This window comes from Haliotis asinina, chromosome 4, assembly GCF_037392515.1.
Source record: "Haliotis asinina isolate JCU_RB_2024 chromosome 4, JCU_Hal_asi_v2, whole genome shotgun sequence".
Taxonomy (NCBI): domain Eukaryota; kingdom Metazoa; phylum Mollusca; class Gastropoda; order Lepetellida; family Haliotidae; genus Haliotis; species Haliotis asinina.
In genome coordinates, this window is record NC_090283.1 from 43,057,326 (window position 1) to 43,129,414 (window position 72,089).

General features: G+C 40.2%; 2 protein-coding genes across 2 annotated transcripts; both read left to right on the forward strand.

Annotated features, from left to right (window-relative positions):
• Positions 1 to 21,570: 21,570 nt before the first annotated feature.
• Positions 21,571 to 23,026, forward strand: LOC137282077 (uncharacterized). Its single transcript, XM_067813819.1, has 2 exons — positions 21,571 to 21,607; positions 21,942 to 23,026. Exons 1-2 carry the CDS (start codon positions 21,571 to 21,573, stop codon positions 23,024 to 23,026), a joined length of 1,122 nt encoding a protein of 373 aa, XP_067669920.1.
• Positions 23,027 to 23,043: 17 nt separating this feature from the next.
• LOC137281585 (uncharacterized) lies at positions 23,044 to 51,528 on the forward strand. Its single transcript, XM_067812916.1, has 11 exons — positions 23,044 to 23,203; positions 23,289 to 23,372; positions 23,786 to 24,345; positions 33,624 to 33,828; positions 34,270 to 34,309; positions 36,940 to 37,988; positions 38,222 to 38,280; positions 38,427 to 38,504; positions 38,842 to 38,917; positions 39,263 to 39,331; positions 50,873 to 51,528. Exons 1-11 carry the CDS (start codon positions 23,044 to 23,046, stop codon positions 51,526 to 51,528), a joined length of 3,036 nt encoding a protein of 1,011 aa, XP_067669017.1.
• The last annotated feature ends 20,561 nt before the right edge of the window (positions 51,529 to 72,089 follow it).

A 72,089-nucleotide genomic window follows, 5' to 3' on the forward strand; every position in this document is an offset into this window, starting at 1 on the left:
GGCAACCATCTACAACACCAGGGCTTCAAGAGTGGTATACTCCAGCAAATACAACGTGAATAGCCATATTTGCCTACCAAAAAGCACAGTCAGGCTGGTTCAGCCCTAAACAGGTAATTGGAGGCATACAGAATTCAGAGGTTGACATTACCAGATTGGCCCGTGAGCCACCGCCTTCTGGCATAGGACTCTAGGCAATATAAAATCAGGAATAATTTGAAAATATTTTGTATAACAGATATCAAAGACACCAATATACAACGGACTAACTGTGCAAAACATAGTTCTACGCACAGGGCATAGCGTGACCAGCCGATTGGTTGAATCGGGCCCATTCAACCTCCCGTCTAGGTGAAGTAAGGGTCGAAGGGGTGTGTTGACCAAAGGGAACGCGGTCACAGGCCCCCAGTGCCCTCAACCCCCAGACTCCCGTCCTCCACCGACACAGGGCCGCAACCCACGGCAAACGGGTTGGTGGACCAAATATCCCCCCGGGTCCACAACGGGGGTGTCGGCGAGCTCTTGGCGTTACCCAGCACCCACCACGAGGAGGTGGCTCGCCACGGGTGCCTGAAACAGGAGTGACCAGAAGGCATTGTTGTACTACACTCACTGCAAAGGGTTGCAGGTAGTCATATATACAGACTTAGGTACTAACAGCGTTTTCAAGCAAGTGATACATAGAGTTGTAGCATGGAGAATATATACATAGCTGCAAGTGTGTATATACAATTGACAAGATTGATATACAATGGATCCAGTGGGACATCCGAATCCTGCAAACATACATGCATATGGTTGTCATGTGCAGGTTTTGGTAAGTCTTGATAAGCAAAATGCCCTGTAAGTAAACAATTTTGGCAAGTCCCTTGAAATTGTTTTCATTGTTTACCCTATGGTTAGAATTAATGTGAGTGAGTGAGTTAATATTTAACGTCACATCGGCAATATCTCAACCATATCGTGACGAGAACATTTAATACTGAAATGAAATATATATCTATTATAAAACCTGTCAACGAAGGACAGTAAAACAACTAGAATATCACAGATGAGAATATAAAACCAGTAACTATACCTAAAACAATTTATCTATAGAGGACAATACAAGATAAAACTGGGCTATAGATTGCAAACAACTGAAGGTAGATCACCATACTAGGACCATAGGGACTTACAGTACCTTTGCTACCTGCATGGACCCTAGTTGGATTTACATTATCCCCTCAGCCGTCAGCAATTCGTGAAATCTAACCATGCAAATAAAAGACACTTATGCTACGATTAAAAACGTGGAAAGGTGGAATTTACTTTGAATGTTTACGTAACTTACGTACCCTCTCAGGGGACAACAGTTTTACAGTACTTCAACCCCCTTTCAGGATACAGCCACTAACAAGCACAGTTACGAATTTAGCCTTCCAATGATAAAATATTTATCTATTTACAATTCAGTCAATAAATCTAATTCTCTTTAAAATGCAATGATTAAATGAGAACTTGTGTTATTAAGAAGATCCTTCAGAGTTCGTGAATTAAAATACTGATCCCTTGTGATGGAATACTGAACACAGTCAAGCAGGATATGCCTGGCTGTGATTCTTCCATCACAAGGGATACAAAACGGAGGATCCTCACCTTTAAGCAAATATTTATGTGTATATCTTGTGTGGCCAATACGACATCGTCGCATGATGACCTCCTCAAATCTGGACTGACAACCCAAGTAGGTGTAACCAATATATGGTTTTATTTCATGTAATTTATTGATACCTATTTGAGTGTCCCACTTCTTTTGCATCAGATCACGGATATACGTTCTAATGCTCGCTTTGTAATCTGAATATGAAAGAAGAAGTGGTGTCAGATTTGTTGAGTGCTGCTTTTGCAGCACGATCGGCCATCACATTCCCAGAAATACCCACGTGACTGGGGAACCAACAAAAGACGATGTCGTATTGGCGAGCAGCAAGAGTATTATACAGTTCAATAATTAGGAGATAAACATCATGTGTTGGCCAATTTCCGGGTGTTATTGAGTATTTGAAGCACGGGAATGCATTTGGAACCGACGGCGTTAGCTTCTGCTGTGAAAATAGAGCTACTGTCTGGTAATCTAGAACATATTGTTCTGGATCCAATGACAGTAGCACAAGCAACTGCACCACCGCCCTTGGACACATCTGTAAATAAGGATTTATAATTGTTATATGTATGTTTCAATTGATTATATTCTTGTTTATACTGTAATTCATTCGTTTCTGATTTTTTAAATGTCGTTAATGTTAGGTCAACCTGTGGCCTAACCAACTGCCAAGGAGGAGAAGAAAGAAGACGGAAAGGAGCCATATTGTCCAGCTCAATACCAGCAGCAGCAATAAACGGCTTTATTCTGAGCCCAAGAGGTGGAACAAGAGAAGACGTTTTGCTATATAAATCCTCATACAGAGGATTGAAGACACAGTTATATGCAGGGTTAGATTCGTTAGAGTACAGTTTTGTGGTATATTGTAAAGATAATTTGACACGGCGTTGCTCAAGAGATGCTTCATCGGCCTCAACGTAGAGATTGTCAACAGGTGAAGTTCGGAAAGACTCAAGACAAAGTCTTAAACCTTGGTGGTGGACAGAATCAAGAAGTTTAAGGTTGCTTTTGCCGGCTCCACCATAGACGATGGAGTCATAATGAAGTTTAGAACGTACGAGTGATCGATATATACATATGGAAATTAATTAAGCAACACCAAATTCAAAGACACATAAAAACTTAACAAAGTTTAACGAAGTAATTTTGATGATTGATTATTCAATTTTGATGTATTGACATACAGCATGAGCTTTTCATGGGTTGATATGACGCGCGTGAAGCTTGCACAGCGCACGTGCATTGCTTTAACCTCAACTTTCGAAAAATGCACTTTTTCCCTGGGGTGTTTACAAGCGCAGGTTGTCGATTGCATTCGGTTTTTCATTCATTTCAATGTCATGGCACGTAGGAAATTATCAGAGGCCACTCGTTGGCAAATAATCGGCATGAGGAATGCTGGTATGTCTCTAAGACAAATCGGGACTCAAATCGGACGACATCATTCCATAATTTCAAAACTTTTGAAAAAATACCGGGCCACTAATGAAGTTAAAGACCTGCCTAGACCAGGAAGACCCAGGAAGACCACAGTCCGGGAGGACAGAGCTTTACTGAGACTTGTACGGCGCAGGTCCTTCGACTCGAGCTCTCGGTTGAGACAGGAGTGGCTTCCAGGGAGACCCATCTCGAACAAGACTGTTCGGAATCGTCTGAAAGCTGCAGGATACCGGGCAAGGAGGCCAATCAAGCGACCCAGACTGTCTCCAGCCCATAAGGCAGCCCGACTGGCCTGGTGTAATGACCGTTTGCACTGGAACATTGCCTCTTGGAGGAAGGTCCATTTCTCAGATGAGAGCCGGTTCTTGCTGCACATGGTGGACGGTCGTACTCGGGTCTGGAGGCAGAGGAACACAGCAATGGCTCCACGGAACATCCAGGAGACTGTGGCCTTTGGGGGAGGTTCCGTTATGGTATGGGGGTGCATTTCCATGAACTGCAAGTTGGATATCATTACCATCCGTGGCAACCTTAACGGTGTTCGTTACCAACAGGAGGTTCTTGACAGGGCTGTGGTACCTCATTTTGAGAACCATCCTCTGGCAACGAGACCCATATTTATGGACGACAATGCTAGACCTCACAGGGCGCATGCTGTAAATGATTTTTTGCGGCAAAATGCAATTGACAGAATTCCATGGCCTGCCATGAGCCCTGACCTCAACCCCATTGAACATTTGTGGGACTTTATTGGCCGTCGTGTGAGGCAGAGAGACCCACCAGTCCATAATCTCAACGAATTGACGGCTGCCCTGCATGAGGAGTGGAACAGGATCCCCCAGAATCAGATCCGGAGACTCATCCAAGGAATGAGGAGGCGTCTGGAATCGGTGGTGCGTGCGCAGGGAGGACACACTAGATATTGATGAAAGTCGGTGTGCAGACTCTCAGATGACTGTTCTTTCTTTCCATGTGACATTTGTGTTAATACACCTGACAACAACGTCTGTGGATGAATAGTAAATTGTGTCCATTTTTTCATGAATTTAAGACAGTTTTAAGAATTTGGATTTCGTTGCAATAAAGCAAAGTCTTGATACTTTTTCCCTTTAAGTTGTTTGTCAGAGATCGTCTGTTGAATAAAAAAGTGTCAAACTATATCAACCCGGCATATTTTGATTGTCAGAACACTTCAAAGTTGCTCCAATAGAAAAAATTGGGGTGTTGCTTGATTAATTTCCAGGTGTATAGATGGAGAAGGGTAGCTTGATCCCCTCCCCATTTAGAATTTGAAACCACTTTCAATAAGTCAAGTGCTTTCAGGCATTTAGTTTTAAGTGATTTAATATGCGGTAAAAACGTTAAGTGTGAATCAAAGATTAGACCCAAGAACTTGGCTTCCTTCACAACTTTAATCGGCGTGCCATCTAGAGACAGTTCAGGGTCTTTATGTGGTTTGTGCTTATGACAAAAATGTATGCAGTTTTTTATTTAGAAAATTTAAAGCCGTTTTCAAGACACCATTTATTTATCTTGTTTAAACACAACTGCAATTGCCGTTCAATAGCATGCATATTTTTACCACGACAAGAAATATTAAAATCATCCACAAATAAGGATCCATCAATTGAATCGTTTACAACTTTAGATAAACTGTTAAAAAGAGTGACAGACAAAATACTGCCTCGTGGAACACCCTGATCCTGATTGTAATGACAAGGTAGAACCCACACGGACCTGGAATTATCTGTTATTTTTTTAAAGTTGGCTGTAAATTAAGGCAATCGACTTCGCAACCCTAAGTCATGTAAATCTCTTAAAATGCCATATATCCAAGTAGTGTCACATGCTTTTTCAAGATCAAAAAAGATAGACACAGCGTGTTGTTTGTTAATTAGTGCTTTTTTAACAAATGATTCCAATCGTACGAGGTGATCAACAGTACTTCTGTTTTTACGGAAACCACATTGTATATCTGTTATGAGATGATTTGCTTCCAAGTACCAACGAAGTCGATTGTTTATCATGCATTCCATGGCCTTGCAAACACAGCTAGTTAATGAAATCGGACGATAATTAGATCGATCCATATGATCACGTCCAGGTTCAGGTATTGGTACTAGTATGGCGCCACGCCAGGTGGGAGCAAAGTTACCCGATGTCCAAATATCATCAAAAATATGTAGGAGAGTTTCTAGGCAGGATTCTGGTAAGTGCTTCAGGAGTTGAAAATGTATGTTATCAGCTCCTGTAGCAGTGTCATGAGTTTGATCAAGCGCAGTATGGAGTTGATGAATAGAAAACGTTTCATTATAATCTTCCCCATTATCAGAATTGAAATTAATAGTTTTCTTTTCTTCTTGTTTTTGATATTGCTGGCATTTTGGTACATAATTTGAAGAGGAAGAGTGTTTAGCAAGGGTTTCACCAAGTTTATTACCAATAACTGATTTATCAGTAAGCAATTGATCTCCATGTTTAAGATGATGGACAGTAGATTTAGTACCTTTACCTTTGATTTTCTGGACCATGTTCCATACCTTGGACATGGTTGTCCGAGAATTTATTTTGGATACATAATTTTGCCAAGATTGGCGCTTGTTCTGTTTAAAAGTACGCCGTGCTTTAGCATTTAAAATTTTTAATTTATTTGAATTATGCACCACAGGATGGCAACGGAAAAAATGGTCTGCTTTTTTCCTTGCCTTCCTAGCTTGTTTACAGTCATAGTTGAACCATGGTTTTCTTATGTGTGGAACTACAGAGGAATTTGGTATACACTCATCAGCTATGGAATTCAGTTCATGAGAAAAACATTGAATGGCATCAGGAACGTCAATAAAACGTTCAGGTTTAAGCCTTTCAGCACACAGTGTTTCATATAAAGCCCAGTTAGCCTTTTTAATATTCCATCTTGATGATGGAGGAACATCAGATGGAGCTTTTAATACAGTAGGAAAATGGTCACTTCCACAGAGGTCATCGTGGACTGACCATTCAAATTCATTTAGTAGTTCTGAATTTGTCAATGACAAGTCGAGAGCAGAATAGGTCCCTGTACCAGGGTGTAAATATGTGTTGGAACCATCATTATAAATACATAAATCATTGTCAGAACAAAAGTCCTCCAACAATTTACCTTTAGTGTTTGTAGTTACACTACCCCAGAGTGGGTTGTGCCCATTTAAATCTCCCATTATAATAAAGGGCTTCGGGAGTTGGTCATATAGAGCCTGAAGATCAGTTTTGGCAAACGTCGAAGAGGGCGAAATATAGAGAGAGCATAGCGTAAACGCTACATGTAAAGTAATTCTCACTGCAACAGCCTGCATATTCGATAATAAGTGGAACAGGGCTTTGAATAACGTTTTGTCTGACTAGAATGTATGATCCGCCAGTGGCCCTATCACCCAGAGGTGAAAAAGTATGATATGCATTAAAATGACGAAGGTCAAATGTAGCTGTTTGTTTTAAATATGTCTCTTGGAGACATATATATAGTCCACGCACAGGGCTTGGCATGACCAGCCGATTGGTTGAAGCGGGACCATTCAACCACCCGTCTTGGCGAAGTCAGGGCCAAAGTGGTGTATTGAGCAACAGGAACACAGGTACAGGCCCCTATTGGCCTCAACCACCAGGATCCCTTTCTCCACCGGCACAGGGCCGCAACCCACGGCAAACGGGTTGGTGGACCAAATATCCCCCCGGGTCCACTACGGGGGTGTTGGCGAGCTCTTGGCGTTACCCAGTACCCACCACGAGGAGGTGGCCCGCCACGGGTTTAAATGCTACGTTTAAATTTACTTTGAATGTTTGGGACTTACGTGCTCCCACAGGAGGACACTGATTTTACGATGCCTCAGCTCCCTGTGAAGAAGCGACCACTCACAATCTCAGCTGCCCAATAAAACTGAAAGGTTTTATAATAATTTATTTATCTATTTCCAAGTCATATATAAACATTTATGTAACAATTCTTCCAAAAGTGCAATGAATAAATGATGATTGGCGCCAAAAGGATTACTTACTGTTTTGACATTGAAAAACTTATCTGCTTGTACAGACATGGTTTTATGAGAAATTCACACAGTTTCCATAGTCTAGACTACCAGTTGTCAGACATCCATTTTTATGGAAGTCGCGGTGGCCCAGTGGACTGGGCTTCACGTTTTTGTGTCCTGGCAATATGGTGTCTGATTCTGATGCTGCGTATAGGAGTACTGAATATGACCCAACCAAATAAAATGCTAGACTTTGTACTTCACAACCAAAGTGTAATCCGAAACATAACATAAGTGATAGTTGACCACATTCTAAATGTCATTGTGTAATCATACATTTAGAACCATCTGCCATAACCCAAGTCGTATTACTTGTGAAAGGTTTTTAAAGGCCCATGAGTGTAATTCAAGTATATTATATCAACTAATTACAAACACCACCTGACCATTTACTAAATTGCAAACGCAATAATGTAACGTATCGTTAGCTTCGCAAAGCCTGAATGTGGGTACATTTGCAAATTATATGCAAAGCCCTATTATTTGCTCATTTATCAAATTTCTTTCAATAAATTACAGACGTTCATTAGCATAAATTTGGACAGCATTAAACGTTGGACAGAATGTACTGGGCAAGTTGCTGTGGAGTCTGATATGTGCTATCTGTAAATGCATCGTCGATTCATAAAAATAAACTAGTTTGGGATAAGATTTACAAGCAATAATGTCCGTTCAGGTATACGACATAGCAACTGCACATTCCCTGTGAGTGAGTGAGTGAGTGAGTGAGTGCGTGCGCGCCTACGTGCGTCAGTATCAATCTACGCTGCGCAGTAAAACCTCATGTCTACTGATACTCCTCAACCAGAAGACAGCTGCCTTCATTATGTCTGTTTACATCTGAGTAGGTCTCAACTGTCAATTAAAACAGTTTATCTAAAACCGCTGTACAGTCTTCATGGATCACGCAGTTAAGTGTGAGGCTATGAGCCCTGTAATCTCTCTTGCGTATGAATACTTCAAAAGCATGCATATTCATAACATACATATCACCCGGAACTGACCTTCGTGTTACATCGCAGAAGTGTACCTGTACAGGTAGGTAGCTTGTGTCTCGTCTCTGATTTTGTCACACTACACACAGATGACTGCTTGATATTCAGAATCAAAACTGACAGATTATCAGAAGTTGATGGTGGTGTATGCGTTTTAAGTTATCCATTGTACATTGTATTGTAGAGTTAGTTGACTGCCAGACCCTTCCCAATTTCTGCTCTGAACGAGTCCGGGTTTCTGCTCACACATCGCTATCTAATTGTCACACATTTGTGGCCACAGGAAGTACATACGCAGCCTCTCATGACAGGACAAATACTGATTGAACTCATATAGTTTCCAAGTCAGACTGACGCTAAACTGCCCGTGCCTCATGTGAGATTGTCTGTTCAAGCATATTCTATTGATGTTAGATTCACAAGCGTTAGACATATATACCGTGTGTATATTCAAACTGATTTCCATCGAGTTTTAGTACAATTCTGATACACAGAAAGACATGTTTCAAGTGTACAACAATATATCAGCTGCAAAAATATAACCATAAAACAAGACAGTTTTGAGAAACTAGATGAATTTATCATCTTCTGGTAGATCAATCAGTTCACTCCAGACTGTCATAAGGACACGCATTATGATACAGCAGGATTTACTGAAGGCTTTTACTGAAGAAAACGTTCATAGTGAAAAAAAAATAATACATGTATAATGAAATGGAGCCCACAGACCTCTTCATTTTCCTCAAGCTAAGGAAATTTAGACTTGTCACATTATTAGACTTGCGTGGCTTTCTTGGATATATTTACTTCAGGGTCTGTATAACAGACAAACATAGAAATAATTGCTGCAGTTACTAAAGGCATGAATAACGTTAGTTATTGCATATATATATAATATTGGATTTAGATATTACATCAGTACGCATAACGTAATAAAAATACATACCTACAATGGAATAGATACAGGATAGGTAATAATACACCATTACGCATTAGTCGTAATAATAACATATACTTGATTCATCTTCGCGCAATTCGAGATAGTAGTATATACAACATATGACTAAAAATAGTATAGCTAAGAGGAGAATATAAAGAAATAGAAAAGAAACTTAAAAGAATAAGAATAAAATATTATATTTACACTAAATACACCTGCCACAACTACCACAAAAAATGATGTTTCTGCTGAAAGTAACAACTATTTTGAATACTCAAGCCAGAACTACTGAAAGGCGTGTTCGTGGGATGTATTGTCAAATGCCTAGTCTCCTACAGTTCTGGGTGCATCAGGAAAACTTAATGTATTCATATCGTCCTACTCACATCCTTTATGTCCATTTTCATCATTATATAGAATAACTCTTTGGAAATATTCTCTTTAAAACAAGAAACGCGTAATTCATTTTTAAAAGAACTTATTGCATTATCCCAAGCGCAGTTATATCATATCTTTCTATGGCCACCACTGGCAGCAATTATTGCTCAACACCTTCTCGGCACCAACTGGATCAGTCGAAGAAGTCATTCTTGGGACATTATTTTTTTCCTCACTCATCCTTCAATGTAAAGGCTAGTTATGGAAGTGTCTCAGGCATGTTTTGACCTTGAGGTACACTTGGATCGATTTCACCTCAGAGGAGTGCAGTCGGGTTTCTGGTTATTTGGAAGACCATGTCATGACATTGACGTTAGATTTGGCAAGAATGGGCAAGCGGACCTTGACGCTTGCTGCATGTGGGAATAGCGTTTACATGCTGGAACTCCCTCCGTCTGTAAATAATTGGAAGCATGTGACGTGCAAGGCCTTAGTGGTGTACCGATTCGCTGTTAAATTCCCCCGAAACAACTGCTAGATCAGCTTTTTGTGTGCTGGATATCGCAACCGACACCAGGACTCTACCTTCGCCAAATCTGTCGACCCGTCGAATGCAATTAGCGGCAAAGTGTACATTTCTTCTACGGTAAGCACGATGTCTTCCATGTCGCCTGTGAATAGAAAAAATGATTCATCACTGAAACAGACTCGTCATTAATTTCTGAGGTTCCATATCCGGACTCTATGACACAGCCGCAAGCAATTGTGCTAAGGGAAGTCTCTAAAACCAGGGGCGACAAATGGTCTTCTTGGCCGGATCCACATTTCATGCTATCGACAGTTTGGTCGGACATTCTTCTCAAACCAGAGAAACGCTGTGCAGTCTCCACTGCTGTGCCAAGACGATGACCCGACTGAGCAGCCTGGATGTAGCTGCCCTGAGCTTGGGTGGGAACCCTTGGACGGCCGTGGTCTGTGGGCGGAACTGGTCTCATGAAAGTTGAAATATCTAAAACAGCATTGTGCGTCTCCTCAGCTTCAAGGCGGCCTTCGGCAATGGCGACAGTCAATCGTGATATCATGCCTTCCTCTATTCCAGGCAAAAACGAATGACAAAATTACACACAATGTTTGATTTTTTCAGGGATCGAGTCTACATCCTGTCTACACCCTTTTCATGCTTCACATGTGCATTATCCTTCGCACGTTTATTGGTGACGTTTTCTCGAATATTTCTGTGAAATTTGCCTCCTTTTGAAGCTGAAACTTGAGGGGTTCTTTAGATCACACAAAGTGCAGGTTTTGTTCACAGTAGTATATTTCTATTGTTTCTCCCGCAGCTACAATGTCATGTGTCCAATTTTCTTAAAAGCGTCAGTGCGTTTCTTTTTTATAAATGTAACAATGCTTCTCTTTTTAAGAGAGGGGGTGATTCCCGTGTATACATTGTAAAGCTCGTGATCGTTGGGGTCGAATATTTTCATCCTTGTACACAGGATGTGAAACCATTGGATGATTATCCAAATGTGACACAACTCAGCCTTGTACTATGAACGGTCTCTAAGGCAGGCATACGGTAATATGAACAGCAGACTTAAACAATGGGAGTGACTTAAAGTCGGACCGGGCCGGTTCGAACAGGGCAGAGACAAAGTTCAGGGAAAATAGGGTCTGATGTACACCTTTTCGTAGCAGTGTCTTCACTCGCCTACCGACTCGGGTGATGCTACTTCTAAATGCCGTACATCAGACCGCATTACCCTCGAGAGAAGCACGGAACTTATAGTAACCATCACAGGCAAAGGTAGACATTTCAAGCTCATACAGATATCAGCACGAACAAGCAGGGACGAACAGGGAGGTTTGTGGTCATGTGAGATTTATAACTGAATATGGAATTGCTTATTGCGACAGCAAATGTAAAAGTAAAACGTGTGTATTCAATACACATAATCAGCATGGATTCAGCATGTGTAACCACACAATATTTCACAAAGTGAAAATTCATACGAGAACTCTGAAGAGTTCTTCTTTGTCAGTATTTGACAAAATCCGTCGTAATGATTGAAATACGATTTCAATACAATAAAAATATCGCTACTAATACATTTGAAAAGGCTGTTCATATATTGACCCGTGAAGGTCATGGGTTAGAATAGGCCCTCAGCAACCCATGCTTGCCATAAAACGTGATTATACTTGTCGTAAGAGGCGACTAACAGGATCGGGTGGTCAGACTCGCTGTCTTGGTTGACGCATGCCATCGGTTCCCAATGGCGCAGATCGATGCTCATGTTGTAGGTCACTGTATTGTCTGGTCCAGACTCGATTATTTACAGACCACCGCCATATAGCTGGAATATTGTTGAGTGCGGCGTAAAACTAAACTCACTAACTGTTCATATATGAATACATACAGAACACTAATACAATTTCATTAATTCACCCAAACTGAAAGTTAGAAACAAGAAAAAAACACATGAAAACTGCGACAATACGCAAAGACGTATATTAATTTCAAATGAGTCACACACTGTCCCATAGACGACTAGCGTATAAAAATTTGGACTTGGACCCAGTGTGGCTGTGCATATCCTTTTGGTCAAATTTATTTATATCTTATGTGTCTAATGAGGATTTGAGATATTTTGAAGGCAGGGGTAAAAGTCATAACATTTTCCATGCTGGGACGGTAATCTGAGGGCGTCCATCCCTGTTGTGAAAACATGAATCTGCTGAAGTGTAGGGTTATACAATGAAGTGGCAATTCATTGCTGTATTAGACATATGGTAAAGGGTTTGTAAAACATTGTATTTTTATTTTATAAATATGTTACTACTAACCGCAGTTAAGGAACTTATGCACAGCTCAGTTGAACATATTATGGGGATACCTGACCCTTCATGGTAAATCTGAATGAAATAAGAACTGTGATTTATTTTTGAAAGCAAACGTGCTAAAACTGTACTCATATTGTGTTGCTTGTGACTATGGTCGTGCGTGATTATTTTCATAATTCTAGCATACAACCCTCACTGTCGAGCACAATGTCAGTATCAGTAACTTTTGCTATCTGCATTACTGTTACGAGAGTCTGTTTTGTCTAATTTGTATTATTATTACTGATTAAGTGATAGTTATTATGGGTCACATTTCACATCGTCGGTTATCAAGTTTTTAGCGGCACGCCTTTAAGGTAGAGTTGACTCCCTTTGGTGTGTTTTGACTCTTGCCGATCACGAAGCTTCAATACTTCGCTGGGAAGTTCAGAAATCAGAAACTGTGTACAGGCTAGTTGATGTACTGACAATACACAAGCACACACACAGACAGACAGACACGCACGCACGCACGCACGCACGCACACACACATACGCACGCACGCACACACACACACACACGCATGGATTTACTGGAGTTGTCACTTGTGTCATCATTCGGCCTACGTACATCTGTCTGCCTCTTCGCCAACGATTGACCTACATCCACCATCGCCGTATTACACTCAGTATAACTGTTTTTCACTCTCAAACAAAGACTTTGGTGAGTTGATAATATATTTGTGACCCATTACTATAGATTTGAATCAGTTGCATTGTACTGCAAGCATACATATGTACATACATATGTGGCCTTTTTCTGACGAGTTTTCAGCGAACTCAGATGTTTTGTTTCAGGGTAGAGGGGGCAATTTGTCGGCTCTTCTCCCTTTTATCAATTTGACTTAAGATCTGATTTCAGGTGAGGTGAAAGTTGGTGTTCCTGACTCTCTCACAGTTCCAGGTATCGATTTCTTGATCGGTAATGATTTTAAGAGGCCCAAAGTTGGTTCTGATCCATTGTCAGTTTCGCCGGGGAGTTCAGTTCGTACAGACAAGTTAAAGTTGGAGGATGAATTTCCGGATACTTTTCCTTCTTGTGCAGTAACTCGGTCAATGTCAAGAGGCATTTCTTCCAAGATTTCTTTGGTGAATGATTCCATTTATGATTTCTTTCTTTGAGTGAGGTAGAGATTGGTGACTTATCTTCAAAGAGTAGTAGCTCTTCAGGTCTTTTTGATAAGTGGTGTGAATAAGAGCAGACAACCGAGCCATGAATTCTTCTAATATTTTCTGTATTGTTTTGTCTTGTCTGATGGTACAATACAGAAATGCAAAGAATATTCTGAAACACAAATAAAGCTGTTTTGAGCTACATTATCCAACAATGTGACTTTCAACACTAACTGAAGCGTACGTACGAGGGGATGTCAATAAGTTTTTAGCATTTGTCATACCCTGGTGTCACAGCCTATGGTACGACGTGGAACCTTGGGGTGTAGCTGATGTGATATATAAGTTTTGGTATCCTACTCTCAGAAGTTATTGAACAGCTCACATTGACAGAAAGAGAGACCCCCCAGTGAAAATGAATATAATTGAGTATAGAGCAGTAATTAAGTTTTTAGTTCTTGAAGGAAACTCGGCGAAGAACATTGAAGAAAGGCTTTCAGCAGTTTATGGGAAGTCTTCCCCTTCATCTGCTACCATCAAACGATGGGTCAATGAATTTAAGCATGGTAGAGAGAGTGTTGAAGATGACCCCTGTCCACGTCGCCCAACAACAAGCACTAGTCAGGAAAACATTGACAGAGTGCGGGTACGAAATCTTGCCCCATCCCCCCTACTCTCCAGACCTGGTACCAAGTGATTACCATCTGTTCCCAAATCTCAAGAAACACTTGAGTGGTCGTAGATTTGAGGATGATAATGAGCTTATTGCCGCTACTTAGGCTTGGTTTGAGGACCAAAATGGCGCCTTCTACATAGATGGCATCAGCGCCTGGCAGAAAAGATGGAACAAGTGTCTTGACTCACAAGGGGACTATGTTGAAAAATAAATGTGGTTCATACCAATATTTTATGTTTTTCTATGCAAGGCTCAAAACTTATTGACATCCCCTTGTAAATACAAATCAATCACTGCCATTACCATAATCCCTGTATTAACTCTTTACACAATGATCTAGATTTATACTCTTCAACTCTAGAAATATTTATACTCTACGGCAGCGTATTAGAGCCAAGGTGAAAAATGTTTTTAGTGTCAGTATCTCCTACGTAGGACTTCTTATCACCTACGTAGGACTTCTTATCTCCTACGTAGGACTTACTATCCCCTACGTAGGAGATCACCTACGTAGGACTTACTATCACCTACGTAGGACTTACTATCTCCTACGTAGTAGATCACCTACGTAGGACTTACTATCACCTACGTAGGACTTACTATCTCCTACGTAGGAGATAGTTTAGTCCTACGTAGGTGATAAGAAGTCCTATGTAGGAGATAGTAAGTCCTACGTTGGAGATATTAAGTCCTGCGTAAATGATAATAAGTCCTACGTAGGAGATAGTAAGTCCTACGTTGGCGATAGCATGTCCTACGTAGGAGATAGTGACACCAAAAATTTTTCACCATGGCCCTAATACGCTTCCGTAATACTCTTACTCTGGACATAAGCAGAATTAATCCGCTAAAAGGTGACCTCAAACAAAGTATAACAACTTTTAAGGTCAGTACCATCATGTAGGCAACTCGAACTTGCCCGCCAATTCTTATTTATAAGACGATTCTACTTCGCTAACAGGGGTGGTAGGTAATTTTGATAAACTGACAAGAAAATATCCACAAGATAATATCACACTTCTGAACAAAGTACCGTAATAGTTCTATCCACTAGAGAAATATAGTGAAAAGGTTTGCGCACTTGAGGATACAGCTATGAGTAACATGAGACAATATTTACGAAACATTACCCAATGACATTACAACTTGGATTCCTCCAAAGTTGACAAGACACCTACATTTATACAAACTTCAGAAAATTAACTGAATTCTCATAAGCGTGATCATTACAATATTAATCAGAAACATGTCAACATTGTAAATACCTGAAGGTTTCATTTCACGGTAAATAATGTTGGACGAATGGGTCGACGAATTTTTCAACAGCCATGCAGTCGAAACTTGGGAGCATTCAATAACCGGAAGTTAAGTCTAAATAATAGTGAAAAAGGGAGTGGCTCACTATTTGATTATGCCATACGAGCAGATATGATGACACTGATGCATGAACATATTCAGTCGAACCCTCCACCCAGCCTAAAAGTGTTCCATTTATACAAACACACTCTCAATGATGAGACAACATTGTTGGACAGAACGTTTTCATTGTCTATATTGTGTCTTCACTTGGACACTCCTGACCACACTGTGCTTTCCAGGAAACACATCAGTAGCTCTGTATAAGTTCCACTTTCCTCGCTTCACACTGTGATCAATGAGTGATAAAATGTCTCCTATCTGGAGTTGTCTTCCCTTGGACATCGGCTTTGTCCTCCTCATAAGAATGGGGAAATATGCTCTTTCTAGTCTCTCCCAAAACTGCTGGACAAGCTGTTGCACATACACTAACCTCTTACTCAGGCTCGTCGATTCACTGAACGTTCCCTGCGGCAAATCACATGATGCTCTGCCAAAGATAAAATGACTTGATTGACAGCAAATCATTTGGAGTGTTAGACGACACACACAATGGTCTGGAATTCAGCAATGCTTTGATTTCAGCGAAGACTATAGACATCTTGTCCCAAGACAGGGTTTGCTCTCCAATCAAAACCTTTAATGCTCTCTTCAACTGCTTGATAAGACTCTCATATATCCCTCCCTGATGGGGGCTCTGGGGTGTAGAGAATTTCCACTTCATGTTATGAAAACTGACAAAGTTCTCAATATCCGCACGTCCTTCGACAACCAGTTTCTTCAGTTCCTTTTCCGCACCGACAAATGACGTTCCATTGTCTGACAACATAATCTTTGGCCATCCATGATGTGATGCAAATCTTCTCAGTGCATGAAGGAATGCTTGCGTTGAAAGGTTTTCAAGTGCCCCCCATGCCTTAATCTTCATATTTCTGACATACCTCTGGTTAAAGGGCCCAAACAGGTCCACTCCAGTAGTGATGAATGGTGGGGAGAAGGCCTTCAGCTGCTCTGGAGGCAAGTTTGCCATAAGTGTTGTGTGAGGAGGCTTTCTCATCCTCCTGCAAAGGACACATTTGTTCACTGTTCTTCACCATATTCATTCCCCGGATGACCCAGAATCTGTGTCTACTCTCACACAAAGTCCTCTTTGCCCCACTGTCCCTTTGGAACACTGTCTCATGCACCTCCATCAGGATATGCCTTGTGATGTGATTCGATGGCGGCAGCAACACTGGCTGAAGCTCATCATATGACAGAGGGGTATAATGCAATCTTCCTCCAACACACAGAATACTGTTATCATGAAAGGGGGCTAAAAGAGTACAAGTCTCCATCACATCCACTATCTCTGACTGTGCAGAACGTACCCAATAGTACTCTACCCTTTGTACTTCCACAGGCTGAAGAACCTCTTTATCTGTCTCTGTTACAAGTAGTCCCTTTACCTTGTTCTCCAGAGTCTCTACAAATCTGAGACAATATCCTGCCACCCTCAGATGTGTTCGCCATGAGGAATATCTTTCACTATTTACAATAGATTCTCCCTCTATTTTCTCCTGTGTCTGCATTCCAAGATATCTTGACCATGCCTTCCTGTCTTCTATTTCATCTCTTTCATCTGTTCTATTCACACCAATAAGTCTGATAGTTTGTCAGATGATCACATTCTTTCTAGAGAGCATCTTATTAGCACGCAGGGTGAGGATGTTGAAAATGCAGAAGCTGGCTAGTAAGGCTGTTTCTTTTGAAGAGGTTAGCAAAGTTCCAGTTTGCTATTACTGCAAGAAAGGTGTTCTGATGAGGAAATATAGGTTGTCGGATGTTCCTGTGAGGGATGAATGGAAAATGTATCATCAAATTGTGGTTGCTATGAAATGGCACATGAAAGTTCCATGGCAGGTCATCTGAGTGTAAACAAAACTTGTGGGAAAATTTTGTCACATTTTGAGACATTTTTAAGACAAGATGAGGCTGAATTTTGTAAGTCCTGTCATGCATGCCAAAATGTTGGAAAACCAAATCAGAAAATTCCTTCTGCTTCCTTAACACCTATACCGGCTTTTGAGGAACCTTTCAATAGAGATATTATTGACTGTCTTTGTTCATTACCCAAAAACATGTGAAGGTCCCGGGGTAGAATAGGCCCTCAGCAAGCACATGCTTGCCATAAAAGGCGACTATGCTTGTCGTAAGAGGCGACTAACGGGATTGGGTGGTCAGACTCGCAGACTTGGTTGACGCATGTCATTGATTCCCAATTGCGCAGATCGATTGTTGGTCACTGGATTGTCTGGTCGAGACTCGATTATTTACAGACCACCGCCATATAGCTGGAATACTGTGGAGTGTGGTGTAAAACTAAACTCACTCACTCACTATTTGCTCACAATCATGTGTGCCTCTATAAGATTTCCTGAAGCAATTCTACTTGTGATTGTCAAGGCTTTGATCAAGTTTTTCACCTTAGTTGGTTTGCCAGATTAGCTCAAACTTTATGTACAAGGTGTTTATGTACCAGGTGGGTATTAAGCAAGTTAAGTCTAGTGACTATCTTCCAGAATCACAGGGAGCTTCAGGGAGGTGTCAACAAACACTGCAGAATATGATCAAGAGTCATTGTTTTGAGACAGGGAAACATTGGCAAGTGTGCATTTGCTGTCAGGGAATCAGGAAAGTTTAGTGATTAGCCCCTTTGTCTTGTATTTGGTCACATTGTGCCAGGAACACTTAAACATTTGAAAGAACAATGGCTTAATGACAGTCCTGAGATCAATCTGTTACACTACATGTCTACATTTCGGGATAGACTTTCAAAAGCAAATGAGCTGGGAAGACAAAACTTGTAAGTTTCACAAGCATAAACGAAAGAAAACTACAAGGGAAAGTTAAAAGAGAGAAATTTCACTCATCGTAAGAAAGTTGTGTTTGATGACCTTAGTGATAATGTTTCACCAAAGTTTTGAAATTCTGATGTGTTAGCTCAACTTGATTGGGACCTATCACATTTATCCTCTGAGAAGAAAGTTCAAATGTCAGATTTGATTCATAACTTCTCTCACTTGTTTCCTGATGTGCCTGGGTGAACTGATGTTGTTAGCCATGATATAGATGTAGGCGATGCTGTGCCTGTGAAGCAACACCCATATCGAATGAATCCTGCGGAACGTGTAACTCCGTAGAAGGAAGTGAAATACATGCTGGAAAATGACATTATTGAACCCAGTGACAGTCGTTGGAGTTCACCATGTGTTCTTGTGCTGAAGAGTGGTTTAGGTGTTTGGCGCTGCTGTGCTGACACGAAAGCTTTCAATCTGTTCTCACGAACTGATTCATATCCAATTCCGAGAGTGGACGATTGCATTGACTGCATTGGTCAAGCTAGATATACAAGTAAGTTTGACTTACTGAAGGGCTTCTGGCAGATTCCACTCACAGACCGTGCAAAGAAAAATATCTGCTTTCTCTACTACAACAGACGTACTGTATCGATACAAAGTGACACCTTTTGCTCTGAAGGACGCACCAGCGGTGTTCCAGAGACTTGACAACATTGTGACATTTGGTCTTGAGGCTTACATGGATGATGTCATCAATTACGACATGGAGTGGGAAGACCATGTGAAAAGGACTTGACAGTGAATCCAGCCAAGTGTGAATTTGGGAAGGCACAAATTGAATTTTATGGCATGTTGTAGGGCATGGTCAGGTACTGCAACTGTACATTTTCAAGTACCTCAGTCTGAGAGAGAACTCATGAGATTCTTGAGAAAGGCAGACTATTATAGAAAGTTATGTCAAAATGTCTCAGATGCTGTATCACCACCTACCAACCTTTTCTGGACAGAGGTAAAATTCTAGCGGGATAGCAGTTATCAGACTGCATTTCAAAAAGTCAAAGCCATATTCATGACTTCTCCTGTACTGCAGGCACCAAATTTAGAGAAAGCATTTAAGTTACAAATTGATGCAAGTGATATCGGTGCAGGTGCAGTCATGATTCAAGAGGATGATTCAGGAATTGAACATCCAGTTTGTTATCTTTCCAAGAAGTTTGGCAAGCATCAAAAAAGATTATTCTACCATTGAGAAAGAGACATAAGGGCCTTGCTAGCTTTACAGCACAATGATTTCAGAATGTTTGCATCACTATTTACCTTACCTTCAGCTCAGCATACACTTTACTATAAGATATTAAAGGATAAAGTTCAAGAATCTCAAAAATAATGCCCTACAAAAAGGCATTTACCAACACAGGAATAACTCAGCTGACTATGTTTGAAAAGTTTGTTGCAAGATGAAAATTTTGTTAGGGAGAGGCGTAGAGTTATTCACTGTGTAGCAGGAGCTGGGTACTGGCATCTCACAAAAGTCAAAACTCTTACGTTTTCCCATATTTGAACACCTGGAAAACAACTGGCTGTGACTCATTATTGTCTATGTTTACGTTTGTTCCCTGTGCAGCCACATTTTGGTTATCACGATATCACCCGCTCATATAATAGGCAAAGTCCCACAGTCCCATGCTGCTCTGTAATCCGCATACATATATACACATGACGTGAAATATATTTGTTGACATCAAATGTATTTTTTGTTGGTGCTTTTTTTCTGTCTGTGTGTTTGTGTGTGTGTGTGAGTGTGTGTGTGTGTGTGTGTTGTTCGATGATCTTCTTTAGAAAATGATGTTACACTTTCTCAAAGTCATCTCATTCTGAATGGCTACGAAGCCTAATGGTCCATCGTGAACACAATTCAGATTATTCAGAAATGTTCTTCTTTTCATGGATGGATTTCCGAAAATACAGCTCTTGACAAACAACCAACCATGTGTTATGGTTTCCAGATACATATTTTGCTGAATATCAGTCAAACCAAAATGCTGTTAAGAGCTCGTTAGTATCCACGCTAAATGTTCGGCCCGACGCACACTTATTGAAAAGGGTTGGCAAGGGGCGGGAAGTACTAACAAATCCCCCTCTTGTCTGTGACTTACTTTGATGTGTAACAATCGCGTCGATATGCAACTTGTCAATACTACAGACGAGAATTTTAAACAGCAGAGAGCCCGTTCAGAAAGCGAATGTTTGAGCCAGCTGTTGTTACTTAAAGTATGGGTGGTAGGATCGTTGCAGCACCCTCATCTTCCTGTCAAATGCATATTCGGACACGAAACCACAAACTGAGACATGTTCTATCTTGCCAACAACTGTTACAAATCATATGCAAGTTCGCGTTATCAAGTATCCTGTTAGGTGGCATCAGCACGAATGGTAGTGGCAACCTACTTGCTGAGGCATTCAGTGATACCTGATGGAGGCTGCATGGCTTCAGTGAAGTTCTATTTGGTATTGCTTCATTCATTGCATGTTGAGTTGTCTCGAAACTTCATTTGTTGAGTGTTGAAAATGTACATGCACATAAATTTGTAGGTCGGTAAAGCTTGAAAAACATCAATTGTCATATGTGTTTCCTTTGAATACATATACTTATATTGTGCGTGTGAATCCAAATGGGACTCACCACCAGAAAGATACCAGAATCTGCATGTTTCTGATGATGTGTATTCCGAAATATCCTGGGCACAAATGGGTAAGGATATATGTTGGTAATGTTGACACAATGATAAAATATCAATCATAAAAATAGCAATATGACTAACTTATTTTGTCTAATATATGATATGTGTCTCCCACATACACCTGGCTGTTAAGTTTGGTTGTTGGAATCAAACATGGCGCTTTTGTCTTTCGACACCCATGTTTTTCGCAGTTTTGCCAATGTTTCATTTCACTCAACCTCAACGAATATTGAATCAGCTGCGTCACTGCAAGTTCTAACAGGTCGTTTATGCACACAAAGAGATACATTAACAAGTATGAATGACCTCACCACAATTGCGTTTATGACTATCAATATTTAGGGTGTTTCCATATTTTTTGTTTGTGGGATATATAACTGAATACATCTATAAGTAAAGTTTCTTTCATGTATTTCAGACATTGTTTGGTAGACTTGGTGTGATCGGCAGGTGGTTATAAAGAAGACACATCAAGGTTTATCATCGCTATGATGCTAATGACATGTCATCACTCGGTACAGAAGCAGCTGATTACACGGGTATTGATATTCACGCCTATTTCACATTTCTAATACATTTGGAATAAGAGTATTTCTGATTAACTTTACACATGAGTGCATGAGGTATGATCGTCGGATCAAACTATAAAGAAAATAGATTCACACGCTCGTTTACACATTTTAAACTTTTCAAAACTGATAAGGTAAGGGTCAGTAATGCTCTATGTGCCACATATTCTGGTGAAGAATAACAAAAGGGGAGTCAGTAGATGTGTTTTCGTTAATGCCTGCTGAGTAAAGGTGTTTTCATAAAATGTTTTATTTGCATCTTTAGACTGTTCCAACTATTTCAACACCACACTTACCTTTACAGAGGCCTGCACAAAATGCCAGAGAGTAGGAAAATTGTACAAGTCTCAATCGAACTGCCCTAACATCATTTCACTTCACACAACCCGGTCTAGCATTTGTGCTGGAAAGAAATCAGGGCAATTGTTAGAAAAGAAAAAGAAAAGTCTTGACAGACTCGGGAAGATAGTCTCAGCCTGGAGGAACAGCGGGGGAGGCCAAGTTCTGATTCATGTAGAGGGTCAACTACCCGAGGACAGGTGTCTGGAACAGTTTGATGAGTTCATTACCAGGAGTCTGACTGATCTCATTGATGATGGAGAATTATATGTAGACACATACAGGCGCCAATGGCTATCTGATATACAGAAGTTTCGAGACTATACGAACTTCGTTTTTGTGAACGTGAAGAAAACGAATGGACTAGCCACTGTGGACTTTAATACAAAAGTGAGGAACGACATTGAAAATGTATCAGTAACGTCTGCCAATTTGGGTAAATGCATGCTGAAAAGGCGGAAGAACACAGTTTCCCCAACAACTAGAGGATTATATGAAAATACCCAGCTACTCCATGAGTGCCGGCATATTGAAATAAAAGCATTACATGTTGACAGATTAAAGAGTGCAGTTGCAACGAAACTTTTGAGAAGCCCGTCAGATTTCGTTGATTATATATGGTATGATCTCAAACTGAAAGATAACCTGACTTCTATGTCCAAGATTGAGGGAGGCGGATCATACTATGTTGGGATAAGTGAAAATATCCTTGACATAGAAAGTTGCAGAACCAAAATTCTTAACATTGACGGATTTTCCATCAAATTTGAAGAATCTGAGATCACCTCAGCCATTGAATCCAAACTTCAAAGTGACACAATTGCCTTATATGGAAACAACTTTTGTGATGTCCCTGTCAATTTGATTGAAGTGCGATTACACCCGATTAATGGAACCGACAGACGTGTTCTGGAGGTAGCTGTGCGGTGCTTTGATGGTATCATCTTCAGTGACAAGGACGGGCCAAGGGCGTATGAAGTGAAAAACAATAACATTCATCGGATGGACAAAGCAGTCTGGTTAGAGCGATTCACAGCCGTGATGACGTAGTTTGAAAGACATTCAACATGGAGTTAGAGTTAGAGTTAGGCAGAAGACTGAGTGATAGTGGCGAGAGTGATGACTCCAGTGTGCCTAGTAGGTACAGCTCAGAAGGAGACGTTCCATTACTGGCCTATGACACCTTCTTTGATTCGGACGATGCATTAAAAGTAACACAGACTTCCGGTAAGGCTTTCCTGAAATTATGTTGTTCAATACCTCTACGTCTCTACATTACCTAAATGTAAGTCAGTTGCTTTGTTTGTTTCAGGCGATACCCTCCAGTCAGGCACTCTCTCTATATCAGAACAAAAGAAGATTGTTGGGATACTATCAGTTGAATCTGAAGAGTCGTGTATGTATTTGTAGATCTTGTTGCTGATGTGGAGCATGGAGTTTTTACAGTTAATAATGCTGGACGTGTTCGCCATACTTAACTCTCCATTGAAATTAGATTCTGGTGTGAGTATATGGTTGCATCAGGCTTACCTACGTAGAACTACCTCTGCTTTGTAACATGCAAAAGTTGTTCACGTAGACAGTAGCTATTTTGACAGATTTAAGCCATGTCCGTTCTATTTAATGGCAAGCACAAAGGATGACCATGTTTCAGATGCAACTCATTCAAACATTTTGTCTGGTCAAACATACGACATAAATGATTGTTGATATGAATGTACATGTATTTCATTTTTTCTTTACATATAATCTGAAGATATGTGGTTATCTCATTTTTGTATACGTACATTTATGTGGTGACTGTTGCAGACTTCGGAATCTTCCCGTCCAGTGTTGAGGAAGCTCTCACGAATCAGCATGCCCACATTGCACAGAGGCTAATGGAGCTACCAGGCAGAACTTGTACAGTCGTCATCGCAGGAGGAAACCTGCTGAAGATAATAGACCCATCTTGGAAGGGGCCAGTACCTGCGTCTGTACTGTGTGATGCGTGTGTGTTCTCCCCAACACGCCCTGTCATGGTGCTGACTTTCAGAGCTGAGGGCGAGGACAACCAGAAGGTCATTCAATACAACACCCAGTTGGCGATGTTGATCGTGCAACATGTGAAGGTGGATACAAAGTTTGATTTCAATGTAATTCATGATTCTGTCGACGCAACTTTGTGTAAGGAGACTCAGAATTTCCTGACGAGGATCGAGCAATGTGAGAATTCAGCCAAATGCATCTGTTTCCCCACCGAACTACATATGGACGGAAAGAAATGTACAACCATCATAGAGACCTTCCTGAAATACTTGTCCGATGACACTGAGTCAGCCAAACTTACACCACCTACAGGGGATAAAGCATATGTAAAGACCATTTCCGTACAAGATGTATGTATAAATTTGCATTATTACATCGAACACCTTATTGTGGTCGCTATTTGAAATCTGAAATCAGAATACCTACCCACCCACAACCTAATCCAGCAATAGAATATGAACGGTCACTAAACACACATAATATTCACTGTGTGATAAATATTCAAATGGACTTTGTTAGCAAAATAATGTTCTTTGTTCACAATCAACACTGGAAAAAAAGTTCACCTTTACAAGCTTGTAAATCTCTTGTAAAGATGATGTTTACAAGACATTTACAACTTGTAAAGATCCACAAGGGGAGATAACTGGTGGGTGATGGTAAAACGGTCCGCAAGGCCTCAAATTCACACCTAATAAATCCCAAAGGCTAATTACAGTTTGACCCCTGGACATAATTAATGAGGTAATTGGGGCGTGAAATGAGAGTGGGACAGACCACTGTTCAGTGGAGAGTGGTCACTCTGTTACGGGTAGGATAATGATGCTCTTACCACAGTGTTCGGTGGATTGAAGATGCATGGGTGTTTCTTTCACTATGCGCAAGCTCTTTAGAAAAGAATTCTGACTCAGTATCCCACTTATTTTGTGTTTGGGAACAGTGAATAACAATACCATAAACAATATCACCTTGTCACCTGTGATAATATGCTAAATGATAGAGATTGTGTTGTGATAACATAACGCATGACAGTATATGTTGCTATGAATCATGTGGTTGATCCAATCTTTACCAATAGTACCAGTTATACATATGGGATAGTCACCTTTTGAAATACTTTACAATCATATTTGCTTTCTGTTGTTTCTGTTGATTCTTCCTTTCTGTGGTCAGCCAAGCAACAATCCACCATAATCCCATAAAATCATTGAGGCATGAAGTCCAATAAGCCGAGTGAACTGTACCTAACTGAATAATTTTAGGCTTCGTGGGACTACACCTGTTGTACACGGGCCAGTTGCAGTTAACACATACTGCTATATTTAACATAACTAAACAACAACCTTCAGGAATGGAACTCCATGACAGAAATGTGTCCTGGACAAATAACAGGTAAGAGGTTGGCATGGGAGGTTAAAGTAACTTGTTCGAAATACCCATCCCAACGTTTTCGAGGTGATAAATTTCATGTTGGACTGGGGACGCAAACTAATAAACTGAACATGGTGCAACATAGTGCTGGCCAGACACTGTCCCAAAGAAAAAGAAACATCAAGATCTCCAGAGAGAACTGCCCACCCTGGAGCATAGGGCATTATTGATATGTTGTATTATTTTGACAGGTTATCTCATGGAACGAAACTTTCTAAAAGATCACATAAAAAAGGAAAACACAACTTTGCAGATTCTGATACCTTTCGGTATGCAGTTACCGAAACAAATCATAGAAAATGCCAATTCAACCTATAAAGAAAAAAAACCGCGATGGAAAAAAATCCGCGAATTCGGAGTTCAAGCGATTCACTAAATTTCACCCAGCGCTGGGGGAAGAAGTTGTTTCAACAGTTGTGCTGCGCCCATAACGCATGCGCAGTGAATAGGTTCGCGGAGCTTGAAACAGTATATATGCCCGGAGTATGAGGTCGTGAGCAGTAGTCTAATCTTGTTTGTGTACACAAACAAGTAAATAATCTACTCGTTACATAAAAAAACATGTTGGTTGTAAGAAGCAGCCTCTGTCACAGAGAAAGCTTAATGTCTGGTTTATTGACACCTATATGTATGGCTGCCTGTCTGCTAAAGACAATATGCAATACACAGCTTCAATCATTGACCACATGCCATTTAAACTTAACACATATCAGGCTATACGCCATAAACAAAATAAATTGATTGATGACTCATGCACCCGAGTCCTGTCTCAGACACATTATGCAATAAAGCAGGTGTGATACTTGTACATATTACATGTTTTTTATGTCTCTGGGTTGCAAACAAACTACATCCGTTTTTCATGGATGACTGGATCTCACGGAAACTGGTGCAAACGCTTGTCAGTTTCAAGTCCTGCTTTGTACTTGGACGAATGACAGTTTCCAGTAGTTCACCATCTCTACTGAGATGATTTTTTATTGGATCGAACACAGATTCAGAGATTTACAAAACCCAACATCTCTACATACATTCTTTATGGATAACAACATAGTGTAAATAATTTTGTTTGACAACGGTATATCAATCCATACTGAAACGATGCATCATATACAATGCAAAAAGTTGATATCCACAAAGAATCTTACTTTCTTGTGACTCGCCATACTTCTAAAATGCCCATCAAATACATCCCTGGTACAACATATTTTACTTCTAAATCGCGATTGTACGCTTGTAATTTTATTTAGTTTCTTACAAATAGCAGAACTGATATAATGGAATATATGTTACTAGTACTTATAGTGGTGGAATATTTGACATGTAGATATTTCATATGTTTTGGGGGTTTTTTTTATCTCGTGATCAATACTAGTAAGTTCTTATCCACCTTGTGCCTGTAAAATACAGAATGGCCTTCGTCCGGCTTTGTGCATTGTCATTTTATCCATATGGCATAGGAACCATATTTGAGGTGTGGCGGGTCACACTGCTTCCATTTCCCCCGCAACTCTGCTGCATCTTTCTTGGATAAAAAATTGGATAAAAAAACATTTTGAAATTGTTTCTGCTGAGTTGTAGGCTGGTTTGACATCTTGCAGTGTCATCATCGCGATAATGCGCCGAGGAGTGGGTGGTTTAGGTGGTGAAAGTTGTAATGTGCTGAATTTGTTTCATGACGCGTGAACAAGGAATTTAGCATAAAATAACATTGAAATACATTTGATGTTCGCTTGATAGTGCTCCGTGGTCAATTCTGCAGTGTTGAAGGAAATGGTATTCTATAATGCGGAATTTGTTTCACTTTTATAATACTCATGTCTTTCATGCGAATGAAAATACCCCAAAACAAATAGACAGTGTCAAGCTTACACTAGATGTATATTTACAGATTACAACAAGAAAGAGGAGGATTAAATTTCATACAAAAACATTCTATTTACAAATTTACGGAAGGTATGTTACACATTATTATCAAATATACAATAAAAAACAATGGGGTAGCATTGTAGTTGTGCATTCTTTAATACTGGTTCATATTTTGCTTTCTTATGGCTCGGGAGGTCTGCCTGTCGCATCCCTTCGACTCGATTTCTGAAGAAGACAGTCAATATGATTATACTTGCATTAAGTGAATGGTAAACCAATGTGAAAATAGAATCAATGGTTATTCTCATAATCTCATAGCAAGTATTATTGATACTTGTGTATTTAGTGCATTAGAACACAGGTGTTGTATGGTACAACCTTTTTTCTCCTTTGAAAGATCACACGGATTAATATAGACTAACAGCTAGTCTCTGAAATGAACATATTTCACTGAAAACGTTCATAGTGAAAAAAATAATGAAATGGAGCCCTGAGACTTTCTTCATTTTCTGAAGCTAAGGAAATCTAGACTTGCCATATTTTCTAGACTTGCGTGGGCTTTCTTAGATATATATACTTCAGGGTCTGTACGACAGACTAGGATTAATACTGTGGGATGATTGTTACTGTATCTCCCAGCCTTGAACAAAGCCTCAACACATAACAAAGCCTAATCCCTTGTTCATTGATGAGCAAGTCATGCCAGAAAGGGTTCATTAATTAACAAGGCCTAATACCTTGATATCATCTCAGTTGAGATTCATCAATTAACATGCCTTCTTCCTTGTTAATTGATGGTAAGCTAAGTTACATAGTGCATCCTCTTAAAACAGTTTCATCTAATTCTTGATTCCCGAAAGCTAGTTAAATTGGTTTTCATGTTTACTTACTGTAGGTTTCCTGGAACATTTTCTCATGACATCACTGTGTTTGTTTTGGTTGTTTTTCTTTCTTGAGACGGATTCCTTTTTTGTCTGCAAACATCTTGTCATAGCCACTGCAACAAACAAGATACAATACCCTGACAGAAACTTTATGTTTCAATAAAACTGACGTATATTATAGAGTGATTACAGAATTATAACAAGAAGTCGTCACCAAACACATGCAAAAGATTCAAACGGTTGAACAAAATCGCCCTTGAACATCACATTTTGCTGCATAATTTTATTGTGCAACAAAAGTCACGTTTGGAGCTCAAGAAATGAGCATTCTTATTTATATGACAGTAGGTTGTGCTCATTTTTTGTTGTGCACTGATGCATATAGGACAGAGCATTAAGCAGAACTGCAATACCTTGAAACTCAGCGTGCGGAATAACAGGGAGAGCTGCCTTAGCGTCCTTATTCTGTCCTGTTTCCAACCTGAAAAAATACAATTCAAAATTTATTGCACAATGAAGATAAATTCATGTCGAGGTTATTGTAGAAACACCAGAAGTTTTACTTGTTGAATGGTTTAATGCATTGACATAGACATAGACATATTTTATTCTGTATAAAGGCCACAGGCCCAAAATACAAACATAATTCAATTACAGTCGCTGAGCATATTTTAAGTGGATCCTCTTTTCAGCATGAAAGAGGAAATGTCCAACATTATGGAGAGTATTTGTGTTGGGATCTTTAAAAATGTTAACAACAGACATGAGGTTGTGTGGTTTCTTTAGCGTATTACTAAAGTATTTCGTTCTAATATCTGCATATAGTGGGCATTCCAATAAAATATGGAATTCATCCTCAATGACATTTACATTATTATTTTTGCAGTGGCTACACAGTCTTAGATGTCTATCAGTATTAGTGTATCTTCCAGTTTCTATGGCAATTTTGAAGTTTGAACATCTAAATCTAGAAATAGCAGTTCTTACATAAAGAGGTAAATCACATCGTAGGTACTTTTCAACATCCAACAAAGATTTGTACGATTTGTAGAGGTAACATTTGGGTGAAGACTCTAGAGAGGAGTACCATGTCTGCTGTAAATTATCACATAACCGCTGTTTGAACATAGATATGAAAACCTTTGAATCTCCAACATTGTGACTTAACCAGGCATAACCAAAACCAAACTGGAATAGTAAATGTTTAACCTTACTAGCCCAAGTAATTCTCCCACACTCATCAAGTGCCTTAAGCATCATGTAGGACTGGTATGGTAATCTATCTTTGGGTAGCTGCAATAAGTGACACCAATACTTAATAACCTTTGTTGTGTACACACGCTGTAGTGGATACCTACCACATTCTCCTAAAACCATATTTGATGAAGTGGATTTGTTGACTTTAAGAAAATATTTGCAGAAAGCAAGATGAACAGATTCGACAGTTTTACAATAAGATAATCCCCAGACTTCTGAACCATAACATAAAATAGGGGTAATCATTGAATCGAATATCTTAAAGAGGTCTGGACAGGAAATATTACCTACTTTCCTCTGCAAACCATTAATTGCTAATATTGCCTTGTTTGCCTGGGATGCTAGTATTGTTTGCGCCTTACTCCATACAAGTTTCGGAGTAAATGTTAAACCTAAGTAACGGTAGGATGAAACTACTTCAATAGGATCTCCCTTGTAGTACCATTTCTCATAAGACCTAAGTGGACCCCCCTGTCTAAACACAACTACCTTAGTTTTCTTCAAATTTACACACATACCTGTGTTATTACAAAATAGTTTTAGTGCATTTATCTTTAACTGCAACTGGTTACAACTATCTGCCAGAGCAGAAACATCATCTGCAAAGATTAGGGCATACAAGTCATCTACATTGTGTGAAATAAACACCCCTCTGCCACCTACATCCTCCAATAATGTATACAAATGGTTAATGAATATGATAAATATCTGAGGACTTAAGATACAACCCTGTCGAGTACTGATATTACATGCAAATGATTGAGACAAACCAGTGCTTGTTCTCACACAGGCAGACAGACTGTTGTACATGGATGATACAATGTTGAAAAATTTGCCTGACACACCAACATCTTTCAATGCATTTAAGAGAATATTGTGGTTTAAAGTGTCAAATGCTTTACTAAAGTCAATATACAAACAGTAAAATCTTCCATTTCTTTTGCATGAATATTTTGTTGCAATAGCATTAAGGGTAAATATATGGTCTACTGTAGAATAGCCAGGTCTAAAACCTGCTTGAAAGTCACCTAACACATTTTTTTCATCACACCATGTCTGCAGCCTACTGTTCAGTAATGAAGTAAATACTTTACACAGTGAGTCAATGAGGGAAATGCCCCTGTAGTTGTTGGTATGCATTAATGCATTGAAACTCTTGCAGTTACTGTATTTAAATCATATTAAATTATATTCTTACATCTGTTGTGGATTTAGGGTCATTCCTCTTACAGATTCAGCATTCCGTAGAGCCTGCCTCACTGTTGTCTGTGAAAGTACATTCATGGGAAAAATGCAGTTAGCATTTTGAAAAACCTAACAAAATGACTAGCAGGTATTACAACTAAAGTCTTAAATAAAGTCGAATTACTGCTAATACAACATCGTATTTCCTGTCGGAAAACGTTACAAACATTTACAAAGAGATAAACAATCAATTTAGTTTTTAAAATATATTTGTGTTAAATTTGATTTTGAAATGCCTCAGCGATTTTGAAAAGGATATATCTATTAAGGTCACTATTCCATCCATATAATGACGTGTGATATTGGAACCCAAAATACGTATATGCATAAATACTGGGATTAGTCTGTATTGCTCCGTCATTGTTGTTTTTTATGAAACCTATGTCTTAAAACATAAAACAAAACGTTTTACGTCTGTAAGAATACGTCCAAAATCAGTCTTATACTAATTATACATTACAATTGAAATTACATGCAACAGGTAATCCTTTAGCTCAACCATAAAAAAACAGCTGGTGTTACCTGGGGAATATATTCCACCCCCATAGCCTGATTAAGTCCCAGGAAGGATATCTATGACATGTAGTAAACCTTTGATCAGCCAATTAGTCGGGCTGTTGTTCTCATATCGTGATTCAATATACTAAACACTTACTGAATGGCAGGGATACTCTACGACTCTGCTCTGTGTTTTGAGCTCCCTGCTAAATGATATGGTAGTCTTGAGTGTAAGATTTCTCAACAACCATGCTGCTGAAGGAACACATGGCGTCATCAGGATTGCCTTACTGATTTTACAAATAATATACTTGCGTCATCTGCAATATACTCACCTGAGCTGAATGTGCCCTCTGAAGAAATATCGCTGACAGACATTCTGAACGGCTTTGTAGATGTAAAGTCTCAAATTCACGACAGCAAAAATGTCCGTATGTTGGTGTGCAATGATCAACTGCATTTTCCAAACGGGTGTTCATATATGTATTTAGATCTCAAAAGGTCATCAAATTACTTTGAGTTACTCTTCCTCTCTGTAACTTCTCCAACCAAGAAATACCATGGACAGTGCACGTGTACACAACGGTTTGTGAAACATGTAAATAAAGGTATGTCACTTTAATATGAATTTTACCAATTGACCATGTTGTTGAAATAGACTTTTGTTTATCAAGACTAAGCGTTATCAAAACACTAACAGCCAAATAAGCCAAATAATCCCACTAGTGATATCCTCTTTGGACTGAAGTTGTGTATTTTAAGAGTAAGAGGATTATAAGGCATGCTCAACTGGGTTTGGTCGTTTAACTAATCCCAAACAGCCATCACCAGCAGAGGGAATGATTTACACATCTCATTTTTTGTGCTTAATTATTGTGTTTGTTTTGTATTGAAAAAAAATGAAATGGGATTGTGAACAGCTTTACAGTTTATATCGACACCGGTACCATACAACATACAATACAAAATTTAAATGCAGCATGTGTTGTCACATATGTATATAAATTTGAATTACAAACATGGGTAAAGCTTGAAGACAATCTTATATGGAAATAGTGAATTATCTGATCTTAATAATCTGTCCATCTTAAGATCTGCCTACCTCTTCTTCACTTCTTCTTTTAGATTTGATACTAAACATGATTTAAGAATTAACCTCGTGGTTTGTCATATGATAATCTTGTATTAGAACTTTGGTTTATTTACCTTTGTAAAGTGCATTCCACACATACAAACTAATTGTATTAATATAGAGCATTTATGAGAATGTTATTGGTAAAATAATTATTTTTGGTGTCTTGATAGTAAAATTATGGATGCTCACCGAAGTAACCATAGACTAAAGACAAAAAACATCTTCAAGCAGAAAGGAAGACCATGACAGAGTATGGAAATGTTTTTTCCCATTTTGTTGAGGCAGTTGTGTATAAAGTGAACTATTTCACTGTTGACACCGATGATGTATGATTGAGTAGCACTTTAAGAATTTCTTATATTTGCGAAAGTTACCAAATGCAAAACAGAGTGTACAGTTATGTAAGTTATGTTTTATGTATGAATGATAAATTAAAAAAATATGTACGCCGAAACAATGTAAACAAACAAATGATAGACCGGCACGCACCATTTAAATATTCTGTAACATACTTCTTGTAAATGATTATATAAATCTTGTTACACAATGATTTGTATTAATTCATTTGAGTATTTGCTCCAATCCACACGTACTGACATCACAACCAATTATCTATTGGCATGTTTATGAGATTTCTTGAATACGCCAATTGCATAACACCGTTAATGAGCACCAACATAAAAGGTCTGGTGACAGGTGTTATTTAGAGAATGCATATAGTTCCCACGGAGTAGAGTGGTAAAATCACCGGAATGAGCTTGGGATGATGATCTCGAACAAAGGCAAGACATCTGTTTTAACAGTCACAAGTACTTGGTATACAGATCAATGCTGGCCGTACACATCAACTTTCATGTTTTCATGCACCAGACGCAGTTGCATTGATATAAAGCACAAATGGACTATACAAATTATGGCTTATTCCTTTCCATTATTCCATTCAGTTTTCATGAATAAATATGTCACATATGAAGATCTATTCTGCATATCAACAGTAAGAACTCTAACAGAACAAAAAAAAAAATAAATTAGTAAGTATACAGAGTCATGGGGATTCTTGAGAAATGGCAAAATTGAAAGAAGTAGTGGTAAAATCCTTCCTAAATTTACAAAAGTTTACAAGCCTTGTAAACATCACCTTTACAATCGTTGTAAATGTTTGTAAATATGACATCTACATTTTGTAAATTTTTGTAAATCACCATTTTTTTTCTTGTGCAAATTTAGCTTCACTCTCCATAGTCAAATACTGGTGTTCGTGTTTCCAAATATGTGGTCTTTGTTATCATCCTGTCAACAGTTGGGGACCCAATTTGATGAAATGCGACAACAGTTACGTACCATGGAAGAGGACCATCAACAAGCGATCAGTGAAGTCAACCAACGTCATGAAGATAAATTATCAAAACTGATGTATCTGCATGCCCAGAGAAAGGAGAAAATGCAAAAGGAAATTGAAGAATTAACTCAGAAGCTTTACTATGAAAAAAGAAACGAAGCATTGGGTAAGTAGGAATAGTTTGAAATGTGTATACTGTTGTTTGAAGGAGGAAATCCAGTTTCTGGTGGTTCAAATTGTATTATAACCATAAGTGTAGCAACATCTGTGATATTTATCCCCTATGGAGTCAATGATAATCATATCAAAAATATGTTTGTTTGTATATGTACACCCTTTGGTAGCACTATACATTGATTTAGTTTCCTAACACTTCCATATACACTACAACATACGTTAATTGCTAGATACTTCAATGATTATTGACAAACTACACTAACTGCTAGAAACTTCAATGATAATTGGCAAACTATTTGCATTGGTGATAGAAACTACTTCTCTTGATTAATATGCATATGCAGAAAAATTACCACTTAAAACTTAATATCAGTATAGCTTACTTTATTACTAGAGTTAATTGTTCCGATCCATTTTCTTTTAATTACAGACCTCAGCCACTTGACCCTTTCCACCAGAAAGTCAAGCAAGTAAGGCTACCCTTTTACCTTTACTGTGTGTTACTCAAATAGATTAGATCATGTCATGAATTATGTTAGGCTGTCAAGCCCTGTGTCCACGAGTGCTCAGCAGACTTACTTTCTGTCTTAACACGACGGCATGGCCCGATCCAATAAACAACATGTGTAAACAGCTTCTGGTGGAGTAAGTAGGATGATATTCCTTAAGGGAGGGAGGGTGTGTCGTGTGATCAAGGAGGGTGTGGCATTTAACCCGATAAAATGAGAGACCACGTGAGGTTTTAAAGTTAGTCCACAGTATAAACTTCACAGGACCAGTAACAGATCATTTGGCAAAAAAACCAAAACAACAAAAACAACATATATTAAGGATAATATGTAACAAAGTCCAATCATGGACAGACATCTTGTGGAGTAAGAAACAACTTGCAGACATGGTAAGTCTGTCCAGTAATGGTTGTTATAATACAGTTCATGATGGTACAAATAAACCGTCTGAGAATGTTACTACTGTTGCGTGTGGCAACAATTTGAAGCTTTGATAACAAAAAGCATACCATTCTAAGATAGCATATTGATATCAAAGTTCACAGAGACTAAATGTACATGATTAAACTGAAATAATACTGTGCTAAAATCGAACCAGTTTGCATCCTCTTTCCCTGACATAATAATCAGTTCGATATGATTAGTACATTAAGACTGACTAGTAAGGAGCACAAAGTCTATTTCACTTTAACCACTACCAACTGGTGACAGAACCTCGTTGCCAAATGAGTGCTCGAGGGCAACTCGTCTTGAATAAAAGCTAGCAAAAACAAAAGTTCCTGGAATTTCTGGGTTTAAATATACCCCAATCGGCTGTTAGGGCCCATGATCAGCAGGATCTGTAGGCTAACGCGAGGAGACTTTAACTTGAAGCAATTTTCTAGTCAAGGATCTTCTGCGCCTGTCTTCTCGGATAACTTGAACGAGTCGGCAAGTTTGCTGATGATGTGGGGTTTCACTACAGGTTTGTCACTGGGCTCCAGCATTTTTTCAGGGGAAGTATCTGCATCTTCCTTATCACTGCCAACCGCTCAGCCTGCTGCCAAGGGGTCATCTTGAGTACCACTGGAGAAGCTGGAATTAGATTCGTCACCATTATCCTCATCGTCATCATTGCCAAAGTGAATGTGTTTCTGTAGTTCAGTAACTTCATCTAACACAGCCGATAAGGCGTGCAAATATATTTAATTTTGTTCCATTTTCTCCACGGCCTTTACAATGGAAACACTGTATTCCCTGCCATGTGCATTAGGCATAACGATAGTGCCACTCTTGCAAATACCGCCTGTTGAGGTCGACACAACTTTGCTGCCAATTCTATCTTTCTTTGACCTAAGTTCGTTCTTTGACGAAAGTTCCATTTTGTCATTTGCGTCACATGGAGCAGTTTCCTTAGAAACTATTTCGCCCCCTTCATGGTCTTCAAGAGTCATTGGTCCAGCCTCCCGCTTTCGGGCTGATGAGGACTGACCAACCAGTTCGTTTTGTAACTTGAGCAATATCGCTGAGCCGTTGGATAGTGATGTGGTAAGTTCCACGGACACTTTAAAAAAATTGTAAGTAGAGCCTTGTGTGCTGTCCAAATGACTAGAAATTGAAGGCAGTATACATGTAACACAATAATTGCACAACGAGAATGTAAAGCAACATACATCTCTAAAAGTGGACTTTTAAACAGAAAAATATAATATGAAAACATGCTATATATCGCGAGCAACTGAAGGTATATCACCATACTAGGGACAATGGGAACTTGCACTACTTTTGCCACCTGCATGGACCCAAGACGGAAGTATATCATCCCCTTACCTGAAGACAATTGTAGAGAAGTTGAAATTTTGGAAGTTAGATATCCGTACAAAAATTATACAAAACTTTCACCCCATGTGAGGATACTACCACTAATTATCTCTGTTGCAAACTATCAATAATAGAACATTTATCTACTTGCAGCACGTTTAATACTGTAATTTAATTAAATGAGAATACACATTAAAAGATCCATACTTTGTAAATGGATCTTCGCTAGATTTCTTTACATTTATGTCACAGGTTGTCACCTTGTATCGCAATTCATATTTCTTACTTGTACAGAAAGTCTTATTTTTATTTTTTGTTTGTGTGTTTCACGTAGATACCAAATTTTGGTTGGTGGGGATTTTATTGGAATGCATATTACAGTTCTTATTATAATGTCTCGCGTTCTCAGGACTTTAAACTTGTGAAATCAGCTTAACAAATTAGGGCAGAGAAACACAGAACTACTAAAAAATCATTTGCATTGCAAAAAAGAAAAACATTCAGTCTGTACCAACAAGCTCAAATTCCTACTTGATTTATAAGTATGCTAAATTATGACGTATACACGAAATGTATGGTCATCATGCCAAAGCCTTTTTACACAACCACATTATATTGCACATGCACATGCAACGTGGCTGAAGCCTCTCGGTTAACTCACTTCAGTCCGTCACACATCTTTTCATCTTATCTGTGGAAACGGTCAGGGATTGTTTGGTTATTAAGTGTATGTTACAGGTACAAACGTGCCTTCATCTTCGAGTGACTTATTTCAGGTTTCTGTCTTCCAGAAATGACACATTTCCCAAGTGTTCTGTCTGTCAGCTGCAGTTTACCCTGAGAGGCCCCGCCCCCTATCTGATGCCCTGTCTACACGCTGTGTGTGAAACGTGTCTGACATCTGCAGCTGGTGGTGTGATATCATGTTCCACGTGTCACAGGGAGGTCGACCTCACAGACACAAGTCTTCAGAAGGATGCAGTGCGACAGAAAGAAATCTTCCACCTGACAGTCAAACATCGCCCCGCAGAGCTCCTCTGTGCAAATAATGACGGCAACCAGGCTGTGTGCTGGTGTCAGGACTGTAAACAGATACTCTGTGAATACTGCCAGAATATGCACATCACGTTTAAGCTATTCAGAGAACATGTACTTCAAAGCTTCAGTGACATGGTACCGATCGTCTCCAACATTCCAACATTTTGCAGCAGCCATAAACACAACGCTCTGGATCTGTTTGATACAAGCTGCCAGAAGTTGATTTGTGCGAGATGTAAACTGCATCGTCATGCAGACCATGATGTTGAGGAGTTGGGTGTAGCTGCTGATGCAGTAACGAAGCAATTCCACCACCTTAAGGATGAACTACTAAAGTTGCAGGCTCGTCAGACAACACACATGGAGAGCGTCAGACAAGAAATCAAATTCACTGACAGAACGCACGACACCTTGAAAGAAAATATTGGTCACACCCTCAAGACTCTGCGATCGCTTCTTGAGCAACGAGAAAGTGAACTTATGACCGATCTGGAACGTCAAACAAAGGAGGCCAAGGCAACAAAGGAGGCTATCCTCTCCACCATTCAAAATGACAGGGAGACATGCACTGATGTTTCAGATTACATCGAAAAAATCCTCCACTATGCCCCAAAAGTACACATCTTGGAACTGAAGAGTCGTGTGGGAGGTATAGCTCGAAGCTGCCTGGAAGATGTTAGGCCTAAAACACATGTTGTACTACCAGCTGTCTTCAAGACAGACAGACTGTCAGAACTGAAATCAGTTATATCAGTATTTGGTGCCATTACGACGAATGTGGGGAACGTTGAATCCTTTAAAGGTATTCAAACTGGACATACTTATACGTTAATTTTTGTTTGTATCTGTGAGATTCTTGTGATATTACATGTTGCATTATTTACACCTCCTTTGTTTTCACGTTTCTCTAATTTCAGATCCATCATGTATGTTGGTAGCTTTGTTTGAAACATTTTAGTGGTGTAAAATACACCGCGTTTCAGATATGTCATCTATATATTTTTAATCATCTATAACATTATCCTGTTGTTTCAGACAAGGATACACAGACCCATGATGAGTACATGGCAGAACTGGAGAGGAAACACAAAATGGTGAGTATAGTGTGTGGAACATCATAATTTCATGATCACAAACTGATCAAAATACTGTCAAATTTTAGACAGAATCCCAAAACAGCATTCATGACTGTGGGGATGCATCAGCCCATCAAATTGCTTCTGTGTTTGGTGTTTTGCAGGAAATTACAGAACTGAAGACGAAAATGGATTCAGACATCCAAAGCTTCAAATCGGTTTGGCTAAATTATTTTACGTTCGTTCATTCCTTTAGACATCTCAGCATCTGCCCTTCTGTTCTAGAATAAGTGTCGCCTAGAAAATATCGCTAAATGTCATCTTAATATATAATCAAAGAAAACTTTTTAAATGTGCAGTGAATGCAGCCTTTGTAATACTTTGTATGTTTCGGATGAGTTGTTTAGAATGTAAACAATAATGTTTAAAGACTTAAACCTTATGGACAGATTCAGTGGTGAAATCTCACAATCCTTTCTGTTTGAATTCTTAATATAGACTGCAAACGTTATAATTAATTATTGCATGGCTTGAAAACCCTGTACCCTCGAGCGAACCAATGTTTTGATATAGAATTAGGTGCAATGTTTACAGCTGATTGCCGAAAAGGAAAACATTGAGAAGAGACTCTCAAAAAACATGGACGTCTTACTTGGTAAGACTGCATTACGCTTCTTCATGTGCCTCCCAAATACATTAATCTGTGATATATTTGACGACTTCACTTGTATCTACAATATCATTGAAGTGGCAAACATGAACCTTGTCCCTCTAACCTTACATCCTTACTGTAACAGATTATGTAATCATATTGACATATATGATAAACATGGAATCACTAAATCGTCGTTAACAGATGGTATCATAACTGTTTGATTCTGATACATAAAAACAGCCTTGCGATAAATCGAAAAACGTACAACCGACACAGCTATTGCGAGAGGCTTACATTTATCATACACATACATCATACATATATGGATATATTCATATTTTACAGGTGTGACTGGAGAATGTGGTGTTCACTCGCTGAAGTCAGGAACTGCAGACACATCTATGGTGCTGAAGTGTGAGTATGTTTACTCAAATAACATGCAGCGTCAACACACCACTTCAACATCAACGTCAACTTCAACGTCATATATTCTTTTCATCAAACGTTTCGACTCACAAGAAACAGTCAGTAAATGGTTCAGTGTTTTTACGTGGCTTCATCGAAGATTGATTTCTCCACTCACTTGGGGGAACCAACTGCAAACTTTTGCAGATGAATCAAAGTGCTGGCAAGCATGCACAAATACCGTACATGATGTGAACAGGTGAGTTTTCAGAATTCGCCAATTTTCACTGATTTTTTTCAAGGTTACGACTTTGTTTTACAATACATACAATTCATGTTTAAATAGTATGGAATAATTTGCAAAATTCATGTTAAAACAGTCGCCTAAAGTAAGTGGCTATATTTACACTAGTGAGTCAATACTCTGGATGAGAAGTATACTACGACTGAGGAGGATCGACGAAGTTACCTATCTCACGCTTGAAGTATCGGACGCTCCAGGTTCAGTGATGGCGTGGTACTGTGTTATCAATGCGTAATGCATCATGAGGGTTTAATGTTCCTGGGTCATGTCTGATTAACAACATAAACTCGGGAAAACGATGACGGGCCGATCATAGGGTTTTGCAGACAAGAAAAGTCAATTTCCAAATGAGCAATTCACAGACGGAGACTGAACTTAATTTATGCCAGTAACCACGAGGTGTTCTTTGTGATGTTGATAACGCACATCCAACCAAAACGTAAAGTGAAGAAAATCAAAATTCTGTCCCTGTGAATTCACATTTGTTTTATATTTTTTGTCATGAAAGTCATTTGCAGGGTCGTGGGTAGCCCAGGGTACAGGGGCACCTGGCGACGTAGAATGTTTTTAACAGATTATTTTTTGTACATCAAAGTATTGAAATAACACTCTTTTCAGTGTCACATACTCTTGCCGCAGCCCTGAAATCCACACCTCAATTAATGACGCAAAGATAGCGAGTAGCCTATCTGACAGATGATCGGTACCAAAATGAAACATCTGATTACATTATGATCACAACATGCATCACTTCGATAAAGAATCCAAGGCAGTGACATATACTACCCGCAACCTTATTCACTGACGGCATGTTGTGCAAAACCTAATGATAATTAACGAACAAAGGACTTAGTTAGGGATTTCATTAATCCACACGACTCCCAAAAGACAGCGTAAGAGGCGACTAACGGGATCGGGTGGTCAGGCTCACTGACTTGGTTGACACATGTCATCGGTTCCCAATTGCGCAGATCGATGCTCATGTTGTTGATCACTGGATTGTCTGATCCAGACTCGATTATTTACAGACTGCAGCCATATAGCTGGAATATTGCTGAGTGCGGCGTAAAACTAAACTCACTCACGCACTCACCCAAAAGACAGGACAGGCAAAATAAAGAATAACATACAAAACAATGAATACACAATGCACAAACAAACATTGATTGGTGAAAACATAAGTCACGCGCAACAATGAGCGCTGGTCTAACTGGTCTGGCAATGCTACACATTTAAAGAAACACACCTCTGATGCCAAGTCAAATGTATAAATTTCACGGTTGAAATTGAAGTAAACAATAGCACACAAAACAGTGCGCTAACAAACGCTGACTGAACGTCAGTGAGCTCAAACAGTAACACTATTTCATCTGTTTTAAGGACATATGGAAGTTATGAATATCATATATGTCATTAAAGCTGAAGGGGTCGTTGTCGGCACAGGTACAACAGAAATGTACCCCATTTACCTTTCTGTATACAGAAGTGTACCCTGGCCAAAATAAATGTACAGCATCGTACCCCAGGACGATTTTATTCTGCATCACAATCAGCGCTGAACCGGTTTCACGAACGCGTACTTTTATGCCTGTCTTTCAAACCGCGGGGAAAATAAAACATGACAGTGCGTGTTCGTGAGGAAAAATATACCCTCCTTCTGCTGCCAGTTTATAATATCAGACCCATATTAGATTGCGCTAGAATACAAGGCAAATAAAACGATTTTTGATGGCCAGAAAGCGCTGGATGTCGGATGATCTGGAACACCACCACAAACCGGTTTCGGTTTGACTTGAGAAAAGTGGACTCGTCTGCCGTTCAGGGTACCGGGTACGTTTTTCTACATTTACTTTGGCTTGGGTACATTTCAGAAAAGGGGTACATTTCTGTAGTACCTGTGCCGACAGCGCTCCCTACGGCGTCATTAAAGGGGTCTGTCTTTTCACACACAGGAGTCTATTCATGATAGAATCGGCACACAACTACAGTGGAAGCTGCAAAACCGGCATCTGTCACTGGTATAAAACCTCAGTCCCGCGTGGCTTGTTCACATATCAGCTCTACAATCCGGCACAAAACCGGATTATTTCCTCAGTCCCAATGAATGCCGGTTCACACAGCTTCCACTGTACATTATTTTGTAACCAGGACTAGGCGCATTTAGGGAGGCCTTAAAACTATAGCCGAGCCGGGCCGGGCTACGGCGGGCCAAATATATTATTGTCTAATATATCAATTACTGAACACCATGCCTAAATGTGATAAATGCAACATACACGTTTGATAATAGTGATCAATTTGAACCCACAAACGCGTACTATATAAAGATTATTACGTGTACATCGGTTAACACTCATGACGACGAGTTTCCTGAGAACTGGCTGACCGGGGCTACGTCTAAAATTGGAATCATTAAATGAAACAGAACTTAATACGCACAAATATTTCAGTTAATTCGGATACACATTTCGGATACAAAAAGACTATGTCGAGAATGGAGAGCGAACAGGGCTTCACTTTAAGGGGGCACCCGCGGCGAGCCACCTCCTCGTGGTGGGTGCTGGGTAACGCTAAGAGCTCGCCAAACCCCGTGTGGACCCGGGTCAGCAAGCAAGGTCCATAGCACCCCATTGCTGATCGCGAGGAGCCTGGTTCTATCAATCGGCTGGTCATGCCATGCCCTGAGCATGGACATGTTCATGTTGACAATATATATTCCTTACATTGTATTTTGACACTGAATATTGAGGGTATTCTATTGTAAATAATAATTGCCTAGAGTCCTATGCCAGAAAGCGGTGGATCATGGACCAATCTGGTGATACTGACCCCTAAATTCTATGTTTCTTGAGAAATGTGTCATGGGCCGAACCAGCCTGGCATATGTTCTTTTAGATATCATGGCTATTCATGTCTCTATTCACTGGAGTATAACACCTCTGTAGCCCTGGTGGTACAGGCTGGCTTCAACTGTAATGTCGTCCTTGTTGACTGAATTGTCGAATGTATTTATCCCATCATGTCACTCCACATTCACTCTGGTTCTGCAAAAGCTAACAAACGTCGACATGTTGATTCTGATGATGAAATATCGACTGAAAAATCTGATTCTTGGCCTAGGTTTATCGTTGTTGCTTCTGCTGACGGTACCCCACTGAAACTCAACCCGTTTGCTGTCTCCAAGGGTATTGAAGGTGCCTGCGGAGAAGTGAAAAATGTCACCTGTTTTCAAAATGGTTCATTGTTAGTTGAATGTGCTCGGAGGCAACAATCTGTCAATCTGCTCTGTCTTAAGCAGTTTGTGAATACACAGGTTGTTGTCTAAGTGCACAGAACACTGAACTCAAGTAGAGGAATCGTTCGAGATCGGGTGGAACAATTTCAATGATTTGCAATTGTTATCACAAGATATTCAGTATTGGTAAAACAAGGCACAATTCACAGTCCTGTTTCTCTCAAAACACCTCTTCAAGCTGTGGCTGCTCGTATCACTATGCACATTGTTATCACGTTATGCTCTCTTTAATTCCTCCATCTTATTCTCTTCAGCAAAATGAACTTCAAACACTCTATGACCAGCTCCCAAAGCCTTGTATTATAATGGGCGATCTAAACGCACATAATCCCCTTTGGGGAAGTACGCATACCAGCAGTAGGGGAAAGATTGTGGAAGAATTTTTGTCCGCCAATGATTTGTGTATTTTGAATAATACTTCTAAAACATATTTACATCCTGGTACTGGCACACACTCCTCACTTGATTTGTCACTTACAGACCCCACTCTGATTAATGAATTTGAATGGTCAGTTCATGATGACCTCTGTGGTAGTGATCATTTCCCTACCATTCTACAACCTGTAAACCCTACTGATGTTCCTCCATCATCACGATGGAATTTTACAAAGGCAAACTGGTCTTTATACGAAACACTATGCAGAGAAAAACTTCTACCTGAACTTTTTAATGGTGTTCCTGATCCTATCAAATGCTTTTCCGATGCCCTAACCACTATAGCCGATGAGTGTATTCCGAAGTCCTCTGTGGTTCCCCACATCCGTAAACCATGGTTCAACAACGACTGCAAACAAGCTAGGAAGGCAAGGAAAAGGGAGAATTATTTCCGCCGCCATCCTATGATCCATAACTTCAACAAATTTTAAATTTTAAATGCTAAAGCGCGACGTACCTTTAAACAACATAAAGTCTTGGCAAAATTATGTATCTCAAATCAATTCACGTACGCCAATGAATAAGGTATGGAACATGATCCAGAAAATCAAAGGTAAGGGTTCTAAATCTAGCATTCACCATCTTAAAGACGATGACAAATTATTGACTGATAAATCGGATATTGCTAACAAACTTGGTGAAACTTTGGCTAAACATACTTCCTCTTCAAATTATGTACCTCAATTTCAAAAATATCAAAGACAGCAGGAAAAGAAAACTATAAATTTCAATTCGGATAATGGAGAAGATTACAACGAATTGTTTTCTGTTCATGAGCTCCATGCTGAACTTGGGCAAATAAGGGAGACAACTCTTGAAGGCTTAGAAGGCAGCTCATTACGTCAAGAGTTATCTCCCTTGTCTGCGCAGACGGCTTCCTGTGTTGACATGGCAGAATTTACAGCAAGAGAGAAAAGAAAGCTCATTCTAGATGATTTTGAAAGGGGTGAGGCTGATGCTAAAGTGTTAGCTTGTAGACATGGTATTCCTCTGTCTACAGTATACAGAACTTTGAAGAATATTCAAACAGGAACTGGGATAGAGCACAAAGCAGGGGCAGGTCGGCCTAGGAAATTCAGTGATGTGGATCGCCGAAGACTTGGGCAGATTGTGAGTAGGGGCAAATTGGAAAGTGTTGAGAACATCAGAAATGAAATGATTAGCAGAGGAAGTCCTCAGGTACGCAATGAAACAGTTAGGCAGGAATTACAGATACTTAATTGGGTGAAAAAACGTGGAATTCCCTCGCCGTTGATGAAAGATGCACAAAAGGAAAAACGTTTAAACTGGTGTCGGGCTCATGAAAATCAAGATTGGGATAATGTTTTCTTTTCGGATGAAAGTTCTGTTTGGCTTTTCCCTAACTGTGTGAAAATTTGGACCAAAGATACTGTCAAACCTATCTACCAGCGACCAAAACATAGCCCGGAGTTTCACATGTGGGGTGGCATTTCGGCTCGCGGAGTGACGCCATTGTGTGTTGTCACGGGAAACTTGACGAAAGAAAGATACGTTGACATTCTAAATGGTCACCTTCTTCCGACAGCACAAACATTGTATGAAGATGATTGGATTTTCCAGCATGATAATGACCCAAAACACACTGCGCACTACACAAAACAGTGGTTGTCGGGCGAAAATGTTCAAGTTTTAGACTGGCCCAGTTACAGCCCAAACCTAAACCCAATTGAGAATGTGTGGGGAGTCATGAAGGACAGAATAAACCAAAAGGGACTGAGAAATATTGAAGATATGAAGGCCGAGGTGGTCCAATATTGGGATACCCTGTCACACGATTACCTACAAACTTTGATGGGTAGTGTGCCTAGGCGTATTCAGGCATGCATTGCTGAGCGAGGAGGTCTAACAAAGTACTAAAACAAGACTGAGACTGTAAAAGGATGATGTTTTAACATGTTTATGTAAGTAAAACGCCAGAAGTTAATAATCGTAATGAGTTACATGACGCAACATGATTCTCAATAATTTCTGGGAATACTATAAATCCTTAACAAGCTGCGTTTGCAAAACCATGGAACGTATGGTCAATAACAGAGTAACATGGTACTTGGAATATAATAATTTAATATCTAACATTCAATGTGGATTTCGGAAAAATCGCAGTACCACTGACCATATAGTTCGATTAGAGTCACTTGTGAAAAATGCAATTATCAATAATCAACATGTAGTGTCTGTCTTTTTTTACCTTGAAAAGGCATACACGACACTACATGGAAATATGGCATTTTAAAAGATTTGTATGATTTTGGATTACGAGGCCGTTTGCCTAAGTTCATATCCGAGTTTTTAACTGACAGGCAATTTCAAGTCCGAGTGGGATCTACCCCGTTTGATCATTATTATCAGGATCATGGTGTCCCGCAAGGCAGTATTTTATCTGTCACATTGTTCAGCATTAAAATTAATAGTCTCTCTAAGGTTTTAGACCCATGTAGGTCCCGGGGTAGAAAAGGCCTTCAGCAACCCATGCTTGCCATACAAGGGGACTGTGCTTGTCGTAAGAGGCAACTAACGGGATCGGGTGGTCAGACTCGCTGACTTGGTTGACATATGTCATCGGTTCCCAATTGCGCAGATCGATGCTCATGTTGTTGATCACTGGATTGTCTGGTCCAGACTCGATTATTTACAGACCGCCGCCATATAGCTGTAATATTGCTTAGTGCGGCGTAAAACTAAACTCACTCACTCACTCACTCTAAGGTTTTAAATGATTCCATTGATGGATCTCTTTTTGTGGATGATTGTAACATTTCATGTCGTAGTAAAAATATGAATACTACTGAAAGGCAGTTACAATTATGTCTAAACAGAATTCATAAATGGTCGTTAAAAAATGGATTTAAATTTTCAAAGTTAAAAAGAAACTGTATCCACTTCTGTAGGAAATACAAACCTCACAGAGACCCAGCCTTAGTTTTAGATGGCACACCTATACGGGTTTTAAATGAAGTTAAATTCCTAGGTGTAATTTTTTATCACCACTTGACCTTTTTACCGCACATAAAGTATTTGAAAAATAAATGCCTGAAGGCCCTAGACTTGAAAGTTGTTGCGAATACTAAGTGGGGAGGGGATCAGAAAACTCTCATTCAATAATACAGGGCACTAATCCGTTCCAAACTTGATTGTGGCTCCATCGTATATGGTGGAGCTTGCAAAAGCAACCTGAAAATACTTGACTAAATTCACCATCAAGGTCTGAGACTGTGTCTTGTCTTTCCTTACTTCTCCTGTTGCCAGTCTTTATGTAGAGACTGATGAACCATCTTTAAACCAGCGCCGCATAAAATTATCGTTACAATATGTCACAAAACTCTATTCTAGTAAGTCTAACCCTGCATATAACTGTGTTTTTGGTCTTCTTTATGAGGATTTATACAACAAGAAATCTTCTCTTGTCCCGCCTCTAGGGAACAGAATTAAACCATTCATTTCTTCTGCTGGCATCGAGCTGGAAAGTATATCTCCTTCCCGTCTTCTTTCTTCTCCTCCTTGGCAGTTGGTTAGGACACAAGTGGACCTAACATTAACATCATTAAAAAATCAGAAACTAATGAATTAAAATATAAACAAGAATATAATCAATTTTAAAACATAAATATGGCAATTATAAATCCTTATTTACAGATGGGTCCAAGGATGGTGGCGCAGTGGATCCAGAACAATATCTTCTAGATTACCGGAAAACAGCTCTATTTTGACAGCTGAAGCAAACGCCATATTAACGCCTCTTAAATACATTCAAAGACACCCGAAACATAAACAATACATAATCTTTTCAGACTCTCTTTCCTGTCTTCAGGCTATTAAAACCTTATCATGTAAACATCCACTTTTAATAGAAATTATTGAATTGTATAATGATCTTGTTACTGGCCAATGCGACATCGTCTTTTGTTGGTTACCCAGTCACGTAGGCATTTCTGGTAACACAATGGCCGATCTTGCTGCCAAGGCAGCACTCAACAAACCTGTGACACCACTTCTTATTCCATATTCAGATTATAAAGCTACCATTAGATCTTTTATCCGTGATCTGATGCAAAAGAAGTGGGACACCCAAGTGGGTATCAATAAACTACATGAAATAAAACCCTACATTGGTTATACCTACTTGGGTTTTCAGTCCAGATTTGAGGAGGTAATCATGCGACGATGTCGTATTGACCATACAAGATATACACATGCATACCTGTTAAAAGGTGATGATCCTCCGTTTTGTATCCCTTGTGATGAGAGAGTCACAGTCAAGCATATCTTGCTTGACTGTGTTGAATTCTCAATCACAAGGGATAAATACTTCAATGTAAAAACCGTTTAGGATCTTTTTACCACTGTTAGTTCTCATTTAATTATTGTATTTGTAAAAGAAATTGATTTCATGACTGAATTTTGATTAATGTGTTGTAGATAGATGCATTTTAATTATCGGTAGTATAAATTAGCAACTGGTATTGTTAGTGGCTGTATCCTCAAAGGGGGTTAAAGTATAGTAAAATTATTGTCCTCCTGAGAGACTACGGAAGTCCCAAAACTTTTCTCAGTTTAATGTTTGCTTACCCGATTTTAAACGTAGTATATTTGTTCTTTTAAAAGTTTGGCTAAACTTTCACACAATCGCCAACGGCTGAAAGGATGGTGTAAATCCAGCTACGGTCCATGCAGGTAGCAAAGGTACTGTAGGTCTCCATGTACCCTAGTATGGTGAGCTTCCTTCCGTTGTTGGCGGTCTATAGCCTGTTTTTGTATTGTCTCGTCCTCTAGAGTTTTTAGATTTAATTACTAGTTTTACATGTCTGTCTGTGATAGTCTAGTTGTTTTACTGTCCTTCATTGACAGGTTCTTACCATTCTCTATTATGTATATTATTACTGATTCTCGTCACGATATGGCTGCAATATTGCCGATGTGACGTTAAACATTAACTCACTCACTCACTCACTCACTCACTCACTCACTCACTCACTCACTCACTTTAAGGGACCGGTTATCTTCACTTGGCATTTTATGGATTTAATTCAAGATACATGGGTTAAGGTTAAGTTGCTTCTGGGAGCTCGGGCCAAGCAAAGCTTGTGATACCGTGTCATGTTGAGAATGTATAGAAAATAGGGTTCACTTTAAGCACCGTGTTTGTTTCAAATACAACGCTCTGAAACTCTGTGAAGCCGTATTTAGGTAAATATTACACTAATCCATGGATATAAATAGAATTTAAGATACATTGTGAACTTGTGAAACGGACCGGGTTATCTTTACATGTGACAGTTTGTAACACTCCAAAGTGAGATTTCGGGAGATATGATATCAATCTATGTATTTAAATACAGTTCAAGATACATTTGAGAGGTGCAAGGTGCTTCTGACAGAACGTGTTAAGCCGGACCAAACGCTTGTAATAAAAAGTGTCTCGGATGAGAAAATATAGAAAAGATTGCTGCACTTTGAGCAGACGTGTTTGCAGAAGTAAACTGCGTTTTTATGCTCTACTAAGTGCTATTTAGGTAGATACAATTACATTTTGTCTGCCATATGTACTAGTAAATGCAAACATTTGCAGTAGGTGCTGGCTATCGGATTTGGGCTAGCTTTGTATACATTTTAAGTCATGAAGTCATTTGGCAGTCTTCGTACTGTTTAGAAACGTACAAAAGACTGCTGTGAGATAAAATATCATGTGTTGTGAAGATTTCAGATTGTTGGCGATTACATTAATGTTATTTCTGTCACTTCTACCTCTATCTAAATATATTTAATCTTAATAATCTCCATATGTTGTAACAACAGATTAAATAGTGTTGTCGTTTGCGTCCATTGACAGACAGCAACTTTTACTTCCTTATTCATAAGAATCTCTTTATGAATGACGGCATTTCTAAGAATATTACAAAGTGATTTGAAATAAATAAGGCCACGTGAGCGATTACATGTACTTTGGTCGCTCTCAGTTCCTTATTTTTATGGTTTTTATAAGTTGCATGTATTTGTGATGAAATTACAACTTGTTTGGTAACGATGTGACTGAAATATTACCGATGTGACTTTAAATTTTAACTCACTCACTTATTTTTGACATGTTGAGTGATTGCGTAAAACAAGAAATTTGAACTTTTCGGTCAATTTGTAAACATGTTTCAATGTCCATCATCATTATTAGTGCATGAGAACTTAACTTTATAGAAAAACCTGTGGAACAGACACTCAAGGTCCATCTATATTAACATTAAACAATGTTTAAACAGCATTGAGACGCATATAGAGACAAAATTGAAAGTTAGTTGTGTCATTTTCGCGTTTAATCAGAGTCAAACTGACAACAGTTGTTTGTCTGCAAACATGTGCTTTGGACAGTGAGAGCAGGAAAATCGACTTCGGCTCTTAGGAAGTGATGTTGCCCAGATGGACCTTGAGTGTCACAATAAAGAGCGAGAAAGCATTAATTTTCGAGATTATTCGTTGATACTCTTGATAAATTCACTGGATCGTTGGATTGTCTGGCCCAGACTTGATTATTTACAGATAGCCGCCATATAGCGGGACCTTTTGCTGAGTGCGACACAAAACTAAAGTCCCTCACTCAGGCTCGCTGACTTGGTTGATGGATATCTTCGTATGTCGATTCTCGTATTGCGTGGACCGACACCCGTATTGTCAATCACTGGATTATTTTGATGCAGATTGCAAGATTTGCAGACCGCAGTCATAGAGCCGTCACACTAGCAGAGCTCAGTGTCCTGTTCAACAATCAACCTGGCGAGCCATGTTCGCCCTCCAGCATGTAACACAATCTCCTGAAATGCGTTCCCTGCTCACGTGACACTGATGTTGACATTGTTTGACATGCAATCGAAAATGTCCTCATTATAGCACTTCTGTATAATGAAACGGTGTACACCTGCACCTGCGATTCTTCACCCGCGTTATTATCGTGATCTATTTATCGTTCCGTGTTTGTAATTCAGAATCACCACTGTTTATATTTCTGATACCTGTAAGACCATTCGGACTAATGTCTTACCATTCTGACTCATTTTGGAAGAATCATGTACACTGACAATTATATATTCTGGTCGATTTGAACCAATGTCAATATTGATCACATCATCGATTCAAATATAACACACTGCAGATTGATTGTACTTAAGTCTGCATTGATGATATTACTCTCTGCATATCAGTATTTTGTGGACAGATGTGAATTTCGTGCATATAGAGTGAGTGAGTGAGTTAAAATTCAACGTCACATCGGCAATATTGCAGCCAGATATTGACGAGAAATGTTGTAGGTGCTCAATAAATATAAGTAGTGACAGAACCAGTATAAAAACTGGCGTATCACAAAAAGACTTAAAACCAGTCAGCATGTATTTAGACAATACCATGTAAAATGGGCTATTGATCACCAACAACTGAAGGTAGCTTGCACATAGATATCAGTATGAAACTTAACTGTTTATGTCTTATTTACGTCTAAATTCATATGTTGTAGGTACACCACTGAAGTATGACAAAGACAGAGCCAATCTCGACTACGTCCACATCAACACAGACGGAGACCTGGTCAACAGGAAGTCGGACACCAGACCTGTTGGGGAGGGGCGACTGAAGAAGTACGCCGGCACATGCAGTACTGTCCCCCTCCTCCAGGATGGCTGTCCCAAGTACTGGGAGGTGGAGACCAGGGTCAGTCTGGACAAACCACTCTCAGACAACCTGCTCATCCTGGAGATTGGAGTATGTAGGGAGGAGGAGAGGGACGTGCGTCATTGTATGCGTGTGGGTCCTCACTCCTACTGTATGAACGTCGCCCACTGTGCTGTACACGGAGGGATATGCAGGGGGATATATAAGGAGGGGAAGCGCGTACTGCATCTCCCTGACAGTCTCCCTAACACAGCAGGAGCATCACACACACTACATTACGGTGTTGTCTATGATGACGCCAGGAAGAAGATTGTCTTCATTGATGTGAAGGAGGAGAAAGTCATATCGACTTTAAGCAATATAGACTGTAGTGAACCACTGTGGCCGATGTTCGGGGTGTATAACCCAAAGTGGATCACTGTCAGCATGAGACTTGTAGCTGGCACCGACATCAACATGACAGAGGAGAAAAATGCGATGATTGTCAAGGCACTGCAGTGATGGTGATACTACTGGCGACTATGAACACATGGATCTGTAGTAGATGCATATCAACAGCATGGGTGGAGAGCTTTCCTCGTGACTCTAGTGTATGTGAGATCCTCAAATATTAAGACAAAACACAAATAGCTTTACAGAAAACATATCGCCAGTAGTGCAACTTGTGTTCGATTACCCCCATTTTCCTGTACCTATTGTGTTGATACACTTATAGTCACATCGGCCATAGCTGAGGCATATTGTGACTGGAAAGTTGCAAATTCATGTTACATTGTGTGACAGTGCACAATTTATGTTTGTATTCTTCATATTTGTATATTTTTGTATGTATGTATTTTGTATATATTTGCCACTCATATTTTTTAGAATGTATGTATTTTGTATATATTTGCCTTGAACGTTTACATTTATTTTAAAGAGTTGCCAATACTGAAATGTCACTTCAATTAGCCTTCATGTCATGGCTCAAACTGATGTAATGCACCTGGCAAGGATCATTAACACAGGCCAAATACCATTGAACATGTCAAGCTTAAAACTCAAGCTATTTTTTATTGAACCAGTACATGTCTTAATAACACACTGTATAGATATCCAGACCACAACTGTAATAAATCCAGTCTAATTATCCCCCAGCTAATTAGCCTCAACTACTGTTGTCACGGCCAGGTGACATCAGCTGTAGGAAATTGTTAAACAAACCGTAATTAAGCCGGTGTAATAATCCTGTCACGTGACCACCCCTCCAAATATTCATTTCGGCTTGTCCAATTAGTAACCATTAGTAAATATGATCTTGGTCAACCAATCAAAATCGTAACTGAAACACCTATTGTACCTTTTCGGACAATCACAAAAGAATTCGAACATTCATGAGTGACATTTCGGCTATAAAAATAGGTCAGTGATTTCTTATCAACACACTTGACCTCACAATAAATGGTGAAACATCTCCTATACTGATCATTGACTTACGGAATTCTACATTCTATTTAAGGATATAAACTTGTCACCACACACACCAAGTTCACAACTGTAAAACACGGCCAACGAAGAGCAGTAAAATAGATTATCTCAGGAAGACAGTTAAAACTAGCATGGAACTATAAAAGTTGACAAGCTGTTATGGACAGTACAAAAGGAAAACAGGCAGAAGATCACCAAGAAGGTAGATCACCAGACCAGGAACCGTGGGAATTTACGGTACCTTTGCTACCTGCATGGGTCCTAGCTGGATTTACATCATCCCTTCAGTCATAGGTGATTGGACACAAATGCGGGAATGTAAGCAGTGGAAAATTTTAATGTACTTGAATGTTTTGGGACTTATGTATCCTCTCAGGAGGACAATAATTTTCCAGTACTTTCACCCCATCGAGGATACAGCCACTAGCGACCTCAGTTACGAATTCAAACTTCCAGTCTTGAAAGATATCATTCGGCATTAACTGCAGTAAATATATTTATAAATATATGATCCTGAGATATGGCCATTGATCATACCATCATGTACTGGAACATACACTTCACGGACCTGGTGAATACCACTGAGGTGTAGCATAAGCATAACGTCATTGTCACCCATTGCCTTCGATATTTGATACAAATGTTTTATTTGACTTCTTTAACATTTGACTTGTAAGTTTCAATAACATCACAATTAATAGAAGCTCATCGTGCTAATGCGACGTTTATGATTTCTTTATTAGAAACTGGATAAGGAACGTGTATTGTGTGGCAACAATCAGAGGGAGACATATTCTTGTCTTCAGACGCTTGCTGACAGAAACGAACTGTCATATTTTACAAACGCTTCAGTCACTATGTGCAGTGTAAAGGTATGATCAGTTCACTGTTAGCCCACCCCGGGCTTGTAACTCTGAAGAAATATTGTTTACTTGTATGTTGACCTACCGCTTCTTGTAAGAAATACAAAGCAGCGGTTGTAGGAACTGTAAATGCCTATTTCTCGACAGTGAGGTGACGCAATATCATGATTTATCATTTTATACATAATGCCATTTTTATATAGACTTTTGTTTGTGTACTTTAATGAACAGTTTTCATTTTGGCTTCCAAGCTGAGAGGTCGCCCTACAGTGGAAAGTTTGGACTAACCAGAAAGCTGTTTAATACTTTTTCTCTCATTTACGCACGCGTTCTCGCACTTTAGCTATAATAGTTCAGAGTAAAGGTGAATCTTATTATGCTAAACCTGGTGGTAGGGCGAACCTTTTTTCTTACATGCTGAACGATTGGAAATGCCTCAACAAATACCAATCTTGTCTTTCTTCTACTAACCCGTGAAGGTTCGGGGGTAGAATTGGCCTTCAGCAACCCATGCTTCCCATACAAGGAGACTGTGCTTGTCGTAAGAGGCAACTATCGGGATCGGATGGTCAGGGTCGGTGACTTGGTTGACACAAGTCATCGGTTCCCATTTGTGCAGATCGATGCTCATACTGTTTACCACTGGATTTTCTGGTCCAGAGTCGATTATTTACAGACCACTGCCATATAGCTGGAATGTTGCTGAGTGCAGCGGAAAACTAAACTCACTCACTTTCCCCTACTCCGGCTAAAATGAAGGTTGGAATAACCAGAAAGGTGTCTCGTATTTACTTACTAACTTATTATTAACGTTTCCAAACGCTTTGCTTTACGAAAATGTATGAACTAATCTTTTTCTCCCTACTAGTATTGTTTTTCCCCAAAATATAAGTACTAATCTTTTTCCCCCCGACTAGCATTGTTTTTCCCCCAAATAAAAGTACTAATCTTTTTTCCCCCGAATAGCATTGTTTTTCCCCCAAATTAGCAAATCGCACATATATTACTTTCCTCAGCTTTACGTTTTTTCTCTTGTATTTTCTAGTGGAGATTTAAATTAAAAGTTAGTCAAATACTAAAGAGGTTCTTTTTGGTGTTTGTGGTATTTAGATATCCGTGATATTAGTTCAAATGAACTTGACAACAGAAAACGAACTGGAATGACTATTGAAAAGTTCCGATGCTGGGCCTATCTTAGGGGCAAAAAACGTTGGGTGTTGTTGATTAACGTTGTCGTTGAATATATACAGCCCATTCACATGTTGCACGTCGACTTCAAGCTGGTTCCCAGGGCTATCTGGTGATGTCATCAGAAGTGACCGGATTTCAACCGGTTCGACGCTGGGGCGCTTTTAAGCCCGATTTAACCCGATTTAACCCGATTTACGGCAGTTTTTCACGCTGCAGGTACTTGTTATCTTTTGTACATCGGCCACAGGAATCGAAAGTCGCGTCTTGGCTTTCACGTTACGTGCGGCTGTCGTCATGGCTTCCTACCCTTAAAGCCACCCAAAGCTAACAGCTTAAAGCTTGTTGACCGCTAAAGTGGTGTAGTGGGTAGAATGTCCGCCCAGAGAGCGGAAGGTCGCTGGTTCGATACCAAATGACGTTAAAGTACGGTCCTTGTTGCTGACGTTACCTACCAAAAAATAGAGGCTTCAGCTAATAAGTGGGTCAAGCGTTTTACGAATGATTCCATCAATTGTGACCATCACCTGTGTTAATTAAATGATCAGTTTTCGAGACTTGATGGATTAGCTGATTTTGCTCGTACTATCAACCACTGGTTTGTATGTTCCAGATTCGGTTTCATAGAAGTGGAATATCTATGAGTACAAAATCAGATACGCATAAAAGAAATCTACAAATACACACCAGCATACATACGTACAGGTTCCACTACACTATATCAATATCACATGCTGCCCGAGCGAGGACCGTAAACAACTCAAACGGACAGAGGCCTGTGACAGCTGTGATTGGATGAAATAGTGTAAGAGTGTAATAGTGTTATTAAAACTGACCACAATTTTAAGTATTTAGTGCTGTCATTTTTATCACCATGGGTTATGCTTATGTGTGCACATATATTTTGAAGTAGGTGATATTCGATGCGGAGCTGGGGGTTGATGTGTTCTGCTTCCTGTGCTTGGCAAATGTGTCGGACAAGTTGGCCATTATTGTAGCTTAGAGGCCAGACTGTGCCCATGTGTACATGGAATGGCTGCTGATAGCCTGGATATTTTTTTAAAAAAATATAAGGTTACTATAGAAGTGTATGGAAAAACATTTGGTGTTGTGTAACCTACAGACGACGGTAACTAGAATAAGGGAAACAACTCGTGCTGGCTTAATGTTTTTCAGGCCGTTTAAAAGCAAATGTCTGGTAGAGCAGCCGTCCTCCCCTGCAGCGGGTTTTGTGTCCGAGTGACTCTATTACAATACCCTTTCTGGTAGATTAAGTTGAATTGTGACACAGTTATTCATTCACAGTTTGTTTTGCATAGAACATAACTGCTACACAGCTTCTATTAACATAGTGAACACGGTCCATTCAGGGTTGTGCAAACACGTACATAAGGCTTATACAGAGGCTATACAGGCACACCGTAACTACTCGTGTCATTGCGGCAAGTCGTCGTGTATGTCACGGAAATGGGCGAAAAGTTACGAATGAATATATACAGTGGACTATCCACAACTATCCAGAGTAGCGTATCACCATTCAATTAAATACCTTGGACACAATCAGCACGTCATTTTAGCGATTCGGGTTGGATACAATCAGCAGGTCCTTTCAGCGATTCGTATGTGACGTAACTATCTCCATTGCTATAACTGCAATCTATGTCTGTATTTTCCCACATACATGAGCTTGGAATCAACAAACAACCAGAGTCCCCCTTTCTAGATGTGAGTTTGGGATACAGAAATACCCATCAGAACCTTTGTCACAAATCAAAAGATTCCAAGTCTTTTGTCTGGTTTTACGACACACAACGAGTTGAAACAAATATTAGACTTCAGTAAGTGATGTCGCTGCTTCTTTAAGTCTTTAAAAACGTCATATTTCTAGGACGTATATTTTGAGGTGTCCCACACGAACTCAAAACGCTGTTACATGGTTGACTGAAACATATCATGATGCAACAGAGATGTGATAGACTGACCACTCTGTGAATATTGCTGCACCTGGGTCAGCACTGGCCATCAGTTGTTTTGATCAAAGTCAAATCACTGGCCACTGAAGTTGATTGCACGTTGTACCTTATTCATTCAAGACACTGGTTGTTACTTTTTGAGAGTGAGTCAGTGGGTCAGTGTAGTTTTACGCCGCACACTGCAATATTCCAGATATACAGCGTCGGTCTGTTAATAATCGAGTCTAGACCAGATAATCCAGTGATCAACAAGATGAGCAATGATCTGCGTAACTTGGACCTGGTGACATGTGTTAACCAAGTCAGCAAGCCTGACCACCCGAACCCGTTAGTCGCCTAGCCTCTCACGACAGTCTAGTCATGGTTTAGTGAAGATCAATTCTAACCCGGATCTTCACGGATCGTTAGTTCCTATTTGATAAGTGAAAAACACAACAGAATGAATCTGAGATACGTATGACTACATGTGTACGTATTACGTATATATTCAGCACCCGATCCCCTTTAAAATTAAGTTTATTTCCGCTTAACGTTTGACCTCCTACACAAGTTTAACATCCAAGGCAAACCAGTGCTCACATTTTTCATGTTTTTCAAACACCCTTACATTTTAAGGACTGGTCTGACGAATTAAATTGTATTTATCATAACATACTGAACTCATAAAAGGTCAATGGTTAACAACAGAAACAACCCACGTTTGTTTAACGAGACCCAATAAAGCTGGGGGAAGTCTGTCCGACAGACAAACATCCTCACATCATAGATGTGTCTTTACTCATTAAACATCACTTGTGTCCAAAGGCCAAGAAGTGATGTTCATTGTTGATAGTATGACATCGTTATGATCACAGCCATTACCTTCTACACACATGATGTGAAGGTTGCATAGAGAATAATAAATTAATCATCACAGTCAGACAACTGCCTGGTTAAACACGCGGAGCGTTCTCCGCTGTTGGTAGTTCACGATGTATGTCTTGATGAAGGTTGAATAACTATGTCGTACTTAGACTGTCAGTAACAGAAACTTCAGATTTGTCAGGCGCCCACCATACCTATCAGCTTCGATAACCTTTCTTTCCAGTGTAGCAAAATAATCATGAGTTTGGCACTTACAGCAATTGACAGTTCTGACATCGGTAAATATGCATATAAAACTATAGATTTTCCGTAGCTGAGTTCATTAAATGCAAAAAGCGAGCTACTAATGTAAGCGACCACTTAAGTGACATAATCGTTTCCAATGAAATCTCTCACTTGACTTGCTATTTCATCGAACGTAATGCGTATAGAAAATAAGCCACAATATGAATCAATGCTCTCGTCTGTGTGTGAGTAGTTTCACCCGACGCTACCGACATCAACGTTGTTGTCGGAGACCAGTGCTTTTCATTGTAGAATACAAGTTATATTGACTGTAGCAGCTATATCTCAGTTAATAAACACAGAGCAATACAAGTCATATTGACTGTACCAACTTTATCTCTGTTACTCAACACAGAGAAATACAGGTCATATTGACTGTAGTAGCTATATCTCAGTTACTCAACACAGGACAATACAAGTCATAATGGCTGTACCAGCTTTATCTCTGTTACTCAACACAGAGAAATACAAGTCATACTGACCGCAGTAGCAATATATCAGTTACTCAAGTCATATTGACTGTAACATATGTCATATTTGGGATTTCACTTTCTTAGTAAAGTACAAACTCCAGTACTTTTTCGGTTGAGTCCCGTCCGGGATTCGAACCCGCACCCTCAGAGCCAGGCACCCAATCGCCAGCACACAAAGTCAGCCGCCGAGCCCCAATAAATCCCAAATATGACGTATGTTGCATTTGACCACTTTCTAAATGGCATTGTGTAATCATATTGACCAGTGCTTTTCATTGTAGAATACAAGTCAAATTGACTGTAGCAGCTATATCTCAGTTACTCAATACAGAGAAATACAGGTCATACTGACTGTAGTAGCTATATCTCAGTTACTCAACACAAGACAGTACAAGTCATATTGACTGTTGCAGCTATATCTCAGTTACTCAACACAGGACTATACAAGTCAAATTGACTGTAGCAGCTATATCTCAGTTACTCAATACAGAGAAATACAGGTCATACTCACTGTAGTAGCTATATCTCAGTTACTCAACACAAGACAGTACAAGTCATATTGACTGTTGTAGCTATATCTCAGTTACTCAACACAAGACAGTACAAGTCATATTGACTGTAGCAGCTATATCTCAGTTACTCAATACAGAGAAATACAGGTCATACTCACTGTAGTAGCTATATCTCAGTTACTCAACACAAGACAGTACAAGTCATATTGACTGTTGTAGCTATATCTCAGTTACTCAACACAGGACTATACAAGTCAAATTGACTGTAGCAGCTATATTTCAGTTACTCAACACAGGGCTATACAAGTCATATTGCCTGAAGTAGCTATATCCCGTTTACTCAACACAGAGTAATACAAGTCATATTGACTGAAGCAGCTATATCCCAGTTACTCAACACAGGACAATACAAGTCATATTGCCTAATCGCGTTGGACCCATCTGCCGTGATATCTATTGATCATATGTAAATTACAATGCAGTTTACTGAGTAATGAAAGACAGAAGTGGCTAGGATTATACTGTTAGTCGGTTAAACGCAGTAGATTCCGGGATTCCAAAAACGTTTAACTGAGGAGGTGATAAGTTGCTAAAGGTTAGAGATAGGTCCACCTGAAGCCACGGACTGATAATGATGTAGAGGGTGTAACTCATAATGGTATGCAAGGATTGCAGAGCAACAGCGAATGTATGGATTCATTGTACATACCTCCATGCAAGGATTGCACTGCAACAGCGAATGTATGGATTCATTGTACATACCTCCATGCAAGGATTGCACTGCAACAGCGAATGTATGGATTCATTGCACATACCTCCATGCAAGGATTGCACTGCAACAGCGAATGTATGGATTCATTGTACATACCTCCATGCAAGGATTGCACTGCAACAGCGAATGTATGGATTCATTGCACATACCTCCATGCAAGGATTGCACTGCAACAGCGAATGTATGGATTCCTTGTACATACCTCCATGCAAGGATTGCACTGCAACAGCGAATGTATGGATTCATTGCACATACCTCCATGCAAGGATTGCAGTGCAACAACGAATGTATGGATTCATTGCACATACCTCCATGCAAGGATTGCACTGCAACAGCGAATGTATGGATTCATTGTACATACCTCCATGCAAGGATTGCAGTGCAACAACGAATGTATGGATTCATTGTACATACCTCCATGCAAGGATTGCAGTGCAACAACGAATGTATGGATTCATTGCACATACCTCCATGCAAGGATTGCACTGCAACAGCGAATGTATGGATTCATTGTACATACCTCCATGCAAGGATTGCAGTGCAACAACGAATGTACGGATTCTTTGTATAAACCTCCATGCAAGGATTGCACTGCAACAAGGAATGTATGGATACATTGTACTTTTATGCATGGATTGTAACACAAAACCGCATGTAGGGATTCACTGTATATAGCTTTAAGCATGAATGAAGTGTGCGAAACCAGATGCATAAATTCTTTTGTACACACCTTTGTGCAAGGATTCCAGTGTAAAACTGAATGTAAAGATTCATTGCAGATACATTTCTGCATGAATGAAGGGTACAAAACCGCGGGTATGGATTCACTGCACATACCTTTAAGCATGGATTCAAGCACAAAACCAAATGTATAGATTCGTTGTAATGCCTTTATGCATGGATAAATGGTACAAAACCGCATGTGGAGATTCATGAGTGAATGGCACATAGCCGCATGCATTCATTGTACATACTTTCATGCATGAATTCTAACACAAAACCGACTCATTCTAATGCCTTAATAAATGGATAAATAGTACAATACCGATTCATTGTAATGCATTAATACATGGATAGACGGTACAAAACAGCATGCGGGGATTCTTTGTGACCCCTTCATGCAAGCAAGAGTGGCACATAACCGGATTTATGGATTCACTGTAATACCTTTATGCATGGATGAATGGTACAAAACTTTATCTGGGAATGACTTTACTTGAGGACAAGTGTACATGCATTGCACATTGTGCATAACAAATGGTTCTTGTATCGACACAGTGTACACAAGAGTTTTGTGGATACATTGTATATAAGGACATTGTAGATTCATTGTAGAAAGGGACCTGTGTGGATTAGTTGTACATATTGAAATATGCGGATTTATTGTACGTTAGAATGTGCTTACAAAACGGATTCGTAGTAAATTCGTTGGAAATTCGTGTAAATTATTATTACATTTGCGACAAAGTTCTCTCCATATTCTCAATCAATCATAATCGATTATATCACTATGAAAAAGTGATAGTGATGATAGCAGAGTTATCCGTGAAGTTAAGCGCATCCTCTTCCACCGGGGTCACAAACATCTGCAAATGCACGCCATTTATGCACCTACATAAAGGCATTCCCCGGCCTAATGTTAGTTATCGAATAATCAACGAAACAGTTGATATTTGGGGCAAACAAATTCGATGCTTCCAGTGTAACAGTTTAACGGTTATCAGAAATGGGAAGTAAGAAGAATATACAAAAGGGTTTTAGAGTGTTGGGGTCAGACCAGTGGGGGTTGGGGTGGTGGTACTGACCCCCAAGATAACTACATCACATACACGATGTGATCACATAAATGTCAGTTGACGTAAAGAAGCGTGAAAGTGTTTCCGGGCGGTGTATTAGCGCTACAGTTACGCGGTCGATACACAACCATCGACTGCCAGGCCTCGCCGCACGCGCGCTCTCTGTGACGTCACCCAAGAGATGTCAAGTACCTGTCAACATAGAGTTGAAGAGCTGAAGGCGATTTGATACGCCGACTACAATTACTTTGGCTTGTGGTGAGGACGGTTTTATGTTTGTACATTTTTAAAGAGGGTTGTATTCGAAATAGACATGAAAGAAAACGGTCGTGATTTGTCAAACGGAAACAACTGTCAGAACAACTTCCGCAAACGCTGATTTGTTGCGAGCGATTATGACTCGGGTCTGTTGAAGTTGCACCCGTTTGTCAGGAGGGCATATAACCCCCGTGGAGGAGCGCCACCATCCAATAAATACCGGCAAATACCGGAGTACACAGCTCGGCAATACACGGCTTTGTCACGCCGGACAGACAGTATTCCAACCGAGCAACAGATCTATGTTCAGTGAGACAGCCGCTCTTTGCAGTTTGCCCTGCGGAATGCAATCGAGTACTGTCCGAAATATTTAGTATAAATATACCTAATCTGGAATCAGCGTTACGGGTTGAATGGACTGTCCACTATTAATGTATATGCTTTAATCATGTTTACTTTTAACATCTGTGTTAACGCCAGTGTTCCGTAAATACGCCAGTCATGGTGTGTGTATGACCAGTTAACGAGTTTTATAAGACAGTGAATGAGAAATCAGACCTCAAGTCTGTAAGGAAGGTACAAACGTTTTCCATTTGCAGTGCAAGGTGAACCGGATGTGCTTTGTTCGATAAATGCCTAAGATCTTTCTTCCGACTTCCCTCCCAAGTGAATAGGTTTAGTTTTAGCAATATTCTACCTCTATGGCGGTGGTTTGTTAATAATCTAGTCTGGACCAGACAATCCAGTGACCAACAACTTGAACATCGATCTGCGCATTTGGGAACCGATGACACGTGCACGTGTCAATCAACTCAGCATTCCCGACCTTCTGATCCCGTTAGCCTCTTAAGCGTTAGCTTGTAAGCGACAAGCCTGGGTTACTGAGGATTAATTCTAACTCCCTTCACGGCTCTCCCACATGATGCTGACGCGCCGTTTTAAAACTGGAGCTCGATAAAACTAAAACGCAGTGTTAAACAAAACACACCAATTCTCACAGTTTTCCTCCTGAGTTAGTTCATGTATATCCAAAGATAGACATGTCCGTACGGAGCGGGAAAATGATCCGTCCTCAAATGTCTCCGGTCGTCGCAAAATTAGTATACAATATCTGTACCACTTTCGACATGTTCTGTTCCACCTTACCCGAAATTAAGTGAATGAGGTGTCAAGGTCACATAGAAAGGAAATAGAAGGGAGAGTTGCCTGAGTGTTGGTTTCCATGCCTGCCCCTGAAAATTTGGGGTTTCGTTTCATTCTCTAACACTTACTGGCAGATAATCCCGGAGCAAACACATGTAATTAGACGAGACTGTGAAAGACAATCATGTGTGAGGGGGCGGCAGATGCTACAGGCTGGCCAATCACACGGAGGTGTGTCAGTGTCACGTACAGATATACAGTAGCGGCGTTCAGCTGCTGGTCATGCACTCTGGTGCAGTGTTTGCAGGCGTGGGAGATGGTGCTGTCGTCGTCTCGGGCCTCGACCTCCGTTGAATGTGTTTTATTTCTGAGTTAGGATAGACTCTCTGTGAAAAGCGTCATCCTTCTGCATCAGGTCAGGATTTCTGTGAAAAGCGTCATCCTTCTGCATCAGTTCAGGATTTCTGTGAAAAGGGTCATCCTTCTGCACCAGGTCAGGATTTCTGTGAAAAGGGTCATCCCGCTCCATTAGGCTAGGATCTACGTGAAGTGTGTCACAGTTCTGCGTCAGGTCAAGATCTGTGTGAAGTGTGTCATCCTTCTCCGTTAGGTCGAGATATGTCTGAAAAGTGACATCCTTCTGCGTCTATGTGAGTTCAGGATCTTTGTAAGATGGGCTTTCTTGTAGGTGAGGTCGAGATCTGTGTAAGATGGTTAGCCTTCAAGGTGAGATAAGGATCTCTGTGACATGGTTTTCCTTTTAGGTGAGGTCAGGGTTTGTATAAGATGGCTTTCGTTGTAAGTGAGGTCAGGATCTGTTTAAGGTGGTTTTCCTTCTAGGTGAGATAAGGATCATACTGTGTTAGATCATGATCTATGTGGAATAGGTGCGTCAAATCAGGATTCGTATGAAACAGGTCTTCCTTCTGTGTCAGGATCTGGCGTCAGTCGTATGGATTTACCTTCTCTGTTCGTCGAGATGTTTAGTACAGTTGTATTTCTGTGTAAGAACTGGGATATGCAACTATTCTCAATTTGGACTCCCCCAGCGAAAACCAAACATACATATTCTCCATCGGGAAAGAGAATGTTCCATTTCTAGACATATTGTAGGACGCCTTGCAGGTTAAGAGAAGGCTTATGAAAAATCCTTTGGCATATATATGTGTCAACATGTCTAGAAACAATGTCTTTTCCGATGAGGAATATGTATATTTGGTTTTCGCTGGGGGAGTCCAAATTATACATACATCTGTAAGATGGTTTTCCTTTTAGGTGAGGTCACGACACATACATACGTATGTACGCACTCTTCGTGTGGTTTGAATTGTGCTCCGATTATCAACACTAATAGACGTTTCCAAATTAACGTGAATCCCACTGTCGATCTGGAGGTTAGAGAGTGCGCGAGGTCAGCAAGGGGTGAGGTGAGGTGAGGTGAGGTGAGGTGAGGTGAGGTGAGGTGAGGTGAGGTGAGGTGAGGTGAAACTGAAATGCTGCTTTCATAGTATATGGTGCCAGCGCACTGAGATTCCAAGCTACAGTTAAGCATGAATACCCCACTCAGACATATTATACTGACACCGAGTCTACCAGTCCTTGTTGTACCCATGAATGCCGAGCGCCAGTGACCAACAAGTGCCATATTTTAACGTCTTTATATATGACGCGACAGGGGTTCGAACCCCCGACCTTCGGGCGGACGCTCTAACCACTCCACCATGGAACTGGTCGGGTCAACAAGAAGGACGCCTCCATATTAAGTTTATCCTCATAACATCAACAGTCATGTCCTGTCCAACCAAATATCCATCACGAAGAGGTATTGTTGCCTCGTCTACCAGTACTAATACACGTCATCTCCTTATAATGGAGCACACAACATGGCTCGGTTTACAGTTAATGCACCTCTTTATGGGTTATGTCAACTGAAGGCGACGAGAAATGCCTTTGAACGTGACCGGTGAAGTTGGGCTTTTATCATTCCACTTATGACGCCAACAGATATAGTGGTTAGATACAACCGGAAGTTGTGGTCGATCCCCGTATTCATATGATCAACCAATCACAGCTAAGTCTCCTGTGTCACGCCTCTCAGGACAATCGCCCTCCATGAGTCAAGACAATAGACGGTAAATTAGACGGTAACAAGCACTTTGTTTTTATACTCCATTTCCGAAACTGTTTTCATCCAGGATGTCGAACAAATACCATCAGGGCTCCGTACCACAAAACGATCGTAGCGTAAAGATCCGTAAAGATCGCAACTCCCATACTTTAACATTGACTAACGACTGTTGAGGAACGGGACACTGGGCCCGCGAAACAAACAGCGCTGCAATTAGAGCAAATCGTTAAGATCATGATTTTAAGCCTTGACCGCAGTGACCGTCCACTGGCACAAATCATTTTGGTTCTAGGATCGGTGTAGACCATATGTGACAGTTCGTCAGGGCTCCATGGCCTAGATTTTCGAAGCTCTCTTAGCGTTAAGATAGTCGAAAGTCCCATACATTAACATTAAGTTACGACTATCTTAGCGCTAAGAGAGCTTCGAAAATCTAGGCCCATGTCTGAAAGCGATCACAGCACTAATGAGAACCTCTATGCTTTAACACGGACTTACGACAGATCGCTTATCGAAACGGGACTCTCGATCAATCTAGTGCTAAGTAATCTAGCAGCTAAGATCGTTGCAGTTTGTGAATAAACTTGACAAAATGGCGTTCAAGTAGGACCTGTTTCACAGTAATAATCTCGTTTACGAAAAAAGGGTTTCTTCTTTTAATTTTTTTTTTTCTATTATAACTATTTTGTTGATTTTGCATGATCCTCATCGACACCTCTACAGCACCTTGAATGTTACACAGATATCACGCCGGAAACTTTGCCTCTGCCTGCTGCGGCAGAGGTACTATTCCCAGCCGATCCGGTATCGAAGAAGTGTGAAACATACTTTTCCGATAGTCAAAGGGATGATGTAAGGAAAGCTGTTAGATATGCCTATGACCTTTTCCATAAATCAACGGCAGCTCGTCTCAGTTTATACACAATAATGTGAGTGGTCTCCCTTGGATATATTGCTCTTGCCGTTGAGTCATGCCTAGTGTTTATAATATTGTATGGTGATTGTAAGGTTGCTTGCAATAGAGTGATAGGTTATAACTAAGACTGACCTGTACAAGATCTATTACGTACACCAGGTTCAACATCTGATAAACTCCTGTCCTGAACACCTGATATACTCCTGTCCTGAAACTTAATATACACCTGCCCTGAACACCTGATATACTACTGTACTGAACACCTGATATACCCCTGTCCTGAACACTTAAAATACACTTGTCCTGAACACCTGATATACTCTTGTCCTGAACACCTGATATACTCCTGCCCTGAACACCTGATATACTCTTGTCCTGAACACCTGATATACTCCTGCCCTGAACACCTGATATACTCTTGTTCTGTCCTGAACACCTGATATACTCCTGTCTTGAACATCTGGTATGTTCTTTCCCTGAACACCTGATATACTCCTGTCCTGAACACCTGGTATATTCCTGCCCTGAACACCTGATATACTCCTGTCCTGAACATCTGATATACCCCTGCCCTGAACACCTGATATACTCTTGTTATGTCCTGAATACCTGATATACTCCTGTCTGAACACCTGATATGTTCCTGCCCTGAACACCTGATATACTCCTGTCCTGAACATCTGATATACCCCTGCCCTGAACACCTGATATACTCTTGTTCTGTTCTGAATACCTGATATACTTCTGAACACCTGATATACTCCTGTCCTGAACATCTGGTATGTTCTTTCCCTGAACGCCTGATATACTCCTGTCCTGAACACCTGGTATATTCCTGCCCTGAACACCTGATATACTCCTGTCCTGAACATCTGATATACCCCTGCCCTGAACACCTGACATACTCTTGTCCTGTCCTGAACACCTGATATACTCCTGCCCTGAACACCTGATATGTTCCTGCCCTGAACACCTGATATACTCCTGTCCTGAACATCTGGTATGTTCTTTCCCTGAACACCTGATATACTCCTGTCCTGAACACCTGGTATATTCCTGCCCTGAACACCTGATATACTCCTGTCCTGAACATCTGATATACCCCTGCCCTGAACACCTGATATACTCTTGTTATGTCCTGAATACCTGATATACTTCTGAACACCTGATATACTCCTGTCCTGAACATCTGGTATGTTCCTTCCCTGAACACCTGATATACTCTTGTCCTGTCCTGAACACTTTATATACCCCTTCCCTGAACACCTGGTATACTCCTGCCCTGAACACATGATATACTCCTGTCTTGAACACCTGATATGCTTATTCTCTGAATATCTGATATACCACATGATATACTCCTTCTCTGGACACATAAACTGCAACACAGAAATCATCACACCAGATACCATAAGCACATGGAATACACTCACACTAAATACCAGACTTATTTGTGTCATAAACACCTCATATACCCTCACACTAAATACGAGATATCTCCGGGTCATGAACACATGATATACCCTCACACTAAACACCTGATATATTCATGTCTCCATCTCGTGATATATCCTGACACTATATACAAGATATATTCCTGTCATAAACACATGGTATACCCTCACACTAAATACAAGATATATAGAGAATCTCACCCAAACATCTACTGATATCTATTATATCAATATCTGAGGCTTGCCGAAGATATTTGAAACTTTATCAACGAGTTTGGAATTAATTGATATCACTAGACCCGAGGGTGAGATTCTATTTATCATCAAAAATCACTCTGTATTAGTTTTCAATAAAAATATAATCTCTCAACACTGTACTACCATTCGACTTGCAATGCAGTGATGTCATAGCAGTGTGACGTCATCGAGTCCATGACGTCATGGCATTGTCAGGGCATTGTACAAAATCTGATGCTAAAACGATCTCTTGTAGGAGATTTCGTTTGATCTCACAAAAGCAATATCTCCTGTGGAACACAGTTTTGGATGATAAATTCGTGTCGTGCGCACATGATATACCCTCACTCTAAATACCAGATATTTTCGTGTAAGAAATACATGATATAGCCTCAAACTAAATATCAAATATATTCGTATGACGAACACATGACATACCCTCAACCTAAATACCAGATATATTCGTGTAGTGAACGCATGATATACCCTCACACTAAATACCAGATATATTTGTGCAATGAACACATGATATATTCTAACACTAAACACCTCATGTATTTGTGTAATGAAGGCATGATATACCCTCACACTACATACCAGATATATTTGTGCCATGAACACATGATATATTCTAACACTAAACACCTCATATATTTGTGTAATGAAGGAATGATATGCCCTCAATCGCTCCGGGCGTGGTGGGTACGCTGACTAAGGCTACAGGCAAGGCATGCAGCAAGTTTGTAGGATCCGAGATCGAGCCCACTTGTGGCCAGGTGTTAAAACCTAGGAATCAACTTTGTGTGCTGACGATTTAAGTGTTGTCACAAACCCTAGTGTACACAACCCTGTGCACTTACCTACGAATCCCTTGGTATATGACCACACGAATACCCAGTTGCGGGTACAGCAACGTACAGTAAACATGGACAAAGTACTGTGCCCCAGTCAAACAAGCTGTGAATGGATGGGATGGATGAGGAAAGCCACTTTAACTCGGGGCGCCTATTAGGCGGCATGAGTTGTAACCCCAGGGAGTTTAGATTGAAAGTACGATGTGCCGTTGTGATGGACATCCAAAGATCGTGGGTCCCCAAAGTGCCTTTTAGCAGCTGAACTGGATATCGGCGCCACACACATATTTAGTGTAATAATAACAAATACCACATACATTCATGCCATGAACTCGTGATATACCTTGACACTAAATACCTGATATATTCGTCTATGAGCACCAGCTATACTCACACACTGCTGTGACGTATAGATTAACCTTCCCATCTATGGCCATAGTCAGTTGACTGTCACTTTAACTCATGCTCTCGCGTCTGGTAATTGACGGTAGCTCAATACCGAGGATAGTTCAATATTCGAGGCACCGACGTTTACCAACGTTTCATCTTTGACAAGAGTTTAGAGTTTGGGATCAGTTTTGGAGCCTACTCTGAGACTTGATAACTCTACTGCTCATCTAATTACCGCTGACTGTGGATAAAGCCGCTTGACGTCACGGTGACGTCAGTCCACTGTATACAAATTGCATCATTAAGCAGCGATCGGTCTAGCATCAGCGACGCCCAACTAGTGCCCCTCTGTCCCACCCTGTGTTCCTTGAAAATATTTACTTCATCACAACTCAAAAAGGGACACAAGGGTTATTTCCATGTCACATGAAAACAAATGCACCCTTATAAGCGATGTGACTATACAACACCCAAGTAAGGGACCCAAGAGAGAACGGTTCGTCTGTGAGAAATGGACCCGAGAAATGGTATACGATAGTTTGTTGTATGGGGAATAGCATCTAGAACACGATCCTCTAATGCCAAGTCGTGTTTATGACGTCATTAATCCTCTGACATCATAACATGGTATTGCACAATGCATTTGTCAATACTGACAATTTCCCTAGAGACCGGTTATCATAACTGCATCTTGGGTCCACGGTACGACATGACACTAGTGTACTCTTTGGTAATGTTAAGATTATACAAGGTTTGCCACGAACATTGTTTACTGCCAATCTGGGTCAAGTCAAAGCGAACTATCAGCATGGCAACCTGCTTTCCCATTTCAGCGGGGATTAGCTGCCCGATCCTTAAATCAGGATGTAGAGGCTTCGAAGAAAAAGTGGAATCAACTGATCCACGGTTATCTCCCTTTGGTAATGGTATTCCATATTGGATATTGACCCAAATGGATTGCCTGTCATGTACTTGCACCTCACGGCGGCGGTGTCGTCCTGGACGGCTCCGGCGTGTTTTCGTCAAGGTCTCCATCTCCGCGGTGACTATACAAGTAACGGCATCACGACCCAAATGTTGTGAATATATATATATATGTTCGTGATAAGTACACCCTGAGGCATTAAGTTTCGTTCATTTACCTCTATATTTGTTATTTATAAACCATGTATAAAGAATTGTTCATCAACAAAAGACGCAAAGACAATTCCAAACGCACTTTATGCATGACATTGAAACGTAATTTAGTCCGGCCTAATGCTGAGTCTTGCCCCACTGAATTGCCATGCCGCAGTAGACGCCACCCCCACACCGTCCCCCAACACACACATACGCACGCACTGACGCACACGCGCGCGGTACGAACCACCAACCCCCGGTAGTGTAGTAGGTAGACCGTTTGCCCATAAAGTGGCTCTGTAGTCCGGCGGATAGAGCGTCTGCTCGCAAAGCGGAAGATCACGCACCACACTTAAAGACCACAACAAAGAGTCATCAGAGACCTCAGAGTCCGTGAGTCTGTATTACGCCACCTTTAACAATATTCCAGCAATAGCGGGGCGGGGGACAACACATATATAGACCACAGACTACAACACGGATCTGTCAGATAGCATCTACCCTGTAGTAACGACAACCTGTGTTCGTAGTGTTTCCGGTATACGCATGCGATATCGACAAACTAAAGATCATGATCAGTTCGAACCTAGGATAATAGTAACCTGGTGAGCCTAAAGGACCCAATTCTTCAAAGCAAATTATCAGATGAAATAACTGAGTCATCCGTACGTGAATCGGTTGCTTATATTGTTCCAACGAATGCAATGGATCCCGTGCCTGTTGAGCAGGTGTTCGGCTCGCCAAGATCTCTGGGCCTGTACTCAGGCAGGCTTTGATGAACCCTGCGATCAATGAGAGACGTAATTGGTCATTGTGATAGTTTTTGTCTGGTGTTTCATTCAGTTTGCTCCAGCGTATGGCCAGAATTGTGACTCTGGTCCGCTTCTCAAGGAGGTGGTCGACACCACTTCAGAAGACTTTACGATTAAAATACCTCTGGTAATGTTTCGTAGCGGCACGCGTTGTTTCTGGCCATGGCTCCTGTTTTTTTGGGTTTTTTGCTGTTTATATGTGTTTTGTTTGTTTGCATGCTTGCTTGCTTGCCTGCGCGTTTGTTTGTTTGCTTGCTTGTTTGCGTGCATTCTATTTGCATGTTTGCTTGTTTGTTTGCGTGCGTGCTTGTTTGCGTGCTTGCTTGTATGTATGTTTGCTTGCGTGCGTGCTTGTTTGCATGCTTGCTTGCTTGCTTGCTTGTATGTATGTTTAACGCCAACTTCCCAGCTATATGGCGGCTGTTTGTAAGTAATCGGATATGTACCAATCAGCCCATCGATGAGCAACAGAAGCATCGTTATACACAACTGGGACATGGTAACATGACTGTGACGACAAAGTCAGAAAGCCTAACCACCCGATCTTCTTACAAAAGCAAAAGTTGCTGAAGATCAATTCTGACCCGGATGTTCAAGTTTGAAGTGTTTCCCCATACATCAGTATGGCACACCATAAACCAGTGGAATACATGTTCAGGGAGGAGACACGTTCAAATAGTAAACGCATCAGTCTGAAAAATGATACTGTCGTTACATCACCATGTTTCCTACTGACGAGGCAAGGAACCCGGAAGTGAAGCAGTCCTTGAACCCACATCCTTCCTATCATAACTTTATTCTCGAAGACCGTCAACTGTGGGACAAGAGCGAAACACAACTACAAATTAATCTGAACAATTAATCACCTACTTTCTCTTATTACCTTGGACAGATGGACGATAAATCGCGATTTTTGCGAACCCCCAAGTACAGCTGTGCTGAGTAACCTAGAGATGTAATCAGAGCGATACAAATAAAGTACACACGGCGTCAAAAAGTCATATTTTTAATAAAGATGGCGTAAATGACTCTCGCTCCTTCTTTCCTGACCCGTACAGTTTAAACACAATACGCTGGGGTCACACCAGAAGCCTGCCCTGACTCACAGAACACGCTTATTACACACATCCATCGATCGCCCCAGAAACTTGATTCGTTAGGCCATGTCTGATGCAGAACAGACACCGTGACGTGAACGTGGACTTAGAGGGGAAATTACAAATGCCATTAAATATGGGATACCTGGACTGTGAATGAGGACACACGTGCGGGGGACTTACTGGCTATTTCTGGCTCAGTTGTATCCAGGTGTAAGAATCCAGGTGTAAGAAGAATCGATAGACACTCACAGCTGCAATAAATCTCCTCTCCGTGGACAGCTAAGCTTGTAGAGCAACATCGCCAACAACGTCACAAATATACGACGTCCCTGTCGCAGTTGGATAAGATCAAAGCGGCACTTTGTCCGCAAAGCTACGAGGATGACAGAGAGCTCTGAATACATCTATTTCTGCATGTTGTGTATCAGCTTCGGTGCTGTAACAGTCATCAGCATAAT

What these genes read in the sequence shown, in the direction of transcription:
- LOC137282077 (XM_067813819.1), top strand. Translation starts at nt 21,571, where the DNA reads ATGTCATCACTCGGTACAGAAGCAGCTGATTACACGG. An exon ending in AGAAGCAGCTGATTACACGG is followed by an intron (nt 21,608 to 21,941) that starts GTATTGATATTC and finishes TTACCTTTACAG; the next exon opens with AGGCCTGCACAAAATGCCAG.
- LOC137281585 (XM_067812916.1), top strand. Translation starts at nt 23,044, where the DNA reads ATGGAGTTAGAGTTAGAGTTAGGCAGAAGACTGAGTGATAGTGGCGAG. An exon ending in AGTTGAATCTGAAGAGTCGT is followed by an intron (nt 23,373 to 23,785) that starts GTATGTATTTGT and finishes TGACTGTTGCAG; the next exon opens with ACTTCGGAATCTTCCCGTCC. An exon ending in GAACGTTGAATCCTTTAAAG is followed by an intron (nt 37,989 to 38,221) that starts GTATTCAAACTG and finishes CTGTTGTTTCAG; the next exon opens with ACAAGGATACACAGACCCAT.